The sequence below is a fragment of the Arachis ipaensis genome, chromosome B2 (assembly GCF_059453495.1).
Source record: "Arachis ipaensis isolate K30076 ecotype BB chromosome B2, ASM5945349v1, whole genome shotgun sequence".
Lineage (NCBI taxonomy): Eukaryota > Viridiplantae > Streptophyta > Magnoliopsida > Fabales > Fabaceae > Arachis > Arachis ipaensis.
Window position 1 is genome coordinate 1,653,633 of NC_142437.1, and position 72,089 is coordinate 1,725,721.

The 72,089-nt window shown below is 29.1% G+C and overlaps 5 protein-coding genes and 1 non-coding gene across 9 annotated transcripts; 4 read left to right on the forward strand and 2 right to left on the reverse strand.

Annotated features, from left to right (window-relative positions):
- The first annotated feature begins 8,664 nt into the window (after window positions 1-8,664).
- On the forward strand, window positions 8,665-12,010 carry LOC107621496 (uncharacterized). 4 transcript variants are annotated; one of them, XM_088504515.1, is made up of 7 exons: window positions 8,665-8,812; window positions 8,965-9,101; window positions 9,644-9,704; window positions 9,800-9,935; window positions 10,351-10,678; window positions 10,777-10,905; window positions 11,021-12,010. In XM_088504515.1, the coding sequence occupies exons 2-7, from the start codon at window positions 9,014-9,016 to the stop codon at window positions 11,458-11,460; spliced, it is 1,182 nt and encodes a 393-aa protein (XP_088360641.1). In that variant the 5' UTR covers window positions 8,665-8,812; window positions 8,965-9,013; the 3' UTR covers window positions 11,461-12,010. The 4 variants fall into 4 exon arrangements, with proteins under 4 accessions (XP_088360641.1, XP_088360642.1, XP_088360643.1 ...); XM_088504516.1 differs by having other exon boundaries at window positions 8,750-8,812; window positions 9,644-9,696; XM_088504517.1 differs by lacking the exon at window positions 9,644-9,704 and having other exon boundaries at window positions 8,750-8,812.
- Window positions 12,011-13,175: 1,165 nt separating this feature from the next.
- On the forward strand, window positions 13,176-18,236 carry LOC107621508 (bifunctional L-3-cyanoalanine synthase/cysteine synthase 1, mitochondrial). The gene is made up of 10 exons (XM_088504518.1): window positions 13,176-13,585; window positions 13,674-13,783; window positions 14,517-14,574; window positions 14,703-14,966; window positions 16,309-16,446; window positions 16,550-16,601; window positions 16,693-16,772; window positions 16,859-16,918; window positions 17,479-17,559; window positions 17,988-18,236. Exons 1-10 carry the CDS (start codon window positions 13,379-13,381, stop codon window positions 18,084-18,086), a joined length of 1,149 nt encoding a protein of 382 aa, XP_088360644.1. The 5' UTR covers window positions 13,176-13,378; the 3' UTR covers window positions 18,087-18,236.
- Window positions 18,237-18,588: 352 nt separating this feature from the next.
- LOC107628100 (uncharacterized) lies at window positions 18,589-19,645 on the reverse strand. Its single transcript, XM_016330908.3, has one exon. It carries the CDS (start codon window positions 19,561-19,563, stop codon window positions 18,829-18,831), a length of 735 nt encoding a protein of 244 aa, XP_016186394.1. The 5' UTR covers window positions 19,564-19,645; the 3' UTR covers window positions 18,589-18,828.
- Window positions 19,646-21,579: 1,934 nt separating this feature from the next.
- TRNAY-GUA (transfer RNA tyrosine (anticodon GUA)) lies at window positions 21,580-21,672 on the forward strand. Its single transcript has 2 exons — window positions 21,580-21,616; window positions 21,637-21,672. It is a non-coding gene; the product is annotated as a tRNA-Tyr (tRNA).
- Window positions 21,673-25,038: 3,366 nt separating this feature from the next.
- On the forward strand, window positions 25,039-35,825 carry BRM (transcription regulatory protein SNF2). The gene is made up of 14 exons (XM_016323546.3): window positions 25,039-25,761; window positions 26,970-28,286; window positions 28,416-29,756; window positions 29,918-30,030; window positions 30,275-30,362; window positions 30,460-30,546; window positions 30,730-30,822; window positions 30,910-30,993; window positions 31,078-31,281; window positions 31,480-31,728; window positions 31,804-33,348; window positions 33,442-33,966; window positions 34,494-34,745; window positions 34,895-35,825. The coding sequence occupies exons 1-14, from the start codon at window positions 25,582-25,584 to the stop codon at window positions 35,522-35,524; spliced, it is 6,708 nt and encodes a 2,235-aa protein (XP_016179032.1). The 5' UTR covers window positions 25,039-25,581; the 3' UTR covers window positions 35,525-35,825.
- Window positions 35,826-39,477: 3,652 nt separating this feature from the next.
- Window positions 39,478-42,577, reverse strand: LOC107621525 (ubiquitin-conjugating enzyme E2-23 kDa). Its single transcript, XM_016323554.3, has 6 exons — window positions 42,300-42,577; window positions 42,069-42,148; window positions 41,413-41,527; window positions 41,263-41,315; window positions 41,029-41,157; window positions 39,478-39,871 (listed from the first exon to the last, which is right to left on the reverse strand). Exons 1-6 carry the CDS (start codon window positions 42,341-42,343, stop codon window positions 39,738-39,740), a joined length of 555 nt encoding a protein of 184 aa, XP_016179040.1. The 5' UTR covers window positions 42,344-42,577; the 3' UTR covers window positions 39,478-39,737.
- Between the last annotated feature and the right edge of the window lie 29,512 nt (window positions 42,578-72,089).

The window sequence follows — 72,089 nt, forward strand, 5'->3', positions numbered from 1 at the left end:
TAAGTGGTTATTATATATATATATATATGTTAGCTAGTGTTACGTGGGTAACCTGAAATTAGTGGATTGGGTTTGTTAGATTGGCCCGAACGTTAAGAGGAGGTGGTCTCCAACTTAGTATGTGGGGCCGTCGTCCGACTTGTATGTATGAAAGAATGGGGGGTGGTACCTGCAAAGATACTCCGATGCCTAAGTCAGTAAGGAGGTAAGCATGTAGGTTTAGAGATTATTGAAACTTAGTGATACCTGAAATGTGTCAGTGTATTAACCACCGTTTGAGTAGTTCCACCTTTTAAGGTGAATATATGTCCATTTATCTTAGGGTAGTTGGGATATGGCTCCTAAAAGTGGGTTGAGAGATTTTATGAGCAGTTACTTATTTGAATAAGCGTTATTTGCCAACTATCGCTCAAGCCCAACTTTTTTGAGGTGGAGTCTATGTTAAATCCGACCTCTTTTGAGAAAGTCGGTAGGTGGTGAAAGCCAATTTTTAAATTGGATCTTTTAGCGTGTTTGAACTTGGGTTATAGTATTTAGGTCAGGTATGCACAGTTAAGAATGATAAATTTTTTTAAATATTTATAAGTAAGGGTTTTTTTTTTTACATTAAATTTGTCAATTTAATTCTTAAATAGCATCAAAATCCATTTGGACGTAAAAAATATAAATAGTTAATTAGTTATTTCTATGAAAATATATAAAAATAATTTTATAGATTATTAGATGATTTAGTTATTTCAATTAAATATATTAAATCATGTAGTGGTTTATAATCATATTATTTTTATATAAACATGTCTTAATATATATAACCACAAAAAATATATCTCAATTTTATATCTCTCAAGGAGAGCTCAAATTTAAGATGTTGTTGTCATATAATTAATTAGTCAAATAATTGTAAGCCATGCAAACTATTTCATTGGCCAAAAGCTAAGGTATCCCCAAAACTAAATATCTGTTTTTTTTTTTTTTTTCTGGCTTTCTAAATTAGGTTGTTGCCCCTACCTACTTTGGTTGCTAAATCTTATTCTTGCACAACATGCTTTAATTAATTATTCAAAGTTTGACATGCATCCATATGTTTCAAAGTTTGATACACAACATATATACATTGCTTTTTCTTGTTTCCTTATTCTAATTAAGGGGTAAGAAAGTTTTTTATTTTCATTTTTTTAACATGAATAGGTATTTTAACCCGGCACAAATAAAAAAAAATTAAAATGCCTACATTTTAGTTACATAATATCATACAAGAACTTATAGACTTTTTTTTTTTTAATTTTATCCTTAATAAATTTCAATTTAATTTTATTTCTTTAGTTTTGTTGTCAAAGCTAAGGGTATGCATGCATTCTATTTAATGAAATCCCTGTATCCAGATTAAAGTTAGATGAGAGTAATTAAGAATGTCACATTATTTGTATTTGGCCCACAGACTCATAGACCATAGTCTATGTCTATCTTGTTGGTAGATGCAGCGCCCAACAGCACCAATATTCAATTACTTGTAACCATGGAACAAATTTTAATTTATATATAGTAGTAACATATAATACGGTGAAAACTTTGTTTTCATATAAAGTTGATATTTAATTAGTTCAATTAAATTATTATTTAATATATTTTAATTATTAATTTCATATGAAGACATATATTTGTGAATTTTTATTATATAATATATAGTTATGTATATATAGCAATAGCTAAGTTGTGTTTGTTTTTGAGAATAAGATAAGACAAGACATTAAGAATAGGACAAGACACTGATAGATAGAGACATTAAATTTTGTATTTTTATATTCTATTTGGTGATAAACTAGAACAAATTATGAAAATTTAATTTATTTTTTTTTCAAAAAATTTGAGATGAAAAATATAATAATAAAAAATATAATTATGAAAAATTAACAAGAATAATGAAAGAAAAAATGAAAAATAAATTGTGTCCCTTGTTAGTGTTTCTGTGTCCTTCTTGTCAGGATAGACACAAAATACACTAATTTTGTGTCTGTTTCAGTATCCTGTCTTTATAAACAAACGCAACCCTATTGACCTATGTAGGATTAATAATTATTAATAATTTATTTATACTGTATTTCTAGTCAATTTTTTAAGATATGAAAATGAAATTAATTAAATTTATTATAGTCCGACATACTTATAAAATTGTCAACTTCATTTGATGTTGAAACCAAATAATATAATAAATGACCGATTAAATGGATATGATAATTGCCTGGTGGGATGGCCTATAATGAATTAAACATAGCAATATCTATATATAATGTTTCCAAACTTAGATGGAGAGTAATGGAAATTTCTCAAAAGGGCTCAGTGTATATATATGAGACAATTCTTTATTAATTAAGATGTTCATTTTCTTTAATTAGAAGTCTTGGTTCAAATTCTGAGTATAAAAAATCAATATTAAAATAGTCATATTTCTTACAAAATCTCGAGTATAAAAAAAATTGTATTTGTTGGTTTCTCGCTGACTAATGGGTTGCTGTATGCATAAAACGGGATTCAAACTCCCGATAATAAACGAGTGAACTGACCACTCGACCAACCTAAATTAGTTAAAAATCTGTGTTTGTTGACTGCAAGTAATTCAACTAAAAATCCTATAAAGAGTTAAGACTTAAGAGTCTCACAATGAGATTTTTCTTTAAAAAAAAACGTGTGTATTCAATTTCAGTCATTAATGACTAATTATTCACTTATACTCTGTTCTTTCCTTTTTATTTTTTCCTCCTAAATTGGGCGAGTCACTTATATTAAAAGGGCTAAAACAAACAATGAAGCTATACAATTAAGATATTTTGGTAACTAAATTTAATTAAATTGGTCAAATAATTTATTGTGTAATAAATATCAATTAAAAAAAGATGAATAAAAAAGAATTAGTCAAATTTGATTATAAAATAATTTTGTCATGTAATATTTTTTTAAAGACGAGTACAGCTCACTAAATTTGGTTCCATCCCAAAGTGGATGCATGCATGGAATTTGGAATGAAAATGGATTGAAGAGAGTATCGATTATTTAATAATTAAATTCGGCCACTCTTGGGGCCTATCTAGGAAGCTACAAGTAATCACAATGGGCCATGAGATTTCTTGTTAAGCCCAATGCCTCAGTGGAAGCCCAAAAAGCTTTAAAAAATAACAGACGGTTGATGAAAAATATTTAGATTTAGAATCACTCAATGTCCTATAAACTCTGCTGCTAGATACTTAGAAATGAATATTAATAGAGGTGTTCTGAAATGTCTTGGTCGAACAGAAGTAGAAACCACCATAAACGAGTTACATGATGGAATCTGCGGACACCACACTGGAAGTAGGAGCCTAGCCACAAGAATACTCCAAGCAGGATATTTTTGGCCGATATTGAGAAAAGATTGCAGAAATAAGGTACAAAACTACGATGCATGTTAAAGATGCGCACCGCTCATCCACAGCCCAGCCGAGTTATTACATACCACCTCAGATGTCAGCTGGTCGTCCACAAGTGGGGGATGGACATACTCGGACCATTCCCAATCTCAACAGGACAGGTAAAATTTCTTCTGGTAGCTGTCGATTATTTCACAAAATGGATAAAAGCACAGCCTTTTGCGAAAATTACAGCCGAAAAGGGACAAAAGTTCATTTGGAAATCAATTATATGTAGATTCGGTTTACCTAGGAAAATCGTATCTGATAATGGCAGACAGTTTATGGATAAAAAGATCGCGTCATATCTAACCGACCTACATATCAAGCACCGTTTTTTCTCCGTCGAACACCCACAAACCAACGGGCTCGCGGAGGCAGCTAACAAAGTTATCTTGCAGGCCCTAAAAAAGAAACTAACAGATGCTAAGGGACGATGGGCCGAGCTTATACCAGAAGTGTTGTGGAGTTATAACACAATACCCCACACAACAACAAATGAAAGCCCATTCCGACTAGTATATGGTGCAGACTGCATGACACCCATAGAGATCAGCCAAGGGTCCACTCGGACCGAATACTTTGATGAGCAAGACAACTCGGAAGCCAGATCAACTGATCTCGATCTGATAAACGAAGAACGAAGCCTCACCGAACTAAGGCAGCAAGCCATGCAAGCGACAATACGAAAGCAATACAACAAAAAGGTGAAACCAAGAACATTACAAGAGGGAGACTTGGTCATACGACAAATGGAGGAAGTCTGAAAACCACCAGGACACGGGAAGCTAGCTGCCAACTGGGAAGGCCCTTTCCGCGTCTCCAAAGTCATCGGAAAAGGAGCATACTCCCTCAAAACACTAGAAGGAATACCCCTTCTTAACACTTGGAACATTTCATCTTTAAAAATTTATTACAGTTGAATTTTTATGTAAATATGAAATGGCCATGTACTCTTTTTCCTGATCACGAGGTTTTATCCCTAAGGAGGGTTTTACTCGGACAGGTTTTAACGAGGCCGACCACTTCATACCTTCCTTAAATGATTGATTCGTATATTAATGAATTTCACATTCCGCTAAACTATCTATACTTCAAACAATACTAAATGCATATCAATCAAATTGACAAATCAGCGTTGGAAATCGCGACCATCTAATAAATCGAACCGACCACATAAGTCGGGAACACCAATTCAGAATATCATCAAAGATAAAAACCTATCCAAAACTATTACTAAAATCAACATCTATTATCTAACTAGCAAACAAAAGCTAGAATTCACATTCATCCACATAAGAGTTTTCATAAGTAGTTAAAACCGACACCAAAATGGTCGGGCAACACAAATCCAAAATATTCCGATCGAACCAGAAACCAGCTACAAACACAATTAAAAGTACAAACGTTTTTTAAGAAGGAGGAGGAATGCTCTCAGCTTGCTCCTCGCAAGCCTCATCATTAGCAAGTTCACCATTAACAACAATCTTCGCCACATTGAGTTTCCTTACATCACAGTTCGGAGAAAACAATGTGACTTGGCTGACGGCACGATCAAACCCAGCTACGAACATATCCATTTTCTCCTCCTCAAGCTCGTTAATACGAGCAGCCATTTCACCTTTGGTCTGATCATTCTCCTTAACTTCAGCTTGCAGCAATCTAATTTGTTCTTGGAGACTGCCGACTTCATCTTCCCTCTCCTTCATCTTCGCGGTCACGTCAACGACAACCTCTTCCCTATCTTTCAGCCAGCGCTCAAGAGACGATGCCTTCTCCATCATTACCTGTTGCTCCGAACCTAACAACTCAGTAGCACGACCAACACACAACAGTCGAGAAGCAATAATCTACAGAGACAACAACAAAACTAATTAAAAAAAACCTTACAGGGACGAAAGAAAAGGGAATAAAGAGAAAATCCAACCTGAATAAACTTGCCCATCCCCTCGACTCCAGTCTGACGTGTAAGACCCATAACTCCAGAATATTGGGATACACGATCCGTATGCTCGGAAATCGGAAATTGGTCTCTCCACAGAGAATGCGAGTTCGCCCCAGGAATAAAACCATGCAATCTTCGTTACCTTTCAAAAACAAACTTCACAGCAGCAGTTTGGTCACCTTCAGAGATCACTTCCAAGGACTTTTCCGACTCAATCTTTCTCCTTTTTGGAGAAGGAGGAGGCTGAGCAGCAGAAAAAACAGCATTTCCATCTGTCTCTTTAACAGCCCCGGAAGTACTACCACCTTTCTCACCTTTCTTTTTCAAGTACGCTTGAAACTTGGCAGCATTCAAGTTCAAAACCCTACTACCTACCACAACAAAAAAAGCAAAAAGATGAATAAATAGGCAATCAGACAAAATCAAAGCATATAAAAACAAAATTACATATATACAATTCCAACCGTTCGTTGTCGTTTTCCTCTTCATATCTTAATAAATCAGGAATAGACAAATATTCTCCAGCAGCAAAGTTGTCAATTAAAAAATCTAACAAACAGTCCTCTTCCTCACTTCTCTCACTAGTTTCGAGGATTTGCAACGGTTCCGAACACCAGTATAAAGGAAATTTTCTATCAGCTCATTATCCAAATAAAAAGGATATTCAGACTCCAAAGAGAGAACTTTTACAAACATCGATTTAAAATTTTTAAAGGAAGATTTATACAATAAGAAGAGAGAGCAGCCAGGGAAGCTACTCAGAAACACCCAAAGCCCTCTGTAAACCCCGGTTAAATTAGTAGATAATTAGTTAATAAATTAGTTTTTAATAAAAAAATTAGAAATGCAAAAATAATATCAAATTAGGATATAGCACATCGAAACGAGAATTTTGACACCAATTTCGAAGAAATCGGTCCAAGATTGGACCAAACCGGTTGAACCAGGTCCGAATCGGGCCGTCGGTCCAACTGGACCAGCCTATTAAATGAACCCAGCCTTCTCATTCTCCCCATTTTAGCAATACACAGTGCTGAAGCAAACAGGGGAAGGAGAAGAGAAGTTCGCCAAAAACCTTATGGTAACTTCAACTCACCGTAACTTTCCGATCCGAGCTCCGATTGCCGCACTGTATACGGCCATACGTCCACCGCGTCAAGCTCTACGTTTCTACCAGAACAATTTCTTTGGTAAGCCATTAATCACTTCCAGCCATTCTTTTCCCCAATTTTCGAAATATTGGAGGGGATGTTGAATTTCTTTGATTTCTGATGTTTTAGGATCCAATTAGCTTGAGAAAAACATTCACTCTTGCTTATGTGAAGCTTGGGTAAGGAGAGGATACGATAATTCTATTTTAATTTCATTGAATTTGAGCTTTGAGTATTAAATTGGGTATATATGTGTTATAAATGTGTATTAGGTTGTGAATAAATAATTGGAGTTTGGAATTGTGAAAATTGGAACTTGGAGGAAGCTGAGCCTAGTGTTTAATGAATTCTGGAAGGGCTGTGTTTACATTAATTAAAATTGTCTTGAACGTTACGTGGGAATCGGCCAAGGTATGGTTTAGGTTTCTTGTATTTAATATATAATGTTCTGTGAAAACTTAGGCTAGATGACCATAAGATAAGTTGGAATGCAGGTGTATATTTAATGTTTAGCAATTTGTTGATGAATATATTTGGTTGGTGTTTGTTGAACAATGAGTGATTGATTATGGATGGAGATGGTTATTATGATAATTTGGAATGAATCATGGTTGAATTATTGCTTATTTGAGTATAGGTATATTGAAGAAAAGCTTGATGGGTTTGTTGAGATATGAAATTGTGTAATCCTTTAGGTTTTCATGTTTCCCTTGTTTGATTGTGCTGAGGTAGTCCGAATCCCTCACATAGATTTTGGATGCTGCGAAATGATTGATAAACAGCTTTTGTCAAAGCTGGTTATGGATCCTGCAGGCAAATTAGAAACCATAATAAAGCAGCTCCATCTAAAAAAGTTGGAAAAGAACGGCACCGGATGGGATCGGAGTCACTATTGAGGAATATCATGGACTCGAATTTCGTGACATGAACTTTAGGATCTCCGATCCCTTTATATGGCGTAAGGGTCATAGGAAGTGTAAAGTTCTTAGGCATTTTGAAACTCATTATCTCTTCGGAAAATGGGTTGGTTCGCCGTCTTCCGATTTTGGGGGGTGTTTCCCCTGTTTTGAGTTGGATTTCGACTGGTGCTATTGATCAGCGTTTGTTTTTTTACTGTCGACTTTTCGTTCTCCATTATTCTGCACTGTTGCTAACAGCTCGGCCATCCACTAATTTTCTGCTAGGAGGGCGGCGTTAGCGGCCATGAGGTCGGCATTAGTTTGAGGGTGTTGCTGAGTCTCGGAGAGATCGGTCATGCTTCCTTTTCTGCAAAGAGAAAGGGGTACAAGGCAGATATGGATAGGTTATAAAGATTAAAGTATCGGGATGGGGTGAAGTTAAACTCTTCGAGCCCCACGGTGGGCGCCAAATGTTCTTGCAAGGATATTCTTTCCGAGCTATACGTCGGCTCCTTGCTGATCTTGGTGTGCCTGATAGCTCTGGCCGAATCGGGAATACCCTCGTGAACTTGGACCCGAGCATGGTACCTGCAAAAAGGACTCCGACGCCCACGTCAGTAAAGGAATAATTTAAACAAAGAGCGTGTATGCGATTGTGGATATTATTCCGTAGTATGTTATCATGAGACGAATTATTTGTGTGTTTTATCATTGACACCGTGCTCGTTTTATAGCTTGGTGTGGAGTTTAACAGTTTGCTTCGTTCAAGATTCTAGTGACTGATTTCCTTCCGAAATTGTGGGGAGCATTCTGTTGAGATAGAGCCATTGTGTCGAGGTATGACTCGGTTTTATCCGAGATCTTAGGGGTACAGTACAAGAGAAAATCACTAAAAGTATGTTTGAAAATTATTTAACATAAAAAAGAATTTTTTTTCATGAAAAAATTTATTTTTATTTAAAATTTAATTTTATAATTTGAAATGACTATAATATATTAATAGAATATAAATCAAATTTAAAGAATGTATAAGTAGATTTAGAAATCAAATTTTTTTAGTCTGACTTATAAATGAAAGAAAATAAAAATTAAAATTTTCAAAAAAATTTAAATAATTTATTTTTAATTATTCTAAAATAAAAAAAAATTAAACTCTTAAATAAATTTTAATTCTTAATATTTTAAACAACCTCTAATAATTGTGCAGGCCGGGTCAGTTCTCTAGCCTTAAGCCAGGTAAAAAAAAAATTACTCAATGTCCAAAAAAAAAAGATTTAGAATCACTTAAATCCAACTAATTTTAATTAGTAAAGTGATCCTCATCCTATCATAAAAAAAAAAAAAAAGTGATCCTCATCCGCTCCTTGCTCCGTTTATGTAAGTATTGGATTCAAATCTCGCTTTTTTAATGTTTGATTATAAATTTATTTTAACTTTTGGTATTGTTAGAAATGTTGATTAATTTGAAGCTGATTAACTTGATTTATCTGATATTGTTGTTATTATGACCGATTAATTGATTTCTCTAGATTATATGAGCGTGATAGCTTCGAAATCGAAGCTTCGGAGCTCAAAAAAATGGAATCGCCGATTGCCTCTCTGGAGAACCGACCCGCCATCTTCGTCATCGGATCCTCCAACGTCGGAAAACGCACCATCCTTTCCCGTATCTTTTTCTTTCCCTTTCTTTTCTTTTATTTTTTTCAAAAAGCGTTTTTGGTTTTCCAATTTTATCTGTGATTGGACTATTAACTTGGTTGTTCTAATTTTAGTGCTTCATATTCATAGATATTGTTTTGAAGTAACACTCTCATCATAATTTGTTCTTAGATACTATAGTTCGTTTTTTACTTCAAGTAGTATTAGTTATGACTTCTGAAGTTCAATTGGTGTGCAAATGCAATAAGGTTTAGTTAATTTAAAGTGTATTATGTAGTCATTACTCATTAGATTCTATTGTATCAAATGTGTGTGTGATTGTCAGGATATGGATTGCAACAGTAAAATCCTCATTATGTGTTGATATTTGATTTGGCAATGCTTAATTTAGTTGGATAGCAACTGCATCAAAATCTCTTTTTTTTAATCAGTTGGAAAACATATCAATGGTGTGCTATGTCTGCTTTGCAATTGTTTCTTAATTTAGTTCTTCTGATATATTTTTACATCTAGTAATGTGGATTTAGTTTCATTTGATGTCAATTTTAGGGTTGCTCTCTGTTGACAATGAAGATGCTTTTGATTCTGCTTTTGAAGTGAATGTACGTGGGTATGTTGACTGTGAGTCACTTTTATTTTATCGAACTGATTCTGCAGCATAATTTTAAATCTTATTTGGTGTGTATTTTACTTTGGATTGAACAGATGGACTATCAACACTAAGTACTATACTGCTGATGTTTCTGTATGGATGGCTCATCTTCATGATGATTTTTCTGTTCAGAACCTGCCTGTGTTTCAACAGGCGGCAGCGTTGGTGATGGTTTTTGACATGAATAATGTTAGTTCCTTAACTTGACTCTTCCTCAATTTGTTTTTTGGACAGTGATTATTTAATCCATGACAAAATCTTCGGTTACTTTCACAGTTTTAGTGTGTTTGTTGTTTTGGCCATGAAGATCTCAAACAATGGTTTGAAGCAAGCAGACCAAGTTTCAACTTATTTTGACATGTTCAGCAACATTATGTTTGAGCTATATTCTAACATGGCTTTTACCCATGAATTATAGATTGGACAGAAGTTTAAAAAGTTTTCTTTCTTGTTAGACCGAACCTTGGTTTGCAAATTATAAACAAAACAAGTCAATATTCATGTGACTATTCTTCGGCTACTTTTTTTTATTCTGCCTGCCTTAAGTATGCATTTGTAGGGACATATGCATATAATGTTAATTTGATTTTCTTGTTATATGCAGCCATCTTCTCTAACTGCACTTCAAGATTGGGTATCTTGCACTGTCATTCAAAACTTTGAGATATTATTATGCATTGGAAACAAAGTGGACCTCCTTCCAGGTCATCCGGTTCATGCTGAATACAGAAGACGGTTATTGAAACTTGAAGACTCTACTATTGATCCTTATTCAGAGCTCCCTGAGTATGGAATATCTGAATCTGAAGGAACTAGTTTACTGGGAGATGAAGAACCATCATGGGATATCAGAAGGTCCTGCTTGGAGTGGTGCACCGAGCACAATATCGAATTCATTGAGGCTTGTGCTTCTAATGCTGATTTCGACAAATGTAAATTTTTCCTTCCTGTTTTAAAGCCAGCGCAAACAATTGAACAATAGTCTGATTTTTGCTCTGGCAAATGCTGATAAAAGAACCACCGATTGCAGGTTTGTCTATAGATGGTGATTTACAAGGAGTTGAACGGCTTTATGGTGCTCTTTCTGCTCATATGTGGCCTGGAATGATATTGAAATCTGGTGATAGGATTAGTCAACCATCATTTCCTACAAAGGAGGGTACTTTTCTTCTCCTACATTTCTTAAAGTGTGCTGTGTGGCACTTTTATTGATGTCAAATATATGCCAGGCAGTGCAATACAAGCACTAATTTTGGTTATCTGTTTTTCTTTAGAGTTATCTTCAGAAGAATCTGATTATGAACAAGAATATGAAGTTTTGTCAGCTGGTTCAGCTGATCCCTGGGATGGAACTGAACAAGAATGGGTATCTGCAACTTCTTTGGATGCTGGGGGATTGGTTCCTCAAAACAATACAAATACAAATTGTGAATACAAGATCGAAATTAAATCTGATAAAGATATCCCACCCACAACCTCAAGCACTGGGCCTGAAGATGAAGGTGACCAGAAAGTCTCACACAATATCATGCATTCTGAAGATGAGAATAAATGTCTTGAATTAGATGATTTGGAGCAGTTGATGTCTGAGATTGGAAACATGCGTGCAGGTATACGGTTGATGCCTGATTTCCAAAGAAGAGACATGGCTGCCAAGCTTGCTATGAAAATGGCTTCCTTATTTGGGGGTGAGAGTGATGAAGAGGAAACTTAGTTCATATTAGATGTTAACCCGACGTAATTCGGTTATAGGTTTGATGGAAACATCAATGCATGTCTTTCATGGTACTTCTATTTGGGCATTACTTGGAACTTGGAAGACATGCAACCTCTAGAACCCCGTCAACAAGGATTGGTTCCTTCTTCATGCTACCCTTGGTAACTGCTGAACATGGTTAAAATATTATGATGTGTGGCCATGTTCATGGTACTTTAACATGAATATGGTGTTGTTTGGGAAACTATGGTGCGCCCTGGGTCACATTCTGCAGTTCTGTAAGCTGAAGAGTTGATTGAAAAGTACTCACAAATCAAAATGCTTTCATTCACTTAGCTATAACAACCAAAAAATGGCATAGTCAAACTAGGTGATTAGTTGTTTTTCAAAGGATAAATTAGTTTCTTTACTTTCCTTATGACTCTTGCTATTTTTTAACATATGAACGATGCTGCATAGACTACCTAATATCTTTCAGAAACAATTGTCACATAGGTGGCAGCATATTTAGCGGATGGAAGAAGTTATGGTGGTTAAAAAGATAAAATTGCTCCTATCATAACTGCTCACATAATCCTAGCAAGTAGCAAGCATATTCTAGTAAGAGTCGAAGGTTGAGAAGCAGGCAGAAATGGCAGAGGAAGAAGAGTCGAAGGTGAATGCCTGCTGAAGAAGCGGAGCGATCACATAAAATTTTATTAGGCGGCTATATATTAAATTATTAATATATCCGGACAAAAGGTGCCATGTACAAAATTATATTTGTTAAAATATATATTTAAATATAAAATACATATTAAAATAAAATAAATTATATATATTTGTATATAAATATATAATAGTTAATTTTAGTAATTAATTTTTTATTATTATTTTTAATTATTAATTTAATTTTTTTAGTCTAATAATTTAATAATATATTTTAGTTTATACTTTTAAATATTGATGTAAAAAATAATAAATTTTAATAATTTTTTAATATTTTTTCTTTTTGATATACAATATACGAAAAAACGTTCCTGTGAAGGTATATGGATAATTTATTTTATTAAAGTAGGAAAATCGTATTTGAATATATATATATATATTTTAAGGAAAATCTTATTTTCCTAATCGGTCTTCATCTAACGGTTTCAAATTCAATTCATGGATAGTCACCAAAAAAAAAATTCAATTCATGGATTAAAAGTGATGATAAAATAAATAAATAAAATAAAAAATTATTATCCTAGGAGACAGGCGATTCCTCAAGGCAGGTCAGGTTAATTGTATGACTGCTAACAGATTGCAAATATTTGTAACAAAGAAAGAAAAATGTATATACTTCTCTGGAATATATAAATAGTGAATGCTGTGATGTTTAAAAAGTAATATTTAATTTAAAAGATATACAAATAAATAATTTTTAAAAAATTAAAATTTATTATAAAAAAAATAAGTTAGACAAAATTTAGGTTTCGATTCATAGACACCATAGAATTGGTCATATAATAAATAATTAAGTATCCCCCAATCATATCAACTTTTATATTTTTATAATACCAATAACCAATGAGGGGGAAAATCAGTGCAATGAGAGAGACAATTCTTTAAGTGAAATTAATTAAACTTTTAATATTTGATTTTAAATCATGTGCTAAGAGCCTAAGATTCCTTACAAATCTAGCTAGTTAGTCAAAAAATAATTAACCCACCATGTGCTATGATTCCTTACAAAAGCGTCGTCATCCATGGTTGAAATTTGAACACTGTATCTCATAAAATAAACAAAATTAATGGTCCTATATAAAAGGTGATATCTATATTATACAGAAGAACACATAGCAGCCTCTGCAAGTTGCCTTACCAGTTGCCATCATTTCTTGTCTCCTCTAATAAAAGCAAAATTGAACTCTTCTAGCTCCACTATATTTATATGTATAGTTCATGCATGTATCAGGTTCTATATACTCATTCCAAATCAAGTCTAACAATGGCTGCTATTAGGAGCTTAATCAACAAAAGGGTTTCTTCATCAGATGCTATGATGAGTAGATTATTCTACACTACCTTATCAGCTGAACCCATTAGAGATCTAGCAAATGATCTTCCCAAAACCAACATCAAGAATCATGTCTCCCATGTAATTAATATAATAACCTTGCTTATTTCATTTCATATTTATCAATACTATGAAACACAATAACTCATCACTCTTGTTTTCTTTTCAGCTCATTGGGAGAACTCCACTTGTTTATCTTAACAAAGTAACTCAAGGTTGTGGAGCTTTTATTGCTGCCAAGCAAGAAATGATGCAACCCACTGCCAGTGTCAAAGACAGGTCTTAATTCTATTTTAACTATGCTAGTATGGTTTAATTACTTTTTTTTTAAATTAAGTTCTTATACTGCTTTTAATTTTGTAATTAGGTTATTTTTGGTGTAAAAAAGATAGAGTTAACTGAAGGTTTAATTACTCTGTCACTGATTTTTTTTTATTAGGTTCTTATACTTTTTTTTTTCTTTTCGATTGAGTCAATATACCGTGACAAAAATGGTTGAATTATCATAATTTTTCGTTAAATAAAACGAATATGTCTAACACTTGATTGAATATTCGGTATAGTTTAACAGAATAATCTGTTAATTTCAACGTTTTTGTCACGGTAGAGACTTACTTACAAAAGCTAATATTGTATAGAGACCTAATTGAAAAAGAAAAAAGTATAGAGACCTAATTGAAAATTTGGTAAAACTATAGGGACTGATACAATAATTAAATCTTAACTGAATATTTCTCTACAAATTGAAGTATCCATAATTAAGAACCTAATTAGATCTTTAACTACATATTTTTTGAGAAAAATATTCCGTTAATTTTAATGTTTTTGACATGAAAATGATCCAATTACAAAATTAAAAGCACTATAAAGACTCATTTGAAAAGAAAAAAGTATAGGGACCTAATTGCAAATTCGGTAAAACTATGAGACCAACCGAATAATTAAACCCATTATATATACATCTGTCTTCGCCTATCAGTTTTAAATTATAAATAATTTTCTTAATGGACAGAGCTGCATATGCTATGATCACAGATGCAGAGAAAGAGAATTTGATATCACCAGGAAAGGTTGGCCAAACTGGTTTATTTTGTGGCAACATCATCAATTTTTTACTTTACTAAGCTATTAACATATTGTTGAAGATTCTCATATTTGATTTAATTAATTATTTATTATGGTTTAATATGGTGTGTAGACAACTCTTATTGAGCCTACTTCTGGAAACATGGGAATAAGCTTGGCATTTATGGGTGCTTTGAGAGGATACAAGATTATTTTGACCATGCCATCTTACACAAGTTTGGAGAGAAGAGTTACCATGAAAGCTTTTGGAGCTGAGTTAGTACTCACTGATCCAACCAAGGGAATGGGTGGAACTGTTAAGAAGGCTTATCAACTTCTAGAAACCACACCAAATGCTCACATGCTACAACAATTTTCAAACCCAGCCAATAGTCAAGTAAGTACTTCAATATTATACACCACACATCACTAAGATTTAAGTTATATGTATATAATGTACATTTTTTAGGATATGTATACCAGATCAAAGGGTGTTAATGTTGGTGAATTTGGATCCTCTAAATTTTAAATTTTAACTTTAGAGGATATAGTGTGATCTGTTACCGTTTATTTCATAAGTAGGATCAAGAGAAAATATAAGAGAAAAACTATTCAAAGGTGAGAGATCACACTTTATCCTCTAAAGTAAAATTCAAAATTTAGAGAATACAAATCCAACATTGTATATTATATAAATTAGGTAGTGTTTGCTTTCATAGACTAAAACTGAGACTATGGGACTGGGATTCAATATTGTGTTTGGTGGCCACAGACTAAAACCAAAATTTCAATATTTTCAGTACCTCTAGAAAGTGGGAACACAGATACTTAAATTTTAATAATATTTCTTCTCAAAAATATCTCCATTTAACTTTTAACATTCAAAATCTACTCAATCTTCATATTTATCTTAAATTAAATATAATATTAAGACATAACTCAATCCAATATATTTTACACTAAACACAATATAAAGACTTAATTAGTCTCTGTCTCCCAGTCACAGTCTCTTAGGTAGCGTTTGGTGGAGAGACAGAGACAGAAAGACTGAGACCGAGAGACAGAGACTAAGAAACAGGAATTGAAATAAATCTCAGTATTTTGTTTGGTGCAAAATGAGAGACAGGAATTGAAACAAGAATGAAACTCTAATTTAATTTGCACAAAGGATAAAATTAGAATTAATTAATTGAAATGAAAATATTTTAGGTATAAAATGTTATTAAAGTTTCAATCTCCATCTCTAAAAATTTCAGTCCCCTATGTCCCTACTTTTTGGAGGTACTGAAATACTGAAATTTTAGAGATAGAGACAGAAATTTTAGTACCAGTCTCTGAACTAACAAACACGATACTGAGTCTCAGTCTCTCAGTCTCCTTTCCAAACGTAGTCTTATTTAACTTTAGAAAAAAAATATGTTATTTGTCCTTAACTATTTATCGCTATAAGAAATTTGTTGAATAGCAACCGATTCAGTAACCGATAGACAAACATAAGCGACCAATTCAGTAACAAGCTATTTTAGTTGCTAAATAGGTCACTAATTTATAATTGAATTACCGGTTCAAACCAGATGTTAATTAGTTAATTACTAAATTGAATGTTTTTAGTGGATTTCTTGTAGTGATATATGTTTAGAAAAATGAAATATTTTGATGATTCAAAATTGGAATGTCATGAAATGCTTTGAAATTGGAAAAAGAATTGATTGTTAAAAGAAAAATGGTTGGGGAATCAGGTGCACTTTGAGACAACAGGTCCAGAGATATGGGAGGAAACAAATGGACAAGTTGACATATTTGTCATGGGAATAGGCAGTGGAGGCACAGTCACTGGTGTAGGAAGATACCTTAAATCCAAGAATCCTAATGTTAAGGTCAGTTTAATTATTTCTTTTCTTAACATCCTATAGTGAAGTATTCAATTTTCACTCATCAAATTAAATTCCTTGAATAATTATTATTTTGTTGTGTCATTAGATATATGGTGTGGAGCCAGCTGAAAGTAATGTTCTAAATGGTGGTAAACCTGGTAAATATCATGCTTACCCTTTTCATTTATTTATTTATTTTTGTGAAACTTTGGCTTTTCATAGTTATTTATGATTATTCATATGATATAGGTCCTCATGAAATTGCTGGAAATGGAGTTGGATTCAAACCAGATATACTGGACATGGATATAATGGACAAAGTTATTGAAGTAAGCATATATATATTAGGTTAAAGTTTTCTAATTTTTTGTACCCATAATTATTATTGGTCACTTATCAATTACTTGCATGTTAGGTCCGAAGTGAAGATGCAATTAACATGGCTAGGCAATTGGCCTTAAAGGAAGGACTCATGGTAAGTATTCAAATGACTCTGTTTTTCTTCTTTTTCTTTTTTTTTTTTAGAAAAAATGACAAATAAGTCTTTAACTAGTTGAAAATACAAAAACGCCTCTCATCTTTTAAAATACAAGAAGTTTGTCCGTCCAAAATATATAAAGACAAGTAAATCCCTCGCAAAAACTTAGATATCTCACATTTTAAAATGTAAAGAACGCTTTTGATTTTCTATTAGTCAATCACTTATTTGTTTTCCAATTAAAAGTCAGTGACATATTTATTCTTTTTTTTTTTTTTTTGAAAAAGTTGTATTGATTTGAGTTGACTTGGACTATTATAAGGACAAAATTTAATTTCCATCCTAATTTAATTTTATCTATTAAAAATTAAAGGATTAAGACTGGCTGAGATCTTTTGTTTAAAGAAATGAAATGTTAAACCACTTGAACCAGCAAAATGTTCATATTCAAATGATGATTATATTAATGGAGTAATATATCAAAGTTATATCTATGATTACAATGTAACTTTACTTTTATTTTAACTTTTTTTCTTCTTTCCCTAATTGTTTTGCAGGTAGGGATATCATCTGGAGCTAACACAGTTGCAGCACTCAAACTAGCCAGCATGCCTGAGAACAAAGGCAAACTCATTGTGGTAAGAATAGTAATGGAACCATTTATATATCTAATAAATTATTTACTCTACTCTAACTTGGTTTCAAAATACTTATTCTTTTCAACAAAGTAGTTTAATACATTCAAAAGTTAATATATATTTAAACACAATTTGTATCTAAATATATTAGCTTTTTAAGTTAAAAAAAAAATATAAGTCTCTTTAGGTCACTAACAATCATTGAAAATACAAAATATATAAATTCTTCTGTTGACTAAAAAATTAATTTGTCATTATTTTTACCTTTTTAAATGTGTCATTTTACCCAAAATATGCTCTTATTTTATTAAAAAAATGAGAAAAGTACCCAATATATATTTAAGGGAACAAGTTTCTTACTATTACTTAGTTGCTAAGTAACACTTATTAGTAAAATGATGTTGATGTTGATTGTTATGTTATCTCAGACTGTTCATCCAAGCTTTGGAGAGAGATACTTGTCTTCTATTCTGTTCCAAGAGCTTAGGAGAGAAGCTGAAAACATGCAGCCAGTATCTGTTGATTAATTAAATTAAATTGCCTATTATTACAAGGAACCATTTTGTTTTTTTTTTTTTTTTTTAATTTTGGTGTAACCCCTTTTTTTATTTGATAATACTAATATTTATCATATCTTGTAATCAAGCATTGCCAAATTTATATATTTAATTTTGCCACCTCTGTTTTTGAGAGCATAACACACCATTTATTTTAAAGATATCAATAACTGAGTCTACTAATTGAACTTAAAAATTTTACATAAAGAATTGGTGATAGTGATAACAACTGTTACTGTTCTGAAACAAAAGCATGAAGTTTATTCTTTCTAAAGTCCTCTAAGGAGAACATATCCTTTAACTTCAATCAAAGTCTATATGTTATGTTGAAATCTCATAATGTAAAAGACACTATATGAATTTTAGAGATGTAATTGAGTTTTATACACTTTATAAATGGTATTTTGAGATTGGTAGAAAAAAAGCAAGCAAAATAAATAAATAAAAGGATAAATTTCAAAACAACAAGAAATGAATAAGAATTTGTATTAGATTTTTTCAATAAAGAATTGCATTTTCAATACAAAACAGAGTCAAAGTGCTATGTTAATAGTTCAAGAACAGCATTGTGATTGGTCCAAAATGAAAAAACACATGACAAATTCAGCAATTTAGGGTTTGGACTAATGATTTTCTATCCTTTCAATAGGTAACAAAATCTGGTTGCTCCCTAACTAAGCATCGATTTTGACATATCATGATACAGTGATTTCTAATTGGCTTGAATGAGTTGTTTGAAGATTTCATTGTAAACGTTGAAAACAAAGCGATCTTTGGCTGCAGTTCTATGCAATTTATTGTACTTGCAAAAATACCTCAAATCTTCTAAATTGCAGAACCCTATGAACTGACCTAACCAAAGAAACAACCAATTGATGGAGTGTTCCTTCCGGTTTCCAATAACAGGCTTCACGCTTTTTTCTTGGCCGCAGAATTTGCATGCAATCGGATTAGGGTTCCTCCACTCTTTTGGACCTCTACTATGCAAGGAAGCTCTATGATCCTTCAAGAACTTTCCATGCTCTGCAGCCTTTTTATTTAAATCAAACTCCATTTCGAATCTTTCGCCACAGCTTCCGCATTGAACGTCTCCGTTGATTGTTAAGATCTTGTTTTGGTTGAGATATTGGAGTGTGTGGATTTTCGCTGGACGATCAGTGGCCCATGGAAACGGAGGAGTGATGACTATGTTGAGGTCGTCGGTAACGGCCCGTGCCGGTGGTGGCGATGAAAACTCTGGATCTTGTGAATGATTGGAAGAAGGTGAAGGTTCGGTAGGGAAGAGAGAGAGTGTCTGCAATTCTCTGATTTCTTGATCTTGAGGCTCTGGATTGGGAGGAGTAACCGCCGCAAGCTTTGGTTTCACGTTGCGGTGGCGGTGGTGGTGGTGGTGGTTGGTGGAGGCTGATGAAGGTTGATCTTTTCTCTTGTTATTCTTGTTCTCCATTGTTTTGGAGTTCTTTGATTGTTCTTGAATTTTCTATAATCTTTCTTCGATGGTTTTGAGTTTTTGGAGAATGAATGTGTCTAAATCCGTTTGTAATAACTTTTTGAATCTCAATTTGAATTTAATTATATATATATATATATATTATTCATACAAATCAGGTAATAATAATAAATAATACATTAATTAGATAAATTAGATTTATAAGTAATGTTTTAGCAATTAAGTTGACATAATTTTTATAGGAGGAGTGTTAAGTAACCAATAATATTTTTGAACAATATGAACAATTATCAATTAAATAAAAATATATTATATTTTTAAATTATTTATCTAAATTTTAATATTAAAATAACCATCGTACACTTAGTGAAATGAACATCCAACTTTACATTGTTTAATATTTTTATTATCTACTTATACTTTTCCTTTTTGCAAACATAACTTTGCTAGAATTATTATCTAGGCCAATTATATCGTAACTGTAAATTGGTATCTAATTATTTAAAATTTAAGTCAAATTTAAAAAGATAGAAATAGTCAAATAAGTCAATTAATTTAAATTGATTTATTAGTTAGTTTACTTTAAATAAATATAAAAAATTTGAATTTAAATCTAATAATATTAGACAATTCTATAATGATAATAAATTTTGTGTCTAAATTATTTAAATATAAATATTAAGAGATAAGACTTACTTTTTTATAAAAAATAAAACGTGTATTTTACAAATATCATGAAACATATCATAACATTATGTCAATTGATTTTTGGCTTTAGCCAAGAATAATAAAGATAGAAATTAAGATATCGTGGAATAATTACTCAATATGGATTTGGATCCTCTAAAGTTTGAATTTCACTTTAGAGAGTAAAGTGTGATCTCTCACCATTGATTTCATAGGTGGGACCAAAAATAAATATGAAAGAGAAACTATTCAAGGGTAGAAGATCACACTTTACTCTCTAAAGTGAAATTCAAACTTTAGAGGATCCAAATCCACTCAATATAACAACTGCATGCATATTTGGTGCATATATACTATTTTTTATCATTGTTATAATGTCAAACATGGTTTACATTTTTTTTATCTACAAATAAAAGAATTTAAATTATAAATATTAATAGAATGAACTTTGTTTATTTGACCATTTAATAATAATAATAATAATAATAATAATAAATAATTTATATTTCGTCGTGTATCTAGCACTGGCAATATATATCATATTCGCAGGTATTCAATTCGCACCAACTCGTTCGAATAGAGTTGTCTACCCGATTTGCTACAGATAGGGTGTGGTGTAGTGCGAGTTTTCTATGAACATTCTTTGATGGTTTTGAATATTCGGAGAATGAATATGTCTAATTTAAAGTAACTGATTTGAAATTTGAACTCTAAATCCGTTTGTAACAACTTTTAAATTTTAATTTAAAAAGACAAAATGAATAAAACGATGGCTTATTTTTAGTTATATGTGTTATTATTCATACAAATCGGGCAATATAGTAATAAATAATACATTAATTAGATAAATTATATATCATGCCTTAATAATTAAGTTGACGTATGTTTTACAAACATAAATTTATCAGAGTTGTTATCTAGGCCAATTATATCGTAACTGTAAATTGGTACCTAATTATTTAAAGTTTATGTCAAGTATAAAAAGATAAAAATAGTCAAATAAATCAATCAATTTGAATTGATTTATTGGTTAGTTCACTTTAAATAGATACCAAGAATTTAAATTCAAATCTAATGATATTAGACAATTCTATAATGACAATAAATTTTGTGTCTAAATTATTTAAACTAGCGACTCAATAGGCATCAACCACTTTTTTATTATTTTGGAGAGAATAATTTTTATAATTTTATTTTTAAAATTATAAATTTAATAAAGTGCTATGTTAATAGTTCAAGAGCAGTATTGTTATTCGTCCAAAATCAAAAACACATGACAATTTAAGAAATTTATTATTGTTTGAATATGAACAATATAACACAAAACCGACCTTAGCTCAGTTGGTAGAGCGGAGGACTGTAGTGGGTTAATAACTCTCAGATATCCTTAGGTCGCTGGTTCGAATCCGGCAGGTCGGATTTCTTTTATTTTTTCAATATTTTTAAGATGCTATCAACAAATAGAATAGGAATTTTAATATTTTATAAGCATATAAGAAAAGAAAAAGCAAAAGAATAGCAACTTCTCGGAGTTAGCTTGTTAATATAGTTGGAAACTTGGAATGCACTTTATTAGTTTATTTCACTCCTCACTTCTTTACTTGGTAGAGTGGACTGGTATATGCTATTGAATTTTCTACAATAAGTCAATAACAAAGATTGTGACTTGTGACTTGTGTATCATGGCCATAAATAGTTCAGACTTCAGAGGCTTCTGGGCTATGGTGTATTTTTTTTTTTTTTTTGTAAAGTTAGGAATGAGGTTTAAATTCGAAATTTTTAGGTGAAGATAGAAAATTTATACCATTTGAATTATAAGTCGTTATAATTAATTAATATTTAGATTGGTTTTAAGCTAATCTATTATATTTGAAATATACGACAAAAATATTATTTTTAGTGATATAGTTAGAAAAATGCTTCTTCTCATAATCGCAAGCTTAAAAATACTGCTTTCATTTATAAATTGTCAACTTCAATTATAATTTTTTATCCAAATTCCAAATATAATGTTTTTTTTTTTTTGAAAAATCCTTTTCAACTTGAATTTAAAAAAAAAAAAAACATTTTGCAATGATTCCAAACATGCCCTAATCAGAACAAATATTATACGTTCCTTAATTGAAGATGCCAGATACCATGGCAGATACCAATTCTGGTTGGTACGGTGGATGCATATTCTCTAATGTTGCACATGTCTGCATTGTTTCCCCATTGTTTGTGGTGTGTCCCAATTTGCTAATGCAACTATTTATTTTCTCTATGTTTAATTGGAAGCTTTTGATGCCCTACACATGTTGTTCACACTTCACTACTGCATTTATTTTTGGACAAAGTCTTATTTGTAATTTTTTTCGTATGAAGTTAATAATCGAGAATCGTCAGATCATTTAACATATTTTACTAAATTATTATCTAATATTTTTTTATTATCAACTTTACCTGAAGGTAAGGCTCAATTTTATGGTTATAGAAGCCTTGTATGTGATGTGTCTTAATATGGATTTATGAGGTACAAGACAAATCTGTGAGATAGCTTTTTATGAGTGTCAGAATGTAGAACTCAAATTCTACGAGTTATTTGATTTAAAAATTTTGTTGAACAAATCGAATGGTCTGATTTGGAACTGAAGAAATTTATTCTCTGTGTTCTTTACATGTCAAAATTTTTATATGAATGGGAAAATCAAATCGCACGGTTTAACAATTCGGACCGTCCGTTTATCATGAAGGAACTCGCATGGTCCGAATTCTCTGTTACTCTGATACCACACAAATATGAAGTACCTGTATTTTTTATAACCCAATCCAATTCCATTGTTACTTTCATATTCAAATTTAAAAAGGTGAAGGTAACGGTATGCGAGTTTCTACCTCCTTTTTTCGAACTTTGTTTTGATATATTTTTTTCTTATATCTTCTCTTGTTTGAATTTTAAAGGCAATAGTATTAGTTTGGGTTAGTTGAGTTCACAAATTAATATATAACAGTTTGTGTGTATGTTATATTTAAGTTTGTGATTTAACATTCCTGACCCTAATTTTACTACATCTCTTCAAACAAATAATGCTAACTTTGTTTTACTCGAATTCTATTATTAATTAAGGTTTGCATTGTTAATGAAGCAAGCATAATAGGCACAAAAAAAAAATGCTGAAATATAGGAATGAATGTCCCCTTCAAAAAGGGTATTCAATAGTACAAATTACAGAGCTTCTATAAAGTGAAAATATCAAAAGAATAATAATGAAGATGAATTCAAATTTTGCAAGCTTGTTAGTTCATGGATGAGGATGACATTGACCTCAATAGTAGCATATAGGATAATTTTAAAATCAGAGTTTCTCAAATGATTTTGACTATATGCCAAATTGGGTCAATACTTCAATCTAACTTGAAAATTATTCATACTTAGAACTCGAATTCAAAATCACTATTATACATTCATAAAGGGAAAATAACATTGTCATTTGAATCAACTACCAAGTGCTAGCTTCTTGAGGGCATATTCAATAGTTAACAAACTTATTAAGGGTTCAAACATACATACATAAATTTAAAATTTTTATGGTATTTCATAAATTGACTATCAAAAATTAATACATTATAGATTTAAATTTTATTTAAAAATTTGTATTGATTACTGTATAAATAGAATTCAAAATTTTGACACTTAATTAAAAAAATAAGTGAATTACCATTTCAGCCAACCTAAATTGATGAATTTGGAGTTAATTCTTAAAGTGATTATTGAAATTTGTCGCTTCCATTTAAAAGATTATTGAAATTTTAATTACACTAATAAAATCATCGCGACTGAAAAAATTGCACCATGACAATCTCCCATCCCTTTACGTCAAGTTACTCTTCACGTCGTTAGTGATCTCACACATACCCTTCCATGTTGAATTAGAGAAAATAATGTGACTTTAGTTATCGGGCTAAATACTTGATTAAACGATGTTGTTTATTCTTAATGAGTCATAAAACATCTTATTTTTCACAAAAAAATATATATGACCATTAAAATTAAATGAAATTTCATAAAAAATTTAACGTTAAAACTACAACAACAATGTTTTATCTAAGAAAGAGAATAAATGATTAACATGATACAATCTTTTCAATCTTAGAAACGTTTATATAATACAATTGAAATTTTAAAATTGTTTCTTTAAACAGCCAATCTCAAAAACTACTTTAATATTTAACTCGTTAATTTAATTTCTCAAATATGTAATATTTTATCTTTTGAAAATAGATATATCTTTTCAATAAATTTTACTAAACTCATAATTATTATTAGAGCACCTTGTTACCAATAAAATTGAAAGTTTTAAACTTGAAATATAAACAAATAATTATTTTTAAAAATTCATTCTAACCATTTAATTAACCTAATAAATATTTTTAGGGTACATTTAACATACTTTTAATTAGATATTAAAGCATATTACTCCTCAAAGTAAATTAAAAAAAAAATAAATAAAGGGTAACTCCACTTCCATATATAAATTAAAAAGAGTTTTAAGTATATTAAAAAAATTAATATTTTAATTATTTTAACAGTTGATTTTAATTATAAAAAAAAATATATATAATATATATTAATTAAAATTAACGATTAAAATAATTTTAATACTGATATTTTGGATACACTTAAATTTTTTTGTTTGTAGATTATAGAGTATAGATTAGAGAACAAGATGATGTAATTTTGGGAAAAAGGAGGGGCAATCTCAATGGATACCTTCCGTTAAAAAGGAACCAAAGCAAACCCGACCCAACTATCATTGTCATTTTTTTAAGACACAGAGAGAGATTTTAATCTTTCTCTCACTACCGAGTACCAACCTCAACCCAAAATTAAAAAAAAAAAAAAGAAATCAATTTTATTAAAAAAATTAAAAAGAAAGTTAGGGTTTGACCAGAAAAAAATTGCACACAATCGCGTGCGACCCACATAGTGGAATTCACCGATTCGGACAAGCCTCGTTCCTCTCAGTGAACCTTCGCCCCCCTCTCACCAAAGATCCACACCCACTTACCCCTCTTCTTCTTCCGAAATTCGCGGCTTTTTTTGGAGAGAGAAAATCGGAGCTTTTTAGAGAGAGAAAAAATGGCAGATGCTTCTATACCCTGAATCCAGAACAACGAAAAGATTGGGCCTTTCTTCAATTTTGTACTGATTTGAGGCTTTTTTAACCTTGTGGGCTCTCCAATTTTGATGATTTTTGAGTTTTTCTGTTTTCTTGAATGATGGGGTGTTTGTACTGTGAGTGATCTAAATTTGGGGGTTGGGGAATTTGGTGGGTGGATTTGTGCTCCATGCAGTCAGGTGGCGGTGGCCGGAACCCTGGGGTTGGCCGGACGGGCTCCACGGCGACGTCGTCAGCTGCGGCGTCGCCGTCGTCTTCGTCTTCGGCATCCCAATTGGGGCTTGATCAGCATCATCTTCAGCAGCAGCAGCAGCAACAGCAGCAGCAGCAGATAAGTTCTAGTAGACAGGTGTGGATTTTTTATGGAGGGTTTTGAAGCTGAATTTCTATGATTTTTTTTTTCCGTAAAAATGTGCTCTTGAACAATGTTATGGTTTTGGATAACATGGCTTATCGGTAGTGTGATTGTGTGAGTGAGGGGTGTGGTTTATGCCTTTATGGGGTGTGTGTGTGTGTGTGTTTTTTTTTTTTTTGGCCAGTATTATCATTAGCAACTAATTTGACTTGATTCTGAGTCAGCTATTTTGCAGTTGCTTTTGGATTTTTTGTTTCTTCGGTTTATAGGATATGGCTTCAGCAATTAATTTGACTTGAGAATGCAACTGCTGATAGTGAATTTATGGAGCTTAATTATTTTGTAACAGTTGGTTTGGGGAGGGGACTTGGGAATTGGGAGTGCCGTTGATTTTGGAAATTGGGATGCAGTGGAATTTGCATTTGTTTATTTTATTTAAATTTATGACAACCTCGTACCTATCTTGTTTTGTTGGTCCGGTTTTGGTTCGTTTTGGTTTTTCTCTCTTTCCTTCCTTTTAAAGACCAATTAAATTTTTGTGTACTATGAGTCAAACTAGGCATGTTTCAGTTCAGTGGAGTGCTGCTAGGTAATGTTGTCAGCTTTTGAGTCAGAAGTTTCCATTTGATCACACAAACAATATGAACTTTGCTGTGGTTTTTGAATTTCTTAGCTAATTTGTCTTCTTACATTTATTTTTATGTTCATATGGGATCTAAAATTATTGGCAACGGAAAACATTAACCCTTTTTGTGTAAACTACTTTTCTGAAATGTTGGTGCATTTGCTTTTTGGACTTAAATGACGATTAGATAATTATATGAATGATTTTCTGCATGTCATATTGTCAAGGTGGTTTGGAATCAGCTATATTGTTTCTGGTTTTATATTGTCACTTAAGTGGAGGGCACTGTCTGCTTTTTTTCTTCTTATGTACTGTAATTGTATAGGGCATATTATCCATGGAATTTTCATTTCTACTTACACCTTTAACCTTAAAATATCTAAAATCACCAGTACAATTGTGTAAAACTTTCCACTGAATGAACTTGTTATACTTAATATTTTTTTGGTGGTTATTTCAACCTTGATATTGATGAAATTCGCATTATCACCTTACATCTTTGTGTTCTTTTAAACTTCAGAAAGAAACGATTAATGGTTTCGGGGTCATGACCTTTTTCCCGGTTTTGTATATGCAGTCATTTCAACAACAGTTACTTAGAAAACCTGAAGGGAATGAAGCTTTCTTAGCATATCAAGCTGGGCTCCAGGGTGCCTTTGGGAATAACAATTTCTCATCTCCTGGTGCCATGCAATTGCCCCAGCAGTCTCGAAAGTTCATGGAATTAGCTCAACATGGTGCCAGCCAAGATGGCCAGTTCAGGGCTCAAGGTGTTGAGCAGCAAATGATGAATCCTATGCATCAAGCATACCTTCAATATGCACTTGCACAACAAAAATCTGCGATGGGAATTCAGTCGCAGCAGCAAGCTAAAATGGGAATGTTAAACCCATCTCTGAAGGATCAGGAAATGCGCGTGGCAAATCTGAAAATGCAGGAAATGATGGCTATGCAGGCTATGCATCAAGCTCAAGGATCATCATCTAGGAATTCTTCCGAACATGTGTCACGTGGGGAAAAACAGATCGAGCCAGGACCGCAGACAGCTCCTGATCAGAAGACTGAAGGAAAGCCTTTATCCCAAGGACCAGCTATTGGACATGTAATGCCTGGCAATGTGGTGAGACCAATGCATGTGCCAGAATCTCAGCAGGGAATTCAAAATTTTATGGCAATGTCTGCGCAATACCAGGCTATGCAGGCATGGGCACGCGAACGCAACATAGATTTGTCGCATCCTGCAAATGCTAACATAATGTCGCAGCTCATTCCAATGATGCAGGCAAGGATGGCCTCCCAACAAAAGGTCAACGAGAGCAACGTTGGTGTTCAGTCAACACCTGTTCCTGTTTCAAGGCAGCAGGTCACTTCTCCAGCTGTTGGAAGTGAGGGTTCTGCACATGCTAATTCGTCAAGTGAAGCATCTGGGCAGTCAGGTTCTTCAAAAGCCAGGCAGTCAGTTCCACCCGGCCATTTTGGCTCCACAACAAATTCTGGCATAGGCAGTGGCTCCAGTGACATGGTGATGCAGCAACTTGGTGCTCAAGGAAGAGAGTCTCCAGCTTCTTTGAGGCAACCAGTCTCAGTGGGAAATGGAATGCCCTCTGTGCATCCTCATCAGTCTTCTGCCAACAGGAACTCAGGTGCAGAACATCCCATGGGTGCAAAAACTTCATCATCTGGTTCAGAACCCCCGCAAATGCAAAACTTAAGGCAGTTAAACCAATCCTCATCTCAGGCCGGAGTTCCAACAAATGAAGGTGGCTCGGGAAGTCATGCTAAATCTCAAACGGCACCACCAGCTCAGATGCCTCAGCATCGGACAGGAAGCGTGTTTACCAAGCAGCAGCTTCATGTTCTTAAAGCCCAAATACTTGCATTTAGGCGGCTGAAGGTTAGATCTCTGCTTCATTTCATTCTATCTGTCTGAGTGTGTTTGCATTATTTGTGCATGAGCTATTTATATATTCCTATTAAAATATGCTGCCTATAATCTAATTTTGCCTTTTCTATTTGTTGATAGAAAGGGGAAGGTACTCTGCCTCAAGAACTTCTACGTGCTATTGCTCCGCCGCCTCTTGAGATGCAGGTGCAACATTCAAATCATCCCACAGGAGGACAAAATCAAGACAAACCTTCTGGCAGTATCGCGGCAGAACAACCAAGGCACACTGAACCCAATGCAAAGGATTCACAATCTATCCCAGCTATTAATGGACAGAGTTCTTTAAAGCAGGAACCCTTTCCCAGAGAAGAGAAATCCGTTGTACCACCGGTTCCTGTGCAAGCTGTTATGCCACCTGCACCAAAGGAATCTGCTCCAACATTATCTGCTGGAAAGGAAGAGCAGAAATCAGTTGCATGCCCTGATAAGTCAGACCAGGACAGGGACAGTGATCGTGGAAAGAACAGAACTCCTCCTAGGAATGATTTAGTGCTAGATAGGGGAAAGGCGGTTGCACCGCAGGCTTCTGTATCCGACTCAACCCAAATTAAGAAATCGGCACAAACAAGCACTGTTTCCCAGCCAAAGGATGCGGCATCTACTAGAAAATATTGCGGACCCCTATTTGATTTTCCTTCATTCACTAGGAAACATGACTCTTTTGGGTCATCGATGATGGTAAACAATAATAATAATCTGTCACTGGCATATGATGTCAAAGATCTTCTTTTAGAGGAAGGCATGGAAGTACTTAACAAGAAACGTACAGAAAATTTAAAGAAGATTGAAGGGTTGTTGGCAGTGAACTTAGAGAGGAAAAGGATTAGGCCAGATCTTGTGTTAAGGCTACAGATTGAAGAAAAAAAGCTTCGCCTTGTAGACCTTCAGGCACGTTTAAGGGACGAGATTGATCAACAGCAACAAGAGATAATGGCAATGCCGGATAGGCCATATCGTAAGTTTGTAAGGCTGTGTGAGCGTCAGCGTATGGAACTTGCTAGACAAGTGCAGGCATCTCAGAGAGCTTTGAGGGAGAAGCAGCTTAAATCTATATTTCAATGGCGTAAGAAGCTTCTTGAGACACATTGGGCTATTCGTGATGCCCGTACTGCCCGCAACAGGGGTGTGGGTAAATATCACGAGAGGATGATGAGGGAATTTTCAAAACGTAAAGATGATGACAGAAACAAAAGGATGGAAGCTTTAAAGAACAATGATGTTGACCGATATAGAGAGATGTTACTGGAGCAACAGACTAGCATGCCAGGCGATGCTGCAGAAAGATATGCTGTTCTCTCAACTTTCTTAAGTCAGACAGAAGAGTATCTGCATAAATTAGGAAGTAAGATAACTGCTGCCAAAAATCAACAGGAAGTGGAGGAGGCAGCAAAATCTGCTGCTGCTGCTGCACGATTGCAGGTATGCTTCATCAACTTTTCCCCCTCCGATGTTCTGAGAACTTTCCGTAGTGTGTTGTTGTCAGGGTTCTGGTTTTTTGATGGCTTCTAATGCACTATTTGAACTTATTATGTGAGATTTTTTCTATGCCAGTGATCCATTATTTGTGTTTTTAACTCTAGGGTCTTTCTGAGGAAGAAGTAAGAGCTGCTGCAGCTTGTGCAGGGGAGGAAGTAATGATTAGAAATCGTTTTCTGGAGATGAATGCTCCTAGGGACAGTTCATCTGTCAACAAGTGAGTTTGTGTTAGTTAATCTCTATTTAATATGCATGTTTATGATGATTTGTTTTGTTGCAAAAATGCTTGGGAGATTGTAACTTTAGCAAATGTTGCTCAAGATATTTTTGCTTATTTTATTCAATTTTCAAGTGCCCTGATCTTGTTTATAATGTTTTTTTTAGAATTTTATTAAATTGGCCTTGTTATGTGTAACAATGCTTCGGGTGCTTGATTGTCACCATTATTGGCTTCTCTTCAGGTATTACAACCTTGCTCATGCTGTGAGTGAAACTGTGATTAGGCAACCATCAATGTTACGTGCTGGAACATTGAGAGACTATCAACTTGTAGGTTGCTAAATCATATGAAATACTCATTGAGTGGTTGTTTTATTTTTTACCCACTCAAGCAAACTTTCAGGATTTAACATGTTATTTTTTCAAGGTTGGTTTACAATGGATGCTTTCTTTGTACAATAACAAGTTGAATGGAATTTTGGCGGATGAGATGGGTCTTGGAAAAACTGTGCAGGTTAGTAATTCCTTAAGATGGAAACAAGGTTTATTATGTACTTCTTTGAGTGACTTCACAATTCATAATAAATTTTTTATGTTGATCATTACATGATTGTTTGTCCTTGTAAGGTTTAAGGCTAATGCATGATCATTTAATGAGTTCTTGTGTGTGTATAATGCTAAAGTATTTCCTTTACAGGTTATGGCATTGATTGCATACTTGATGGAATTTAAAGGAAACTATGGCCCGCATCTTATAATAGTACCGAATGCTGTTTTAGTTAACTGGAAGGTGAGTTTTCAACTTTTTCACTAAGGATATCCTTATTTGTGTGGTTATGCGTGCTTTTTGACATGAAAAACTGTGTTCATTATGCAGAGCGAGTTTTATAATTGGCTACCATCTGTGTCGTGCATTTTTTATGTTGGAAGCAAGGATCAACGGTCAAAATTATTTTCACAAGTAAGCATGCCTTATCTTATTCATAAATGTAGGGAGAGTGCTTCATCTTCACTGCCAATTTCCTTCTCTGTTACATTTTTGCAGGAGGTTTGTGCTATGAAGTTTAATGTCCTTGTGACTACTTATGAGTTCATCATGTATGATCGATCAAAGCTTTCAAAAGTCGATTGGAAGTATATCATAATTGATGAAGCACAGAGAATGAAGGATAGGGATTCAGTCCTGGCCCGTGATCTTGATAGATACCGTTGTCAAAGGCGCCTGCTTTTGACAGGAACACCATTACAGGTCTGATATGATTTGATACATTTTGCTTTGATGTATATATTAGTATCTAGATTGAATGCATTCATTTATTTTTGTTGTGCTTGCCCATTCGCTTGAAGAATTAATCAACTTGCTATAAGAGAGAAAAAGAACTTTACACAGTATGTTTATGCTATACATTTTGTTGACGGAACTATTTATGCTCTGATATCACTGCAGAACGATTTGAAGGAACTCTGGTCACTTCTAAATTTACTTCTTCCTGAGGTTTTTGACAATAGGAAAGCCTTCCATGATTGGTTCTCTAAACCATTTCAAAAGGAAGGTCCTGCTCCAACCCAAAATGGGGAGGATGATTGGCTCGAGACTGAGAAGAAAGTTATCATTATCCACCGACTTCATCAGATTCTTGAGCCTTTCATGCTCAGGCGTCGTGTTGAAGATGTTGAAGGCTCACTTCCACCTAAGGTGCGACTAAAATAGCCTTCTTGACAAGTTGCACTGTATCTGTGGCGCTGGACTAATATTTTTTCTGCATTGCAGGTCTCGATAGTTCTAAAATGCAAAATGTCCGCTGTTCAAAGTGCAATTTATGATTGGGTCAAATCAACTGGTACCCTTCGTCTTGATCCTGAGGATGAGAAGCGTAGGGTTCTAAAGAATCCGGTCTACCAGGTGAAGCAATATAAAACTTTAAACAACAGATGCATGGAGCTCCGCAAAACTTGCAATCATCCGTTGCTTAATTATCCCTTCTTCAATGACTTATCTAAAGATTTCCTTGTAAAGTCTTGTGGAAAATTGTGGATCCTGGATAGAATTCTCATTAAACTTCAAAGAACAGGACATCGTGTTCTACTGTTTAGTACCATGACAAAACTCCTAGACATCTTGGAAGAATACCTGCAATGGCGAAGACTTGTGTACAGAAGAATTGATGGTACAACCAGTTTGGAAGATCGTGAGTCGGCTATAGTTGACTTCAATAGCCCTGATTCAGATTGCTTCATCTTCTTGCTTAGCATTCGAGCTGCTGGACGAGGTCTGAACCTTCAGTCTGCTGATACAGTTGTTATATATGATCCTGATCCGAACCCTAAAAATGAGGAGCAGGCTGTTGCCCGAGCTCATCGGATTGGACAGAAAAGAGAGGTTAAAGTTATCTATATGGAAGCCGTTGTTGACAAGATCGCTAGCCATCAGAAGGAGGATGAAATGAGAAGTGGAGGCACTGTTGACATGGAGGATGAACTTGCAGGTAAGGATCGCTACATAGGATCTATTGAGAGCCTCATAAGGAACAATATTCAACAATATAAGATAGATATGGCTGATGAGGTTATTAATGCTGGACGCTTTGATCAAAGAACAACACATGAAGAGAGGCGTTTGACACTTGAGACATTATTGCATGATGAAGAGAGGTATCAAGAAACTGTCCATGACGTTCCATCATTGCAGGAGGTAAATCGAATGATTGCCAGGAGCGAAGAGGAAGTGGAACTGTTTGATCAAATGGATGAAGAGGAGGATTGGATTGAGGAGATGACAAGGTTTGATCAAGTACCCAAGTGGCTTCGAGCCAATACAAGGGAGGTGAATGCTGCTGTTGCTGCGCTGTCAAAAAGACCGTCAAAGAACATTTTAACTGGTGGTACAATACCTGTGGAACCTGGTGAAGAAAGGAAAAGAGGACGGCCCAAGGGGAAAAAGCATCTAAGTTACAAAGAAGTAGATGATGAGAATGGAGAGTACTCCGAAGCAAGCTCTGATGAAAGAAATGGATATGCACATGAAGAAGGTGAAATAGGAGAATTTGAAGACGATGGGTATAGTGGTCCTGATGGACCTCAACCCATCGATAAAGATCAGTTGGAAGATGGTATACTTTGCGAGGCTGCCGGTTATGCATTTCCTAGATCTTTGGAAAGTGCTGGAAATAATCAGATGGTTGAAGAGGCTGGTTCCTCAGGATCATCCTCAGACAGTCAAAGATTGATCCAGACGGTATCTCCATCAGTTTCCTCTCAGAAATTTGGTTCACTTTCTGCACTAGATGCCAGGCCAAGTTCGATACCAAGAAAGATGGTATGTGCATTGATTTGCATCTTGAATTTTCCATTTATTGTTTGTCTTGCTCTATCTTATTCTGATTAAATGTCTTGTAACTGTTTTTGCCAGACAGATGAGTTGGAAGAAGGGGAAATTGCTGTTTCTGGTGATTCTCACATGGATCATCAACAGTCTGGCAGTTGGATTCATGATCGTGATGAAGGTGAGGATGAACAAGTTTTGCAGCAACCCAAGATTAAACGTAAACGTAGCATGCGTGTTCGACCCCGTCCTGTTGCTGATAAACATGAAGAAAAGCCTGTCAATGAAATGGCATCTCATTTAGCAATACAAGCAGAACATAAATATCAATCACAGCCAATGGCCGACATAGAATCAAAACGATTGGTTGAATCCAAACCAGGCAGGCATGATTTAAATGCATCATTAAAAAATAAGCGAAGTTTACCTCAAAGGAGAGTTGCCAATACATCCAAATTACATGGCTCACCAAAGTCTAGTCGGTTGAATAGCATTCCTGCCCCTTCAGAGGATGGTGGTGAACATTCCAGAGAAAGTTGGGAGGTGAAGACCATCAATTCAAGTGGATCTTCGGCTCATGGCACTAAAATGACCGAAATCATCCAGAGAAGGGTATGTGTCATCAATTGACTGTTTTGATGTCTTTTTCTACAATGACAGTCTTTTTTGTTAGCATGGTTGGAGCGGATCTTGCGTGTTACGAGAACAGGAATTACTAATTTTCTAAGCTTAATTGACAATAAACCACTAAATAATTTGATGCCAAAGTAACACTTCACCTTGACAAAAGACTTCTGCATTTGATTCCTGTTGCCTTATGGTAGGTCATGTGTAAATATATTGTAAGCCCTTGCCTAGGCTAGTAACATGCCCTAACCTTTGTTGGAATGGAGCAACTCCCCTATACTTCCATGTACCAAATATAAATAGGGGGAAGAAAAAAGAGTACAAGTTCCTTAGGTATCTGATTGGAGGTATATTTTTTATCGGCTGCAATCCCGTTAATATTTAACTTTTTCGTTTCCTTTCTCACTAGGACGTTTCATGTTAGTGGTCTCCATCGATATCATCTTAGACATTAGTGTCTGCTTGCTCAGTGTCTTTAAGTATTTAAAGTCTTACTACTTCTACATTTGCAGTGCAAAAATGTAATTAGCAAGCTACAAAGGCGAATAGACAAGGAAGGTCAACAAATTGTGCCCTTGTTAACAGATTTGTGGAAGAGAATTGAGAATTCTGGGTACAGTAGTGGATCCGGGAACAGCCTGTTGGATTTAAGAAAGATTGACCAGCGGATTGATAGATTGGAGTATAATGGAGCAACAGAGCTTGTATTTGATGTGCAGTTCATGCTAAAGAGCGCAATGCAATTTTACGGCTTTTCGCATGAGGTGAGATTTCTGTCATTTTGCACAATGAATTGGTGGTACTTTGGCCTTTTGGTGGCAGCTGTAGCACTGTTTTGGTGTATGTGTTCTTCTTAACTCTTGCATGCAAAATTTTGATCTGTTGAAATATTGTTGCAAAATTTTACTATCAGGTAAGAACTGAAGCGAGGAAGGTTCATGATCTATTTTTCGATATCTTGAAAATCGCATTTCCTGATACGGACTTCCGAGATGCAAGAAGTGCGCTTTCTTTCGCCGCCAGTACTGTAACATCCCCAAGGCAAGGAGCTGTTGGTCTAGGCAAGAGGCACCGGCTGATAAATGAGGTGGAAGCCGATCAATACCCTTCACCGAAGCCACTGCAACGCGGTTCAGCTTCTGGTGGTGAAAACAGTCGGGTCAAAGGCCATGGCCTGCAAAAGGAATCAAGGGCCGGAAGTGGCAGCACCCGGGAACAGCTTCAGCCGGACGATTATCCAGTGCTGACTCATCCAGGTGAACTTGTGGTTTGCAAGAAGAGAAGGAACGATAGGGGGGAGAAATCATTGGTGAAGCTGAGGACCGGCCCTGTGTCGCCAACTAGCATGGTTCCGGCTATGCGAAGCCCGGGGTCAGGTTCGACTCCTAGGGATGCTAGACTAGCGCATCAGTCTCCTCATGCACAAGGGTTGGTTGGCCAGCCATTTCAGCAGCCAAACGGCTCCGGTGGTTCGGTTGGTTGGGCAAACCCCGTAAAGCGACTACGGACGGATTCTGGGAAGAGGAGACCAAGCCATATGTAGATTTTCTCTCAAAGAACACAAAAGTCATGGTATATAATGAACATATTGCTCCTAGTTTCAGAAAGAGTTTTTGGTGGCCCTTAATCTTGATAGAGTTTACCCCTCATACTGTTAATATAGAATTTAGGCCCTGAGTTTGTATTTTATGGCCACCTTAATGTACTTGAATGTAACTTGTTTCTTCCATTTTTCTTTGGATATCTGCATCCTGCAGGTATTGCTTTTCTTTTTAGATAGTTGAAACTCTTGTATAGTAAATTCTCTGGTTCATGTTAGTCCATCAAAATTTCCCCTCTACAAAGTGCTCTGGAATTTATGACTTCTTTGTGTCTTAGTAAACTAAAGAGAAGGAAAATTAATCCATTTTCAATACTTATAAAATAATAATGACCTAAAATTATAAATAAACTATGGATGAAGTATTATTAAACTTTGTAAGAGAATTAGATATATTTTATATAACAATTGCATAGATCTGTAGTAGATAGGTATCACATTTACACCTAATATTTTATGAAAGCTTATGACATGAGAGCAATTTAAAACATATTTTATATTTTAGTCATATAAAATGTATTCTCATAAATTTAAATCTGGCATAGATCAAATACAAAATAACTATTTCAATTTTAGTTTTGGCATAGATCAAATACAAAATAATTATTTCAATTTTAGTCTTTCTATTGTAGTTTTTTTCAGAAATAATTTTCAAATCATTGTTGGAAACCTGTGTTTCACTTATTCCCTTTTTCCATTTGATGTTTTTGGAAAAAATAGAACAAAACAATGAGTTACCCACAGGTGTCATGTGTCATGAGTTACCTTACAAATTTGAACCAAACCTTGTTCAAATGTAAAGTGGAATTCCATGTTGTTTTGCAATCACTGATGAAAAGACTTATTCTGCATGATTTTGTTTCCCATTAATTAGAAATTAGAAAAAAGTCTTAATATTGAGCAATCCCATAATTGTTTACCATAAAAGTTTGACACATAGTTTAACAATCAATAATCATATAATTATTATATCATGCTCCTAAATTTTAAATAAAGAAATAAACTGTTTTTTTGTTATAGTTTTTTATGATATCAAATTAAATATATTTTAACCAACTTGGGTTGGTCGAATGGTTATCTCAAGCGTCCGCTTAAGCAAGTGTCGGAAATTCGAACCCCGCCTTGTGCATACAGTAATTCATTAGCCAGCGGCAGACTCTTAAATGGAGCTCAAATCCACGACGGATTAGTCCTTAACCTGTCGGGTTGGGGGATACTGTTTGGGTAAATCTAAATATATATATATATATATATATATATTTTAACATTTTATCTTATTTTGAATAGGTTGAACTATACATTTTTCTTTTACAATTCTAGATGGATTTAATATTTATTTTACAGAAGTTTCATGAAGTTGATATCAATGGCTAGAACTATTTTCAACTGTTATCTTTTCAGTTTTCACACAATCCAAAGGATTCTAGAACTTCTATTTGGCTTTTTGGGATGATCATTTACAAGGTGAATTAATTTCCTTTAAAGAAAAGCTTTTTCCTTATCAAATGTCAAGGCCCACATAGCATGACTTTTTCATTTGTCAAGTCCTACATTAGGATCAATCAACTTTGTTGGCACAAAAGCAATTTGAGACTCATAAATAGGCATTTTTTATTTGAACAATTTAAAGCAATTTTACAACTAATCACTACAAGAAGAATGAGAAAGAAGTCAAAATAAACGCAAGTTAAAAGTGCCATAATAATAATTATAAATGTTAAAATTTTACAACTTATATATATTAAGATTCTTACTATTATATTATTTAGTTTGCTTATACATATTACGTAAAATTTTTACTCTTTTTTATTTTTTAATCTCTCATATCAATTGACAAAAGTTCATCTAAATAAGTTTAAATTTGACATATTTTTTTACTAAATAAATTTATTTTTACTCTTTTTTATATTATATTTTTTGTATTTTTTATTTTTATTTATTTTTTTAACTCAAATAAGTTTAAATTTGAGACATCTTCTTACTATATATATTTAAATATATTATGATTATAAACTTAATTTATAATTTTATATTACGTTTTTAGTTTTTCTCATTCTCATTCATTTTTTCTAATTTTTTTTCTTTAATTATTTATAAACCAAAGAACACCGTATGAGAAAATGAAATATGACACCTAAAATAAATGTAAAAATGGAAGCAACAAATGAAGATACCTATGTCTTTTCTAAAAATAAATGAATTCAAATTCTTAAAATAATAAACTATATTTCAATTTATATTATATTTTAGTTGAATAATTATATAGAATTATATACAAATTATCAAATAAATATTCTGTAAAATATTTTAATATAAAATAATTCAAATAAATATTAATTTATATATTATCTAATCAATTTCTAAATAATATAACACTTATTAGAACACATTATATAATATAACTAATTTTTCTCTCCACACATTGTATGGAACTCACTCTAATTTAAATAATGGTTGGAAGACATGGATGTGCTAGATATTCCTCTTGGTGGTCACAAATATACTTAGAAAAATGGAAAGATTGCTAGTAAATTAGATAGGTTTCCGGTGTGGTTTCAAAAGCTACTTGGTATCAAGTTAAGAGCGTTGAAATACTCTAAGTGCTTTTTTGGGCGTCATTATTTTGATAAAAAAATATTTTTTTTTAATGAAAAAAGATTTTTTTCTTTTATTTTTTAGCGTGTTTGACAAATTTCTAATAGTAAAAGTATAAATACTAGAATAATAAAAAAAATATCTTTTTTTTAGAAGCTGTAATTTACATCTTTTTTTAAAAGATCTTTTTCTCTTAAAAAAAATGTTTTTCATGTAATAAATAAACAAAAAAATATTTTTATATTTTTATACCCAAACATAATTAATAGATAAAAAAATCTTTTTGCACGAGATACTCAAACATAAAATTACTTTTACTTTTCCTTAAGATCTTTTAAAAAAATATAACTTAAAAAAAGATCTTTTTTTAAAAGCTCACCCAAACAAGTTCTAAATCAAATCATGCTGCGTTCATATTTTAAGCCTTTTTTTAAAAAGAACTTATTTAAAAAATTTACTTAAATTGGACCTTATTTTGAGGAAGAATGGAGAGATTAGGGACCAAAATGGTTCAAAGCACTTGATGTGTGGTTCTTTCATTCTTAATTTAAGATGTTTAGCTAATGGTGGAGGAAGGTGGAGGGTAGAACACTGGCAGAAAAAATAAAAAAATATAAAGGGGCTTATTATAAAGTATGGAATAAGGATAAATTTGGCAAGATCAAATAAAAAAAAAAGCTTTAGAGTTTAGAGAGAAAAAGAAAGATTTAATAATTACCAAAAAAACAAGGAAAGATTTAATATCTTTAAAAATGTTCTTGTTTAGGAGTTTAAAGGAAGGACAATGAAAAAAGTTCTTTTATTGTTAAGGCATTTTATGATTTACTAAAATAATTTATTAAAAAAATTTAGCTAATTATGACATTTTAATGCTTTTGATGTATTCAATGCATTAATAAAAATATAAAACATTTAATTTTTCAACAATTTTTATAAAAAAAATTTCTTTTTATGATGTTTTTAACTCTCTGCCCTAAGGATTTAACAAAATCTTTATTAGAATTACTATTACAATAAATGTAACTTCTAAATGTGACATAATTGATAATTCAAAGATTAAATAATACTAGAGACAATATTTTAATATTTAATTATCTAAATGTGAATGAATAAATCAATAAATGAGTATAACACTTTAGATTTTTTTTTAATGATTACCAAATTGACAAACCAAAATGTTCAGTAACAAAAAAAAACAGCTAAAATATGCCTTATTTAACCTTTATTAATTGTCGCAACAATTAATGAATGCTAAATAAATTTTTTTTTTTGTCTCCGCAGCATTACTGATGATTACCAAATTACTGCAAAAATAGCTTATGGATTGAACAAGAGAACTACATTACATTAGGAAATCAAATGTTGCATCATTATTTACATTGACTAGCTAAGAACAAGGGAGGAGAATTCCCCCCCTACCAATAACAACAATCAAAGTTCATTTCCATGTAATGAGGATGTTAATTAACATATAATAACTAGAACATAATTTACATTTTACAGGTAATAATTAACATTACATTGTGATTTGTGAGTGAACAATGGCATCATAATAAGGCTACTATGGATCTGCCTTACCAGCCACTTGTTCATCACTTGAATCATATTCATCTTCAGTTAGTTCCTCATCATCACTAGACTTGTCTTCTGTTGCATCTCCTATGTCTTCAGCCTTAGCATACTTCTCACAATATTCTAAACAATTTCAAGCCAAAAGCATAGATACCAACAAGTGTTAAATTCAGATATGTTTTGGTTCTGAAATACAAGCCAGAAGTTAAAGAGAAATCGACTCTTATAAGCTAGTTCTCGAACCGTCGAAGTTAACTGTTATGAGTTTGGGGAAACATCTCGGATGCATCGGGTTGAACTTGCTGCATCATGCAACAATGTAATCCAATGGTACAAATATGAATTATAAGAATGAACCATCATGATTTAGATCTATACCATTGGATTATCTTTGTGCATGATGCATTATAGCATTGTCCTCATAAACCAACCAATATCTTATTGTCTTGGAAGCATCAACTTTAGAACTTGGTGCAATAGTGCATCATGTACTTAGGTAATTCAATGGTTAGATTTAGATCATGAGTGTGATATTAATCATGATTCAAGTCTACACCACTGAATCACCTTAGTGTATGATACATCAAGTTCAACCTAGTGCATCATAGCATTATCCAAAGTGAGTATTGAATCAACAAAAGACAGGTACTAATTTCTATACTTGCCATATATGAATGATATACAAATACCATGAGAGATATGTGACTGCTTCGGTTGACACGGTGTAAAAGAGGCCACAAAGAAGAAGAAGAAGGTCATGTAATTGAGATGTAAATTATGTTCATCAACAATCTCAATCAAGGGTTTACTTCAATTGTGATAGCAAGCAGATATCATCTTTTTATCTACTTGCACAAGTGGTAATATACATAACAAAGATGGAGATAAGATTGTATCTTCTTTTTCACAAGAAAATTTAACACCTAAAGGTCCATTTGGTTTTAAAGAAATTAAAGGATTGAGAATTAGTTACGAAAATGTCACTTTAAAAGTTAGGTGCATTCATAACTCGATGTATTTTGACATAAATTGTATCTAGATGCATTGAATTGATAATGTATCAAATTTCCAAAGTGAGAAATACTTTGAAACAAAGGAAGTAGTTGAATTATATCCCTCCTGGTTTAGACTTTAGAGTTCACTTGTAGCCACGGTTAAAAAGAAAGAAAGAAAAACAGCAAAGAAAACATAATAGGCGCGTATTGCTCGAAAGGGGTAAGCTCACATGATCTAATGGTCTAGTACAAACAAGAGATGAACATTCAGCAAAGGATCAATACCTTTAACCCTTTGATCATAAGAAGCTCGATCACGCATCATTAAAGCAGCAGCTTCTCCATTCAAGGGGTCTGATGGATTCGGATATAACAGAAGTTGTGGAAGAAAAACCTCAAACACATTGACAAGATCTAGAAAAGTGCAGATTTTGACATAAGACAATGAACCAAAAAGATCAAACTGAAATTGAATAAAACCACAAGTTTTCTCAGAGGCTTGTCGAAAAAGATCATTACCAAACATGGGGCTCCAGGTTTGATTGATAACATCTAGACAAACCGATCCTGACCTGAAACAATTGTTATTTCAAGATGATCATTCACTTAGTAAACACCTCAAGACAGAAAGTTTCAAATTCAAAGCATTAATATGATTGATATTCTTACATCTCATCGACATTTGGATGATAGATCTTATTAACAAAGCCTATGGAAGGAGATTTATAAGGATAAGCATCTGGCAGCTCAACTCTTACTTTCCAAACACCTCCATGATAAGGACCTACCAAGAGCCATCAAGGAGATCAAAAGCAGAGATTGAATTAAAAGAAAAAAACAAAGAACAATCACCTTTCTCAAAATCAAACATTCCAACTCAGTTTAACATCTTGAAACCAGAACAAAACAATAAGCAAATGGGAAAATCTATCAATCATGGTAACTGGTAAATAATTGGTTATATTATATAAAGCAAAAATCCAAGAAAAAAAATCATACAAATATTTTTATGTCTAGAAGTAAATGTCATATTCCTAATGAAAATGTCAAAACAAGCATAAGGGAAAATCAACAAGGAACACTTAACAGGTAATTGAGTTGCAAAATAAGAACCAAAACTCATTTTGCTGCCCCAAATTAATATTCAGCACCACAAGCAATCAATCAGTGAATCAACCAAAACATCAGTCACAACATAAGCATCATATTGCTGCAACCCCAAATCCAAATCCAGAGCTACCAAAGTCAAACATCCACCATCAACAATAAAATAAACAGTGTTTAAAAAAAATAGATAAAGAATCAAAAAAAGGAGAAGAGTTTACTCTCATTAGGTCCATTGAAATGGACATAAAACTCTTGCATTCCATCATTGATCATCTCCACCTTGTAATCACTCATCATCCTACAAGAAAAAAAAAATTAAAAGAGAAAAAATCAGAAGAAAAAAAAATCAAAATCAAAAACAGAATTTGAAGTCAAACCAGGACACCCAACAGGTAAAAGATTAAAACTTGAATGACAAATAATAAAAAAAAAATAAGTTGGGAATTAACAGTTTCATAAGGTCCATCTCTCGCCGCTTGCTTGGGGAGGACATGTTTTTTCCCTTTTTTTTCTCTTTCACTTTGTTCTTTACTTCTCTTTAGAGAGAGAGAGAGAGAGAGAGAGAGAGAGAGAGAGAGAAATGGAATTGGGAGAAGATGAAGTTTTGTAGGGAGAGACTTGCTTATGCAAGTAGAAGAAGCAAAATTGGTTCAAGCTCAATTGCAGAAATCAATAAAATTAGTGATCTTCTTATGGATAGATAATAATAATATTATTATTATTATTCTAATCAAATTATTCTAATTCTTTTTATGTATATCATTATTCTTTTTCTTTTTTGTTAATCTGCCATTTTATTTAAAATGTATATAATTATTAAGAAACTTAAAACTAATAAAACATATAGATGTAATATTATTAAATATTTTTAAATTAATAGAAAGAGAAAAAAATAAAAAACTTCAATACCTTTATAAATTGAGAATATAATTTTTATAATTAAATAAAAAATGTTACATTAAAAAAAGTTAAAAGTAACATATATTGTAAAAGAAAATTAAAATTACAAATAAAAGAAAAAGTGTCACAGGTGTGGATCTCCAGTATTTCAGGAAATCGATATTATAACACCTTTATTTATCCCTATCACTCTATCAATCTTTTTATAGGGTGAGATTTAATGTGTTCGAGCAAAACTTGGTATTATAAGATTGAGTCTTTTTTTTACTATAAGAAATTCTCGTAGATCCTATTCATGTCATATTCGGATGAGTAAGATCCTTTTAAGACAGAGACAATCTCAAAACATACTTAATGATACTGGATGAGAAAGAAGAAAATAACACTAGCTAAGTTTTTAGAGAGAGAAAAGAGATTTAGAACATTTTTTGTAAAGTAGAAAAAGTGGATACGTTGAGGTTGAAGTGAGCTCCTCCTTTTTTAGAGATCTCTAGATGACAATAATATCTTACAAAATTTAAACAAGACTATTATATAATGCGAGCTGGAGGATAATAATAAGTTTTATCTCTTTCTGACTTTATCTAGACAAGTGACAAATATCACTTTATTTTATTGCACTCAATAATTATACATAGTAACGACATTACATTAATAAATAGACAATTTAAAATAATATTTTAAAAGGATCTTATTACCATCTAAAAAGGATGATGTATCATCAAAGGCCAAATTAACCGCTCTAATATTCATGTCGGAATTCTATAAATAGGTAAACGAATCTTTAATATTTTCTTCATTAGGATCTTGAACATTTTATAGATATGGATCATATAGTTCTGAATATGAATTTTCAGTATCCTTAGATATTTCTGCATCAATTCTAGTTAAATTTGATAGTAAAACATATATTCTACCACCTAAATTTTCAGAATTCAGATCTTTATCAAAATTTCTATTTGTTGTTGGTATACGTCTCAACGTACTTGACTGTTAAAAAAAAATTTTCTCTGTTCTTAGAGTGTAAAAAAGAATATTATCCAAATTGATTAGTTATACATAATATGAATTTGGACCGAAACTTTTAGAGTGTATACATCTTAATTCTTAAACTAATAAAACTAATGTATCAAGACACAATCTAATCTAAATACCTTAACTTTTTTATTTTGGGTAAAAAACGGATACCAAGTACATGCTTTATGTTTATATCTAAGTTCATTGAATTGAATTAGAGATATACTACTTTATACAAAAATAATACTCAATAGAAGAGCTTTTTTTCGATATCTTTTAATTCGGTAGACAAAAAATTAGTTTATTACAAATTAAAATTTTATTTAATAATTTGTTATTAATTAATAAATTACTAAATATTTAAATTAATACTCAAAATTTTAAATTTAAATATTTATTTAAGTAGAATAATAAATTAATTGCTAAATCAACTTAGATTCGTTTAATGTAGTCAGTAATTTATTACCACTTTAGATGCCTTGCACGTGTAAGATTCTTCATATGCAATTACCATGCTGCCCTTTCCTATGTGATTCACATTTCACAGTAAAAAAACAACCAACTCCTTTAGCTATTAAATTCCTTTAATTCATCGTTTTGGATAAAATATTTTTGAATTTACCTTTACTAATAGAATAACAAATTAAAAATATTTCAAAAGCTTTAAATTATTTTTCAATAATTTGATTATAACATAAAAAGGGTAAAATTTATAAAAGTTGCATTGTCATGGAAACTAGCTAGTTTAATGTTTTTATGGTTTTTGAAAAAATTAATCCAACCATAAAAACATTCCACATATTAATTAATATAACGACAAATGAGTTAGTAATAATTTAGAAGACAAATTTAAAGGACAGAGTCCTAACTTCACTGAAGATCATTTTGCTTTTGACAGACAAATTTTTGGGCGGTGAGCATTTTCTTTTGTTTTGATATAAAATAATGATAATGATAATGGAAGCATTTGCGTGTGAAAGTGAAAGTGTGATTCACTTCATTTCTTGGGTTATGGATTTCTAGCTGGACACAAATTTTGGATCACAAATATCACACTTTTTCTTTTTGACATTGTGATTTGTGAATAGGGTAAAAAACTAAAAATATACAATTGTTAATAATAATCAATAGAAATTGTTTATTATTATACATTCAAATTTTTTGTTTAAGGGAATCAATTAACATTCTTCTAAAATAATACAAGATTAAAATTGGTTGCATCAGCTAGATTTTAAGTAGCATTTAAAAAAAAAAACAGAGACCGAAAGACTGAAACTAAAAAATAAAAATTAAAAGATAGAAATTAAAATAAAGTTTAGTATTGTATTTTGTGTAAAATAAAAGATAAAAATTAAAATAAGAATGAAGTTCTGATTTAATTTATACAAAAGATAAAATTAAAATTAATTAATTAAAATAAGAATATTTTAAGAATAAAATATTATTAAAGTTTTAGTTTCCGTTCTAAAAAAATTTAGTCTCTTCTGTCCTCACTTTTTGGAAGTACAAAAATACTGAAATTTTAGAGACAAAGACTAAAATTTTAGTACCAATTTTTGGATTAACAAATATGATACTAAGTTCCAGTTTTTTTCAGTTTCTGTCTTAATACCTTAAAACAAACGTTACGATTTTTTATTTTAATAAATAAATAAATTATAATAATTACCGAAATAAATAATTTATAAAATATTTACCGAAATAAATATTTTTCTCTTATCTCATTTATACTGTAAACGAGACAATTTTGTATGTATCTTGTTTACGGTATAAACGAGATAAGACAGGTGGACGCGAAACGTGTATATCTCATTTACAGTGTAAACGAGATATACACATATTTCGATAATTATTATAATTAGTTTATTTATTAAAATAAAAAATCCTAGTAAAGTGTCTTTTTATTTTATTTTATTTTATTTATTGAAAACGTGATTAGTAGCTAGTAAATGTTAATTTAGGAGTTTATAGGTTTTAATAAAGAAAAGACCAAAATAAATTAAAATAGTGGTGATGATGGTAAGGTGGATTCAACTAAACAAATGGATCCACTTGTAAGAGATATTAAGAAAAGTGGAAGAAAACAAGAAAGATTTCAACTTTGACATTGAATTGTTCTTTTAACAAATTAATTAAATATGATATGATTATGGTGTTATAGGACATTAGACATATAAGGGAAGTATATAAATATGAAAATTTAATTTTGGATTCTCCTCAATAATGCGAATTCCATTTTAAGCTAAGTTTCAATTCAATAATGATATCTACAGTAATTAAAAACTATTAGATTCTTAATCAGTGGAATCTGGCCCATATTGAATTAGCAATATCGATGATTGATTGATTCATTATTTCAATTTTTTAGTCAAATTAAAGTGGGTGTCTTAAAAAATATGTACGAAAGAAATCAAGTTCATTTAAATAATTAATAATAATTACTCGCCGTTTTTATTGATTCATGTGTTTTAGACCTTTTAGTAACTGTATATAAAAAATTAATTATTAAATTATTTATTTATATAAAATATATATTAAAAATAATTTAAATATCACATATATTTTTATATAAATATATAATAACTAAATTTTAGTATAAAATAAACTAGCTTATATGATTAACAAAAAATAACTATTACATACATAATTCTAATAATATGTATGTGAATTGAATTATCAATTTGATCATAATCTATCTGTTTTTAATTAAGTGTCCCTTTTAAAAAATTACATTTTTTTTACAAATAATTATTCACTAAGCAAATCAGTTTAAAATAACTTTTCATCAATATGAAAATACAAAATGTTTTCATTTTTTTTCTTTTAATTCATATGTCTTGGTGCATCTAAAACTTTATTCAGCTATTTGAACTAATCAATCATCATTAGTTTCAAATCAAATATACTATTCTAATCCAGCTCTGTGGAAGTTTTGATGTTAATTATGGAGAAGAATATTAAAACAAACAAATAAAAAAAAAGAAATTTTTTTTAAGATATCTGTTTTATTTTAGAAGAATGTTACATACATTATACACACACATATATAATTAAATAATATTTCTCTCTATTTTATATATTCTTCCTTTTACTTTAGTTTATGTTCATACAAAAGTTATCAAGAGTTTGTGTCAAATTAAAGTTTGATTTCCCACTGGTGACTCACCCTTATTTTATTTGTAGTGTTGGATTCTGGTTTTCTGGATAAGTCTGACATGTTCTTTTTCTGAACAATTAAGTTTGTACTATAATTCCATGAACAAAAAAAACACAAGTTTTGTACTATATATAATTTAACAAAGTAATGATTATCTGGCAATCATTTTGTCAAACTTGAATTATATATAATTAAAGTTTAATAAAGTTTATGCTTATGTTTTTTAAAATTCAATATAGCAAATTGATTCAATATGATCTACCAAACAAGTTCAGATTTATACTCTTGGAAAATTTTCATGTATAAATATATTAATATTTCAATAATTTTTAACTGTCAATCTAATTAAAAAAAATTTATGTATAAATATATTAATATTTCAGTAATTTTTAATTATCAATCTAATTATTAATATAATTAAAATTGACAAAAAAAATTACTGAAATATCGATATATCGATATATTTATAATTTTTTTTATATTTTTATGTTAAATTTGTTATGAATGAAAATAATAATATTAAAAAGATAAAAAAAATTAATTTATTTTATTTAATATTTATTAATTTTAATAATAATTAATAAATATTAAATAAAATAAATATTAACTATTTTTAATTAATTTTTTTATTATTAAATATTTTCGAAATAAAAAATAGCATTTTCAAACACGTGGACTTGCTATATTTGATCTTTGCTGGGCTGGCACCTTTTCTTGAACAAATGCACATTTATTTTCCAAAAAACCCACAAATAAATTAGTGCATTAAATTCTCCATCATAATTGGTTAAAATTAATGTTTCTATGTCCGTGATTAGTGGGTTGGGGAGATGGTTGTTGTTAGATATTAATACATTAATAATCTATTATTCCTAAAAAAAAAATATAATTAAACATTATAATATCTATGAAACTATGATGATTATTGAACAATGCTTCACTCACTATGCTTTAATTTTAGACCTTTCTCTATGAAAAATAGCTGCAAATGCAAAACTAAAAGACATTCATTGATATAAATTTGATGCAACTTGATACACTTTTGGACCATGTTGAATAATTGTGGGGCTAAATCTTAAATTCATAAGAAGCATCATAATGTTGAGTGTTCATAGGGCTTCTTTTCAGATACATTGAAAAATGGGTGGCTCTCATTTAGATAAAGAACTCAATCAACCTACCTTTTCATCTCCATCAATCAAAATCTAATAGATAACATTAAAAATTTGATGTTTCATATAATTAGATCATGACTTGGGTACTCAAAAATTTGAGATAATAATAAGAAGAATTAAAAAAAGCTATAATGTTATGTTAACATATTTTGTATATACACATTTTCAGGTTTTCATGTTTTTTGTCCATTTATTCTTGTAAAGTACCTAAAGATAAAAATAATATGCTTAAATGGAATAAAAAGACTGTCCATAAAAAAAATTAAAGAGAAAGAAAAATGCAATTGAGTAATGGTCATCTTCTAATGTGAGAGTATTTGGTACTTATATATACACAATATGTAAATATCATACAACTTAATAATTAATTCATTATCACGCATTTTAATTATTACAAAATTATTATATAGCAACAGTATTTATATGATTAATTTTTTTCTTGATTAGTTTAGTGTTTTTTTTTGTGTACACTTTTGGTTTTGGTTTGGACTTCTAGATTTGCAGTTTTCGCAATCAAATGCTATTTAGGCACAGATTTGAGCCAGGTTCAGTCAAGAAGCCCAGCCCAATTTGGTGTCACATTTCAAGGATATACCAAAAAGATAGACAGAAGGATGCTACTAATTGAAGGACTAAAAAAAAAATATTGCTAATACCAATTTATGTACCACAATATAATAATGGTAATGCACTGTTATTACTTATTTGCACACTGAATCACATACACTTTGCTAAGTTGTCGTATTCACGTATTAGATATATTTTAGACATGACATTTATCAACATTTGTTTGAGATATGTGTTCGTCGTATTCAACCGCATTTTAATAAAAAATAAAAAATATTTTAAACACAATTGGACATATCAAAATACTATCACGTGTATTTTTGACATAAATTTAAAAATAATATATTATTATTTATTAAAACAAAAATATTTTAAATATTTTATATAATTAAAAGAAAATATTAAAAACAGTTAAAAAATATTTTATATTTTAATATTAATAAAATATAAAAAAATATTATAATTTATCTAAAAGATATTTTATATTTTATATATATACCGTATCCTGTGTTTTATAAGATTTTAAAATTTGTGTGTTTGCATGTTCCGTGTGATATCATATTCCATTTCGTCTTCATGTTAATATCATCATAGTTAACACATGATCGATTTAAATAGCACATATTTCTTTTTTTTTAAATAGTGGTTTCGAATTCAAAATTAGATTTAGACAGGATCAAATTTGCATGATCATAGTTGAATCTACATTTAAACTATTTTTAAGAGAATATATAATAAGATATACATATACTAGGGCACTGGGCACACATCCGAATAAACCAAGCTTATTACTAAAAAGAAATTATAGATATGGTTTATATTCTAAACAAGAAGCTAATTAAGTAGGCAAAAGTCCAATCATCATACTGAAAGGCTTACAAACTTAATAAAGAAGCCTTCATTTTGAGAAGTGCAAGCAGTCTATTATATTATTCAGGACATTATTCTTTTTGCATCTAACTTTTTAAAGTACATTTAATGTGTGTCATAAAGTTATTTACAATCACTTCTTTTATTACTTGAAGCATTTCATAAATTTTGTTAAAAAGTTAAGAATAAATGATTGTAAATATTTTTGCAACACACATTATTAAATATACCCTATATTTCTTATTCTTCCTCTTCTTCCTCACTTAACAAATTTCTCGTATCTGCTCTTGATTTGTCCAAATCCAACTCATAAAAAGCTCTACCTGTGTTTTATATATATACATGCAAAAATGAGTAATTGGTAATTAATATTATTAATTATGATGCTTATAATTAGCCGAGTCTTATTAGTTTGTGTTTTTGAGTCAAAAAAATGAGTAGCAAACGTACATTAATTCATTCTCCGCTTTTTTTTCTAGTATTAAGAAATTAATAAATAATTTAAATAAGTACAAATTAAAAAAAATGTATTGGTAAAAAAAAAAATCAACCAAATCCTGAAATACTAATAACATAGCAAGACAACACAATGTAACTTATCACATTATTTAATTCATTATGTGATTATTTACTGATGTATGTTAGGGGTTAAAATAAAACATGTTCATCTTTTATTTAGAGTTTTAGAAAGATAAAAAGAAATTACAAATATCAAGCTATTTAACCTAGTTTAAGCATTGATAAAGGGAGAAATAATGTTACGTGTAAATAAATGATTTTGACAACGATATGCATGTGATAATAAATACACCGAAAACAAGAAACATGTATTTTGGACTTATTATCAAAAATTCAAAACTAAATAATTAGTTACGTAACATGCTTTTTTTACTAATAAATTATTTAAATGGTAAAATATATTTTCTGTCTTTTAAATTTATCAAAAATTTTAAATGTATTCCTAAATTTTATTTTATTTTATTTTATTTCAATTTTATCTAAATAATTTTTATTTGCATTAAATATATCATTGACAATTAAATTTTTAAAATATTTAAGATTAATTCAGCAATAATGTATGATAATTATCTCTAATTTACTTATGTTGATGGTTATTTTTATAAAATTACTGCTGAATTGATCCTAATTTTTTTAAAAAATTAGCTGTCAACAATATATTTGATACAAATAAAAAAAATTTGGGATAAAATAAATTAAAACAAAATAAAATTTAAAAATATTTTAACAAATTTTAAAGAAAAAAAAAACTTTTCTCAGCTATGCTTTTAGTAAACTCACGTTTATGCAATTATTTTTATGTAAAATTAATAATTATTAGACGATAATTTAACTAAATATGTTAAATTATCTAATTATTTTCAACTATTAACTTTAAATAAAGATAACTGCATATAAATTTTTACCTCAAACAAATAATCAAAATGCTTACCTAATTCAAGCTTGAGTTTAGTCCTTTTCTCAGCAACATGAAATCCAACACAATCTACTAAACCTCGTGCCGAGCAGTCACATGAGTCTTGTCTTCCTTTTCCAATGGGATCCCTTTCAATCACAACTCTTGGATTCATTCCATCTTTTAATGGCCATATTCTTGTCCCTGACCACTTTGACTCGCTCTCCGAGGAAGCCGCGCCACCGCCGTTCCATTCCGGCACCATAACTTGGTGTCTTAGACCTATAGGGACATGCTTTACTCTCACATGTCGATCAAAAAACGATTTTTGTTTAGAATTGTTAGGCACTTTTTTTACTATATGTTTTTTTTCTTGTTGTTCTTCAGAATCATCAGGATCCAATGATGTATTTGAAGAAGGACGAATACAAAATGTGGATTTTTTAGTTGAAAATCTCCCATTATTATTTTTCTTGAGCTTCTTTCTAAGGTTATACATTCCATCCTTAGGCTCTTCTTCGTACAATGATGGACACATCTTCTGACTCTACAAAATGATGACACCAATATTTTGGATTAATAAGTATATATAATGTTATAGCTTATCTATACCAATATATAAAGCCAATACCAGAGTTTGGTGTCCAATTTTTATAGACACCATTTGCCCTCAAATAATTCATTTTACAAATCAAATTAATGGACAAAATAGTAATAATACATTTTTGTTTATAATTAAAAAAAAGTCATTAACCCATTAAATAACTGCTGCAATCGTGAGGAAATTAAATAACTGTTCCACTTACAAATATTCCTCACTGTTGTCGATCCTTTTTTCTGCATCTTGCTATCTTTTGATTCTAACATGCATTTACTAAGAAAGGGACACCTGCAAATCATCGTGAGAGGATTTGACAAGGAAGTTGATACAATTTCTATGCCAATTCCAATGCCAAATACAGGTATCTTTTGAAAAATAATAATAGACGTTATGATAATACAAGTGATTGGTATTTTATATTTACGGTTTATTTTAGTTTTGAGTACTAATTTTTAATTTTTTAAAAAAAATTTAAAGGACAAGTACTCTTTATCTTATTCCATTTTTACATCTAAAATTTATATTTTTTTTGTATAAGTATAGATCGAGCACTACTACTAAAACTATACCAATATATAAAGCCAATACCAGAGTTTGGTGTCCAATTTTTATAGACATCATTTGCCCTCAAATAATTCATTTTACAAATCAAATTTATGGACAAAATAATAATAATACATTTTTGTTTATAATTAAAAAAAAATCATTAACCCATTAAATAACTGCTACAATCGTGAGGAAATTAAATAACTGCTCCACTTACAAATATTTCTCACTGTTGTCGATCCTTTTTTCTGCATCTTGCTATCTTTTGATTCTGACATTTACTAAGAAAGGGACACCTACAAATCATCGTGAGAGGATTTGACAAGGAAGTTGATACAATTTCTATGCCAATTCCAATGCCAAATACAGGTACCTTTTGAAAAATAATAATAGACGTTATGATAATACAAGTGATTGTTATTTTATATTTACGGTTTATTTTATTTTTGAGTACTAATTTTTAATTTTTAAAAAAAAATTTAAAGGACAAGTACTCTTTATCTTATTCCATTTTTACACCTAAAATTTGTATTTTTTTTGTATAATTATAGATCGAGCACTACTACTAAAATATATTCTATATTACTAAAATTTATCCATAAATATATTCTATATTTATTAAAATTTATCAATATTTTTTTTGTATTGTTTGATACGTATTATCAAAGTCTATGTTTATTAATTGATATGTATTATTAAAGTCTATGTTTATAATTTTCTAAACTATCTAAACTATTAATTATGTAGAATATTAAATTTGACATTTATTTATAAAAAGTACTAAAATTGACATTTACTAATTTTTTAAATTATTGCAAAAAGATTAATTAATTTAATATTATTCATCTGTCATACGATTGGCATATAAAAGATGTAAAAAAATTTATACTTACCAATGGTAAAATGAAAAATCTCTACGTATATTTTGTTAATTTTTTTCTTTATTTTTAATATGCTCTATATTAAAAAATATTATTTTTTATTAATTATTAGATTGACATATAACACAATAAATATAATAAATATAGTAAGATACGAACTTTGTTAATTAATTTTTTAAATAATCTGATAACTTAAGATAAGAACTTTGTTAATTGATTTTGTTAATCTCTTTCTTATTTTTAATCTATTTTACATTGGATAATATTATTTTTTATTAATTATTAGATTGACATATAACATTTAAATGTGTTAAGATAAGAACTGTGTTATATATTTTTCGTTATTTCAACTTTCATGTTTATTTCGTTCTCTTTATTTTTCTATGTCATAAGCCAAATAAGTTTTAATTTATTATTTTTCTTTTATATATATATATATATATTTTAAAAATTATTTTATTTTTTTAGGTTTTCTAATATGTTTTATTGTATTTTTCTTTTACTTTAAAAATTTTATGGTCTGAAGATCTTCTGTTAAACGATTCTAACCATATGATCAAGGAAGAAGTTCAAGATAATAAGTTTGAATTTTGGTAATTTATTGAGTCTAATTGAAATAAACACATTGAAATACAATAAACAGAATCATTAATGCAACATTTATTAATGAATAATTACTAAAAAAAATATTATCTATATCAATATCAATATCAATATATAATGGGGATATGTAATTGTGGTATCCAATTTTTTCTTCTTATTTTACCCTGTTTTCTTTTTATTAAAAATTGGCTTTATCCTATGACAGACTTAAAAACAGATTTCAATAAAAAAAAATTGCTACTATGTACGTACTCAATTCTTTTTATTTTATTTTATTTTTTCAAAAATTGGCTTTAACCCACGACAAATTTAAAACTGATTCAATTTCAACCCACGACAGAATTTAAAGAATTTAAAGTTGATTCACTTTCAATAAAAAAAACTATTAATACGTACTCAATTTAAATACCGATTCACTTTCAATAACAAAAACTTCTGCGCCTTCAATCGTACTTTACTCAAGAGAGTTAAATACCGATTCACTTCCAATTTTTTTTAGACTTCGTATATCCTTACATAATTTATTTCATAAAATAAATTTAGTAGACAAAATAATAATTTTTTTAATATTTCATCTATATCATACAGTATATAAATAATTAAAAAATTAAAATAAACAATGTATTCATAAAACTAATAATAACAAATAGAATAAAAAAAATATTAACATATCGCTTATTTTTTGTCATGTGTATTTTTAAATTTGAGTGATTAAATATATTTTACAAAATAATAACTATAAAATGAAAATAAATTTATTGTTCTAAATTATTAAAAGAAGTATTGAGTACTCTTTAACTAAAACTTTTATTATAAATTTATTACAAAAAAAATATATTTATGTTTCAAATTAATGTAGATGCTTAGGGTAAAATATTAAAAATAACAAAATATGCATTTGCATTCTCATATTAAAAAAATAAATGAAGTCATTTTAAACACAAAAATACTACGTTATAAGATAATTATAAAAAGTCGTCGAACATAATAATTTTATTATTAAAATAATATTTATATATTGTGTTAGATTAATGTAACATAATGATTTTCAATATACTTTAATTTAATTTTTTTAGTTTTTATTTTAATTTATATATTTTCATATTTTAAAATTTTGGTAATAATATATATTTTTTATAATTTTAAAATAAAACCAGGAGAAATCTGAGTTAAATACAAATATAATGATAGAAGAAGAATACAAGAATATTGATATTTCATCTCATGTATTTAAATACATGACATAAATAAAAATTAATCCTTCTTATTATAAAATTATTTTCCATTTAAAAATTTAGCAAATGCCAAAATTTGATCATGGTAAAATGGATCATAATTTTATAAAAAATCTAAATACTATATTAAATATTACAAACAGTGATTGGATAAATAATTTTTAAATTCTAAAATTAAAAACATAGATAACGCTTTACATATTTATATGAGTTACTGAATCAATTTTTATTGAATAACTATCTTAAATATCAATTATAAAAAAATGCTACTATATCAGCTAATAATAATAATAATAATAATCATGAGACACGTAACATTATTTATTGTAAAAAATATATTAATTTAATAATATTAAATATGTAATAAATTTCTAATGTGAAATGTTAAAATATAAACACAAAAAATAAAGGTAAACTAGAGTATAACAAATAAACTATTTTTTAAAAAATATTTCTGAAATCTTAACGGACAAAATACTCATCATATTGTTAATTTATCATAATAAATTAAAAAAATAAATTTAAAAATATCACAAATTAATGGACGATATTCAGACTTTGAAAAAATTAATGAAAAAAATATAATAGAAGAATATTATTTTTAAAACATTCTCTGTTTCAGAATAAAATTAAACAAATTAAAAATAATTAAAATCACCTTTATATGCGACATAAAAGTTAACTTTAATCATGATAACTAATTTTAATCTTATGAATTCAAATTATGCTTATTATCTGTATTGCTCTTTAAAAATATAGGTCTTTAAAAATATAGGTCTGGAATCACATCATAATGAAGTTGTTCAAGTAAAAGATGTGGTCATGTCCTAACTGGTTAGTACCCTATATATTTAAAACATCTAATAACGTCGTTTTAAGTCATTTTGCCTATACATTAAATCTTAGTATAGAAGATTAACAAAATTAATTAACTTAATTTACTCGATTTGATTTGATTTCTGAGAACTAATTTTTAATTCTTTTAAGATAATCTACAACATATTAAGTTTGTATTTTTTTTTTTGTATTAGTGTAGATCGAGATATACACCACTGCTACTAATTCAATGCCTCAATCAAACTAAGAGGTTTGATATTAAATAGGCAATACATTCATAAGACTAATAATAACAATAACTTTGTAATAAAATTTTGGTAACAACATATATATTTTAAAATTAAATAGTAAAATTAGAAAAGATCTACCTTAAACACAAAATAACAACTATTGAAAAATAGTACAAAAATATGTCTTATTTTATCTCATGTATTTATTAATGTATTGTATAAATTATATGGATCCTTTTTATTATAGAATCTTTACCCAATTAAAAATTTAATAGATAGTAAAATTTGGTCATGGCAAAATGTGTTCTAATTTTTTAAAAAATATCAAAATACTATATTAAATTTTATAAGTCAATAGATAACTAAACTAAAAAACCTCAAATTAAAAATATAGATAACATTGTATATATTTTTATGAGTTACCGGACAAATTTTTATTGAATAACTAATTTAAGTACAAACTAAAAAAATGCTACTACAAATATTATTTAATGGCAATAACCGTAATACACATAACATTATTTAGTGATAAAAAATAAATCTTAATTAAATTACAGTAACTAAATAATAAGTCCTTGATGATAAAAAGATTATCAAATTAAAATTTAATAATGTATGGAATAAAACATAAACACTAAAAAAAAAAACAAAATAAAGTACAATGAATAAACTAATTTTTAAAAATATTTTCGTAATTTTAGCGGACAAAATCTTCATCATATCGTTATTTTGTCATAATAAATTTAAAAAATTAAATTAAAAATATTATAAATTAATAGACGACATTCAAAACTTTTAAAGAAACACAATAGAAGCATTATCATTCTGAAAATACTTTTTGTATATTTTAAAATAATTGAGAATAAAAATTTACTCTATCGAATATTTCACCTCATATATTACCTTATATTACCTCTTTATTGTATGGTTTTATAATTTAAACATTTTAAAGTGTTTTATAGTAATTTTAATTTCAACAAAATATGATATAAATAAGATCACATCAATATTAAAATAAAAAATATTTATCTAATAAATTTGAAAAGTAAATAATATATTAACAGAAAAATAAAATTAATTTCTTAAAAACAATAGAAAAGCGGCTGAACAGGCACGTTAGTGCCTGTTGAGCCGCTAGTAAGTATAATTTGTTTACAAATTTTGATTTTATTGAAGTATATAATAAATTGCAACATTGATAAAAAAAAATTTAAAGTATATATATAATAAGTTTGAACATTTTTTTTAATAGTTACAATCACTCATTTAAGCTCAAAACATTGAAATAAGAGACATTTAAATCAGCATAAATAAAAAATTAACCGATCAAAAACTACAAATAAAACACCAACAGCTTAAAAAATCAATGAAACTAGATATTAAAAAATATTACAAAAGAAAAAATATTTGGATAAAAAATATTAAAAGACATCATGATAAACATCATATTACAAAAAAAAATGTTGTACACAACCAAAGTTTTGATACTAAAATGAAGAGACATTTATTGAAAATGGATTTTAAGATTTTTATTATCCAACTACAATAGTGATTTAATTTCTAAAATAAATTAAATAATTCTGATGATATTTCTCTGGATATTATATAGAGTTGAAAATCTTCATTATCCAAAATACATGGAATATAATCTATCAATTTGAAAATTAATTCTTTTTCATGATAACTTAATAGATTAACTAATAGTAGAATAGTTAAACTAACATATTGGGAATATAATCTATCAAAAATTGATTCACACAGATATGTCTTTAATTATCAAAAAAAAAAAAAACTTTTTCATAAAATAAACAATTGAAGTTACCTTCCAAAATTGTTGTTCCCTGCTTGACCTAAATTTTTTCTTGTTGGAGGCAGCCTCTCTATACGACAAAACCTTCTTCTTCTTAGGGTTTTTATTATTACAAGTTAAACCAACTTTAGATTCACCATAAGAATTCACCGCAACATTTTTAACCCAACTCAATAATTCCATTGAATTATTGTCACCTTTTCTGTTATTATCATTGTCGTCACAACCACCACATTTTTTATCTTCAACATCAAATTCTTTCAACACTTGTATTTCATCGTCACTACTATCTCCTCCTTCTTTTCTACCATACTCGGCGAGAATTGAGTCGTCGAGAATGAATTGATTCAATACACATACCGTTGTATCTACATCCAGATCATGATGATGATATTCTTGGTTAGGAACTCCCTTATCTTCCTCATCACTTGACTCTGATGATGATGAACTCACAAGATTCACATAGTTACCACTATGAATATTTTTCGATGTTGTCATTGTTTGATCACTACCGATATCTATAAAGAATTGTGTCCAATATATATATTAGTTTCATAGATTATATATAAAATGTTATTGGTCAAATTATCTTGACTGATCATTAAATAACTATATTATTTAGTCAAATAATTATCTTCAATAGTTATGTAACATATTAATTATAAAAAATAATAATTTAAAATATATAAAATAATATAAAAAAATTTATGAGACAGGATCTCATCTTTGAATATTTTATAGGTCCTTATTTAATTTTTTTGTTGCAAATAATTTTTGCATATATCTATTTTGAATATCATTTTCAAGTCAAACCATAGAAATTGACACGCTTAAAACTTTTTCAATACATACCAAAGTAATATAACTTTAATTGATATTCTTAAATTTTATTTTATTAAGATGAGAAAAGATTTATGTATACTTGAATTATTGATGTGCAAATTTAGTTGCAAAAATTAAAATATCTACCGACTTTAATTAATAACTATATATATATATATATATATAATTTTTTATGATATTTTCTAACTCAAGATAACAAAAAAAAATTGAATATTCAATATAAATCTGAACTTTAACAACTCTGCATAAAATCCACACGATTCAACTCGTAGATATTAAAATATTAAATCTTAATCCACCTTCGTAGATATTCAGTCTATTCTGTTTTGTCTCATTCTATTTCTTCTCTAATTGTTTCTATATTTATTAAAATTTAACGAATAAAAATAAATTTTAAAATTTATATAATCATCATTACTTATATAACCTAAATTAAAACAAAAATTTAAATATAATACAATATTATTAATTATTTTAGATATATATATTTATATATATTATATGTCGGAGTGAATATTACTTAAATCCGACTCCGTTCGTTAAAATCTCGATTTGAGCAGGTAGAGGCGCGATGAATACTTTTGAATAGTGTTGTAATTCTTAAATAAGTCAAATCTTTTTATACTTATTTAGACATATGAGTAAATTAACTATTTAACCAAACAAAATTAATTCGATGTGACATATATTAAAATTTGTGATTATTCTAGAGTAGGTGGTGGAATAAAATATATATTTCTTATTAGATATTTTAAAAATATTTTTTTGTTCTTTAAAAAGAATATTTATGACCATTATTTTAATTTATAGTATTAAATTTATATTAAAATAATTATTTTTTATAATTCTGTAAATATATAGATATGTCAATAGTCAATATAAACCTAGAAAAAGAGAAAAGAAAATGGGCTTTTGTTAATAAAAAATCAGTTTTAATCTCACCATTTTTTTTAATTTTTGTTGTGCAGAACGAATATTAATCATAAGAAGAGAAAGAGAAAGGACTAAAACTCTAAAATAGACAATAAAAGAGAGAGAGAGAGGGAGAGACAAAGACATACCAGTTTCTAGAGAGAGACAAAGAGAGAATCGAAAATTGAAAAGAAGATTTTATTAGTGGGTCTTTTGATGAGTGTTTTAGTTTGAGAAAGGACTAAAAGTCTAAAACAGAGAATAAAAGACAAAGAGGGAGAGAGACAAAGATATACTAGTTTCTGGAGAAAGACAGAGAAAAAGAGAGAATCGAAAATTGAAAAGAAGATTTTATTATATAGCATAATATTTATATAATTAATTTTTTCTTGATTAGTTTAGTGTATTTATTTTTGGTTTGGACTTCTGGCAGCTTTTTTAGTTTTCGCAATCAAATGCTAGTTAGGCACAGATTTGGGCCAGGTTCAGTCCAGAAGCCCAGCCCAATTTGGTGGCCCATTTGAAAGATATACGAAAAAGATAGACAGAAGGATGCTACTAATTGAAGGACTAAAAAAAATGTTGCTAATACCAATTTATGTACCACAATATAATAGTGGTAATGTACTGTTATTAATTATTAACACACACTTTGCTAATTTGTTGTATCTGAGTATTAGATATATTTTAGATACGATATTTATTAATACTTGTTTGACACACGTGTCTATTGTGTTCATCTGTATTTTAATAAAAAAAAATTCTTTCTAGACATACCAAAATACCTTCACGTGTATTTTTGACATGAATTTAAAAATAATATATTATATTTATTAAAACAAAAATATTTTAAATACTTTATATAATTAAAAATATTAAAAACAGTTAAAAAATTATCAAGCATTGTAATTTATCTAAAAGATACTTCATATTTTATATATATACCGTGTTGTGTGTCTTATAAAATTTTAAAATTCGTACATCTACATGTTCTGTATCATATCGTATTCCGTTCTGTATTCATGTCAATATCAGTGTCTATGCATTATAATTAATACATCGATTGAAATAATATATATTTTTTTTTTCTTAAATAGTGGTTTCGAATTTAAAATTATTTTTAGCTAGGATCAAATTTGCATGACCATAGTTGAATCTACACTTAAACTATTTTTAAGAGAATAATAAGATATACATATACTAGGACACACATCCGAATAAACCAAGCTTATTACTAAAAAGAAATGATAGATATGGTTTATATTCTAAACAAGAAGCTAATTAAGTAGGCAAAAGTCCAATCATCATTCTGAAAGGCTTACAAACTTAATAAAGAAGCCTTCATTTTGAGAAGTGCAAGCAGTCTATTATATTATTATCAGGACATTATTCTTTTTGCATCTAACTTTTTAAAGTACATTTAATGTGTGTCATAAAGTCATTTACAATCACTTTTTCTTATCACTTGAAGCATTTCATAAATTTTGTTAAAAAGTTAACAATAAATGATTGTAAATATTTTTGCAACACACATTATTAAATATACCCTAAAAATATTTATCATATATATATATTTTTTCTCTTCTTATTCTTCCTCTTCTTTTTCACTTAACAAATTTTTCGTATATGCTCTTGGTTTGTCCAAATCCAACTCATAAAAAACTCTACCTGTGTTATATATACATGCAAAAATGAGTAATTGATAATAGTGTTAATTATAATACTTATAATTAGCTGAGTCTTAATTATTTGTGTCTTTTGAGTCTAAAATGAGCAGCAAATATACATTAATTCATTTTCCATTTTTTTTCTAGTATTAAGAAATTAATAAATAATTTAAATGAGTATAAATTTAATTGTCTTTATATAAAATTAATAATTAAAAATTATTAGATGATAATTTAGTTAAATATATTAAATTATTTAACTATTCTTAATTATCCATTTCAAATGAAGATAACTGCAGGTAAATTTTTGTCTTAAACAAATAATCAAAATACTTACCTAACTCAAGCTTGAGTTTAGTCCTTTTCTCAGCAACATGAAATCCAACACAATCTACTAAACCTCGTGCCAAGCAGTCACATAAATCTTGTCTTCCTTTTCCAATGGGATCCCTTTCAATCACAACTCTTGGATTCATTCCATCCTTTAATGGCCATATTCTTGTCCCTAACCACTTTGAGCCGCTCTCCGACAAAGCTGCGCCGCCGCCGTTCCATTCCGGCATTATAACTTGGTGTCTTAGACCTATAGGCACATGCTTTACTCTCACGTGTCGATCAAAAAACGATTTTTGTTTGGAATTGTTAGGCACTTTTTTGACTATATGTTTTTTTTCTTCTTGTTCTTCAGGATCAAATGACGAATTTGAAGAATTACAAATAGAAAATGTGGATTTTTTAGTTGAAAATCTCCCATTATTATTTTTCTTGAGCTTCTTTCTAAGGTTATACATTCCATCTTTAGGCTCTTCTTCATACAATGATGGACACATCTTCTGACTCTACAAAATAATTACACCAATATTTTGGTTTAATAAGTATATATAATGTTATAGCTTATAAGTATATATGTTTACAAATTTTGATTTAATGGAAGTATTAATAAGTTGCAACATTGATAAAAAAAATTAAAGTATATAATAAATTTGAACATTTTTTTTAATAGTTACAATCACTCATTTAAGGTCAAAACATTGAAAAAAGAGACATTTAATTAAATCAGCATAAATAAAAAATTAACCGATCAAAAACCACAAATAAAACACCAACAACTTAAAAAAATCAATGAAACTAGATATTAAAAAATATTACAAAAAAATATTTGGATAAAAAATATTAAGAGACATTTATTGAAAATGGGTTTTAAGATTTTTATTATCCAACTACAATAGTGATTTAATTTCTAAAATAAATTAAATAATTCTAATAATATTTCTCTGGATATTATATAGAGTTGAAAATCTTCATTATCCAAAATACATGGAATATAATCTATCAATTTGAAAATTAATTCTTTCTCATGATAACTTAATAGATTCACTAATAACAGAATAACTAAACTAACATATTGGGAATATAATCTATCAAAAATTGATTACAGATATGTCTTTAATTATCTAAAAAAAAAAAAAAAAAACTTTTTCATAAAATAAACAATTGAAGTTACCTTCCAAAATTGTTGTTCCCTGCTTGATCTAAATCTTTTCTTGTTGGAGGCAGCCTCTCTATACGACAAAACCTTCTTCTTCTCAGAATTTTTATTATTACAAGTTAAACCAACTTTAGATTCACCATAAGAATTCACCGCAACATTTTTAACCCAACTCAATAATTCCATTGAATTATTGTCACCTTTTCTGTTATTATCATTGCCGTCACAACCACCACATTTTTTATCTTCAACATCAAATTCCTTCAACACTTGTATTTCATCGTCACTACTATCTCCTCCTTCTTTTCTACCATACTCGGCGAGAATTGAGTCGTCGAGAATGAATTGATTCAATACACATACCGTTGTATCTACATCCAGATCATGATGATGATATTCTTGGTTAGGAACTCCCTTGTCTTCCTCATCACTTGACTCTGATGATGATGAACTCACAAGATTCACATAGTTACCACTATGAATATTTTTTGATGTTGTCATTGTTTGATCACCACTGATATCTATAAAGAATTGTGTCCAATATATATATTAGTTTCATAGATTATATATAAAATGTTATTGGTCAAATTATCTTGACTGATCATTGAATAACTATATTATTTAGTCAAATAATTCTCTTGAATAGTTAAATTTATTTCAATTTTATCTACTCTCTTATGATTGTAAACCCATTTTTTGTTTTTTGGTGACTGATTGTAAACCCATTTAGTCAAGCTAAATTGAATCCTAAATTAATATTGAATTCTTTTGACCAGTGAGAGCATCTTTTTAATGCTTTTATGTTAAAATAAAACAATTTATTTTTTTTTTAACATACTAACATAATATATATATTATATCAGAAAATTTTGATAATTTTACCTTCGTAGAGATTAAATAAATTTATATAGGGTGAGTATTTATATTCTTCTCCTTTTCTCTATTTATTTATGAGACAGAATTTTATCTCTGTGAATATTTCATAGGTCCTTATTTAATTATTTTTGTTGCAAATAATTTCTGCATATATCTATTTTGGATTTCATTTTCAAGTCAAACCCTAGAAATTGACACGTTTAAAACTTTTTCAATGCATACCAAAGTAATATATCTTTAATTGACATTCTTGAAATTTTTTTATTAAGATGAGAGAAGATTTATATATACTTGAATTATTGATGTGAAAATTTAGTTGCAAAAATTAAAATATCTACCGGCATTAATTAATAACTATTTATCATTATATATATATATATATTATTTATTATGATATTTTCTAACTCAAGATAACAAAAAAAATTGAATATTCAATATAAATCTGAACTTTAACAACTCTGCATAAAATTCACACCGATTCGACTTGTGGACATTAAAAAATTAAATCTTAATCTACCTTCGTAGATATCCAGTCTATTCTGTTTTGTCTCATTGTATTTCTTCTCTAATTGTTTCTATAGTTATTAAAATTTAACGAATAAAATTAACTTTTAAAATTTATATAATCATCATTACTTATATAACATAAATTAAAATAAAAATTTAAATATAATACAATATTATTTATTATTTTACATATATATATATATATATATTTATATATATTATATATCGGAGCGAATATTACTTAAATCCGATTCCGTTCGTTAAAATATCGATTTGAGCAAGTAGAGACGCGATGGATACTTTTGAATAGTGTTATAATTCTTAAATAGGTCAAATCTTTTGATACTTATTTAGACATATGAGTGAATTAACTATTTAATCAAACAAAATTAATTCGATGTGATATATATTAAAATTTGTGATTATTCTAGGGCAGGTGGTGGAATAAAATAAATATTTCTTATTAGATATTTTAAAAATATTTTTTTGTTCTTTAAAAAGAATATTTATGACCATTATTTTAATTTATAGTATTAAATTTATATTAAAATAATTATTTTTTATAATTCTATAAATACATAGATATGTCAATAGTCAATATAAACCTAGAAAAAGAGAAAAGAAAAGGGGCTTTTTGTTAGTAAAAAATCAGTTTTAATCTCACCATTTTTTTTAATTTTTGTTGTGCAGAACGAATATTAATCGTAAGAAGAGAAAGAGAAAGGACTAAAACTCTAAAATAGACAATAAAAGAGAGAGAGAGAGAGGGAGAGACAAAGACATACCAGTTTCTAGAGAGAGACAAAGAGAGAATCGAAAATTGAAAAGAAAATTTTATTAGTGGGTCTTTTGATGAGTGTTTTAGTTTGAGAAAAGACTAAAAGTCTAAAACAGAGAATAAAAGACAAAGAGGGAGAGAGACAAAGATATACTAGTTTCTGGAGAAAGACAAAGAAAAAGAGAGAATCGAAAATTGAAAAGAAGATTTTATTATATAGCATAGTATTTATATAATTAATTTTTTCTTGATTAGTTTAGTGTATTTATTTTTGGTTTGAACTTCTCGCAGCTTTTTTAGTTTTCGCAATCAAATGCTAGTTAGGCACAGATTTGGGCCAGGTTCAGTCCAGAAGCCCAGCCCAATTTGGTGGCCCATTTCAAAGATATACCAAAAAGGTAGACAGAAGGATGCTACTAATTGAAGGACTAAAAAAAATGTTGCTAATACCAATTTATGTACCACAATATAATAATGGTGATGAATTGTTATTACTTATTAACACACTATGAATTAAAGACACTTTGCTAATTTGTTGTATCTGTCTGTTGGACATATTTTAGACACGATATTTATTAATACTTGTTTGACATATGTGTCTGTTGTGTTCAACTGTATTTTAATAAAAAAAATTTTTTCTGAACATACCAAAATACCTTCACGTGTATTCTTGACATGAATTTAAAAATAATATATTATATTTATTAAAATAAAAATATTTTAAAATACTTTATATAATTAAAAATATTAAAAACAGTTAAAAAGTTATTAAGCAATGTAATTTATCTAAAAGATACTTCATATTTTATATATATACCGTGTTGTGTGTCTTATAAAATTTTAGAATTCGTATATCTACATATTCTATATCATATTGTATTCCGTTCTGTATTCATATCAATATCAGTGTCCGTGCATTATAATTAATACATCGATTGAAATAACATATATTTCTTTTTCTTAAATAGTGGTTTCGAATTCAAAATTATTTTTAGCTAGAATCAAATTTGCATGATCATAATTGAATCTACACTTAAACTATTTTCAAGAGAATAATAAGATATACATATACTAGGACACACATCCGAATAAACCAAGCTTATTACTAAAAACAAACGATATATATGGTTTATATTCTAAACAAGAAGCTAATTAAGTAGGCAAAAGTTCAATCATCATCATACTGAAAGGCTTACAAACTTAATAAAGAACCCTTCATTTTGAGAAGTGCAAGTAGTCTATTATATTATTCAGGACATTATTCTTTTTGCATCTAATTTTTTAAAGTACATTTAATGTGTGTCATAAAGTCATTTACAATCACTTTTTTATCACTTGAAGCATTTCATAAATTTTGTTAAAAAGCTAACAATAAATGATTGTAAATATTTTTGCAACACACATTATTAAATATACCCTAAAAATATTTATCATATATTTATTTCTTTTCTTCTATTCTTCCTCTTCTTCCTCACTTAACAAATTTTTCGTATCTGCTCTTGGTTTGTCCAAATCCAACTCATAAAAAGCTCTACCTGCGTTATATATACATGCAAAAACGAGTAATTGGTAATAGTGTTAATTATAGAAAGATTTTCAAGTATATCGTCATACCGGTGTATCAGTGATTTTTAACCGTTGATCTTAATTATATATATTATATATATTTTTTATAATTAAGATCAATAGTTAAAAATAACTGAAACACCGGTATGACGGTACACTTGAAAATCTTCCTTAATTATAATGCTTATAATTAGCTGAGTCTTATTAGTTTGTGTTTTTGAGTCAAAAAAAATGAGTAGCAAATGTACATTAATTTATTCTCCACTTTTTTTTTTCTAGTATTAAGAAATTAATAAATTATTTAAATAAGTACAAATTAAAAAAAATGTATTGGTAAAAAAAAATCAACAAAATCCTAAAATGCTAATAACATAGAAAGACAAGACAATGTAACTTATCACATTATTTAATCCGTTATGCGAGTATTTACTGATGTATGTTGGGGGTTAAAATAATAAAACATGTTCATCTTTTATTTAGACAGATAAAAAGAAATTACAAATATCAAACTATTTAACCTAGTTTAAGCATTGATAAAGAGAGAAATGTTACATAAATAAATGATTTTGACAACGATATGCTTGTGACAATAATTACACCAAAAACAAGAAACATGTATTTTGGACTTATTATCAAAAGTTCAAAACTAATTAGTTACGTAACATACATTTTTTACTAATAAATTATTTAAAAGGTAGAATATATTTTTTATCTTTTAAATTTATCAAAAATTTTAAATATATTCTTAAATTTTATTTTGTTTCAATTTTATTCCAAAAAAAAATTTATTTGTATCAAATATATCATTGACAATTAAATTTTTAAAAAATTTAAGATTAATCCAGTAATATTGTATGATAATTATCTCTAATTTATTTGTGTTGATGATTATTTTTATAAAATTTATGCTAAATTGATCTTAAATTTTTTAAAAAATTAGTGATCAACAGTACATTTGATACAAATAGAAAATTTTGAAGATAAAATTAAAATAAAATAAAATTTAAAAATATTTTAAAATTTATTTAGCAAATTTTAAGGAAAAAAATATACTTTTCTCGGCTATACCTTTAACAACCTCACATGTAATTGGCTTGATGTGAAATTAATAATTAAGAATTATTAGATGATAATTTAATTAAATATGTTAAATTATATAACTATTTTTAACTATTAATTTAAACGAAGATAACTGCATGTAAATTTTCGTCAAAAAGAAATAATCAAAATGCTTACCTAATTCAAGCTTGAGTTTAGTTCTTTTCTCAGCAACATGAAATCCAACACAATCTACTAAACCTCGTGGCGAGCAGCCACATGAATCTTGTCTTCCTTTTCCAATGGGATCCCTTTCAATCATAACTCTTGGATTCATTCCATCTTTTAATGGCCATATTCTTGTTCCAAACCACTTTGAGTCGCTCTCCGAGGAAGCCGCGCCGCCGCCGTTCCATTCCGGCACCATAATTTGGTGTCTTGGACCTATAGGCACATGCTTTACTCTCACGTGTCGATCAAAAAACGATTTTTGTTTGGAATTGTTAGACACTTTTTTGACCATATGTTTTTTTTCTTGTTGTTCTTCAGAATCATCAGGATCCAATGATGCATTTGAAGAAGTACGAATAGAAAATGTGGATTTTTTAGATGAAAATCTCCCATTATTATTTTTCTTGAGCTTCTTCCTAAGGTTATACATTCCATCCTTAGGCTCTTCTTCATACAATGATGGACACATCTTCTGACTCTACAAAATGATGACATCAATATTTTGGTTTAATAAATATATATAATGTTATAGCTTATAAGTATAATTTGTTTACAAATTTTGATTTTATTGAAGTATATAATAAGTTGCAACATTGATAGAAAAAATTTAAAGTATATATATAATAAGTTTGAACATTTTTTTTAATAGTTACAATCATTTATTTAAACTCAAAACATTGAAATAAGAGACATTTAAATCAGCATAAAATAAAAAATTAACCGATCAAAAACTACAAATAAAACACCAACAGCTTAAAAAATCAATGAAACTAGATATTAAAAAATATTACAAAAAAAATATTTAGATAAAAAATATTGAAAGACATCTTGATAAACATCATATTACAAAGGAAAATGTTGTACACAATCAAAGTTTTGATACCAAAATGAAGAGACATTTATTGAAAATGAATTTTAAGATTTTTATTATCCAACTACAATAGTGATTTAATTTCTAAAATAAATTAAATAATTCTAATGATATTTCTCTGGATATTATATAGAGTTGAAAATCTTTATTATCCAAAATACATGGAATATAATCTATCAATTTGAAAATTAATTCTTTTTCATGATAACTTAATAGATTAACTAATAGCAGAATAACTAAACTAACATATTGGGAATATAATCTATCAAAAATTGATTCACACAGATATGTCTTTAATTATCCAAAAAAAAAAAACTTTTTCATAAAATAAACAATTGAAGTTACCTTCCAAAATTGTTGTTCCCTGCTTGACTTAAATCTTTTCTTGTTGGAGGCAGCCTCTCTATACGACAAAACCTTCTTCTTCTTAGGGTTTTTATTATTACAAGTTAAACCAACTTTAGATTCACCATAAGAATTCACCGCAACATTTTTAACCCAACTCAATAATTCCATTGAATTATTGTCACCTTTTCTGTTATTATCATTGTCGTCACAACCACCACATTTTTTATCTTCAACATCAAATTCCTTCAACACTTGTATTTCATCGTCACTACTATCTTCTCCTTCTTTTCTACCATACTCGGCGAGAATTGAGTCGTCGAGAATGAATTGATTCAATACACATACCGTTGTATCTACATCCAGATCATGATGATGATATTCTTGGTTAGAAACTCCCTTGTCTTCCTCATCACTTGACTCTGATGATGATGAACTCACAAGATTCACATAGTTACCACTATGAATATTTTTCGATGTTGTCATTGTTTGATCACCACCGATACCTATAAAGAATTGTGTCCAATATATATATTAGTTTCATAGATAATATATAAAATGTTATTGGTCAAATTATCTTGACTGATCATTGAATAACTATATTATTTAATCAAATAATTATCTTCAATAGTTATGTAACATATTAATTATAAAAAATAATAATTTAAAATATATAAAATAATATAAAAAAATTTATGAGACAGGATCTCATCTTTGAATATTTTATAGGTCCTTATTTAATTTTTTCGTTGCAAATAATTTTTGTATATATCTGTTTTGGATATCATTTTCAAGTCAAACCATAGAAATTGACACGCTTAAAACTTTTTCAATACATACCAAAATAATATAACTTTAATTGATATTCTTAAATTTTTTTTATTAAGATGAGAGAAGATTTATATATACTTGAATTATTGATGTGCAAATTTAGTTGCAAAAATTAAAATATCTACCGCCTTTAATTAATAACTATTTATCATTATTTATATATATATATATATATATATTGTTTTCTATGATATTTTCTAACTTAAGATAACAAAAAAAATTGAATATTCAATATAAATCTGAACTTTAACAACTCTGCATAAAATCCACACCGATTCGACTCGTGGACATTAAAAAATTAAATCTTAATCCACCTTCATAGATATCCAGTCTATTCTGTTTTGTCTCATTCTATTTCTTCTTTAATTGTTTCTATATTTATTAAAATTTAACGAATAAAATTAAATTTTAAAATTTATATAATCATCATTACTTATATAACATAAATTAAAATAAAAATTTAAATATAATACAATATTATTAATTATTTTACATATATATATTTATATATATTATATATCGGAGTGAATATTACTTAAATCCGACTCCATTCGTTAAAATCTCGATTTGAGCAGGTAGAAGCGCGATGGATGCTTTTGAATAGTGTTGTAATTCTTAAATAGGTCAAATCTTTTTATACTTATTTAGACATATGAGTAAATTAACTATTTAACCAAACAAAATTAATTCGATGTGACATATATTAAAATTTGTGATTATTCTCGAGTAGGTGGTGGAATAAAATAAATATTTCTTATTAGATATTTTAAAAATATTTTTTTGTTCTTTAAAAAGAATACTTATGACCATTATTTTAATTTATAGTATTAAATTTATATTAAAATAATTATTTTTTATAATTCTGTAAATATATAGATATGTCAATAGTCAATATGAACCTAGAAAAAGAGAAAAGAAAAGGGGCTTTTGCTTGTTAGTGAAAAATCAGTTTTAATCTCACCATTTTTTTTCTTTTTATTTTTGTTGTGCAGAACGAATATTAATCGTAAGAAGAGAAAGAGAAAGGACTAAAACTCTAAAACAGAAAATAAAAGACAGAGAGAGGGAGAGACAAAGACATACCAGATTCTAGAGAGAGACAAAGAGAGAATCGAAAATTGAAAAGAAGATTTTATTAGTAGGTCTTTTGATGAGTGTTTTAGTTTGAGAAAGGACTAAAAGTCTAAAACAGAGAATAAAAGATAAAGAGAGAGGGAGAGACAAAGACATACTAATTTCTAGAGAATCGAAAATTGAAAAGAAGATTTTATTAGTGGGTCTCTTTGATGAGTGTTTTAGTTTGAGTTGACATCTTCTGTGAAACTATAAAATATATATTAAGAGTTTTTGACTATAAAGGTGTTTCTGGAATTTGTTAATTTAAATAAAGGATAAACTATTAACATTATATCTAAAAATTTATGTCATTGACAAAAATATTTTTTTAAAATATAAATGATAAATAAAATTTTAAATAATTTAAAAATATAACAAAAATATTTATTAATAAATATTATTTTTTTTAAGTGACAAAATTTTTTTATATTTAACAAATGAATTCTTATTCATTTGATTCAAATTTTTGTAGCCACATTTGAATAAATGAATAACTATTTAAAAGACTCACAAAAAGATAGAACAAAATTTAATCTCTAATTTTTTTATTTTTTAATAAACCTTAATCAAACATAATAAAATTATTTTTAAAAAATATTCATTTAACAGAAAATTATCAATTTTTAAAAAATAAAATATTTTATTTTTCTATTAATACTTGCAAAAAATATCAAAATTTGATCTCTAAAATTTTTTTAGAATATATATTTAATATATAATTATTTTTTATGTTTTAAAATATTTTAAGAACTTATTTATCGTTTGTATCGTTTTTGAGTTGTTTTTGTCAATGGTATAAATTTTTGGTCATCATTTTATTATTTTACCCTAAATACAAAAAATATATTTAAGGACAAAATTAACTCTCAAGAATATAATTGTCATCAGCATTTCTGTTAATAGTATTTACTCTGATCTCAAAGGTATAATTGAAACATATTTAAAATTTTAAGAATAAAATTAAAATAAATTAAATATTAATGATATATTTTAATTTTTTTTAAATATTAAGAACAAAAAGAGACAAAATTTTACCCTATTGTCAATTTTGACCTAAAATAATTGCTAAATACTAAGAGATTATCATTTTTATAAATAATTATATTATAAAAATGGTAAAGTAATTAAAAAAGGAATAAAATCATGTAATAATAATGGCAATTTTCAAAATACATTTGAAATATTTTTCTTTATCTCAAGATATTATTTTGTTATAATAATCCTATGTATATACTAAAATTTAGCTACTAATAAGCCAATATATATATATTTGGCATCTTAATTTTTTATCATACTATTGTAAATAATTTTGATTATTCCAGTAAA

Coding starts and splice junctions, on each gene's coding strand:
- LOC107621496 (XM_088504515.1), top strand. CDS start 9,014: ATGGAATCGCCGATTGCCTCTCTGGAGAACCGACCCGCCATCTTCGTC. Junction 9,936..10,350: donor TGGTTTTTGACATGAATAAT/GTTAGTTCCTTA, acceptor TGTTATATGCAG/CCATCTTCTCTAACTGCACT. Junction 10,906..11,020: donor ATCATTTCCTACAAAGGAGG/GTACTTTTCTTC, acceptor GTTTTTCTTTAG/AGTTATCTTCAGAAGAATCT.
- LOC107621508 (XM_088504518.1), top strand. CDS start 13,379: ATGTATAGTTCATGCATGTATCAGGTTCTATATACTCATTCCAAATCA. Junction 16,602..16,692: donor TCTAAATGGTGGTAAACCTG/GTAAATATCATG, acceptor CATATGATATAG/GTCCTCATGAAATTGCTGGA. Junction 16,773..16,858: donor TAATGGACAAAGTTATTGAA/GTAAGCATATAT, acceptor CTTGCATGTTAG/GTCCGAAGTGAAGATGCAAT.
- LOC107628100 (XM_016330908.3), bottom strand. CDS start 19,563: ATGGAGAACAAGAATAACAAGAGAAAAGATCAACCTTCATCAGCCTCC.
- BRM (XM_016323546.3), top strand. CDS start 25,582: ATGCAGTCAGGTGGCGGTGGCCGGAACCCTGGGGTTGGCCGGACGGGC. Junction 25,762..26,969: donor AGATAAGTTCTAGTAGACAG/GTGTGGATTTTT, acceptor TTGTATATGCAG/TCATTTCAACAACAGTTACT. Junction 33,967..34,493: donor CCGAAATCATCCAGAGAAGG/GTATGTGTCATC, acceptor CTACATTTGCAG/TGCAAAAATGTAATTAGCAA.
- LOC107621525 (XM_016323554.3), bottom strand. CDS start 42,343: ATGTCCTCCCCAAGCAAGCGGCGAGAGATGGACCTTATGAAACT. Junction 42,149..42,299: donor GAGATGGACCTTATGAAACT/GTTAATTCCCAA, acceptor TTTTTCTTGTAG/GATGATGAGTGATTACAAGG. Junction 41,158..41,262: donor AACCTGGAGCCCCATGTTTG/GTAATGATCTTT, acceptor GCACTTTTCTAG/ATCTTGTCAATGTGTTTGAG.